Source organism: Meles meles, chromosome 7 (genome assembly GCF_922984935.1).
Source record: "Meles meles chromosome 7, mMelMel3.1 paternal haplotype, whole genome shotgun sequence".
Lineage (NCBI taxonomy): Eukaryota > Metazoa > Chordata > Mammalia > Carnivora > Mustelidae > Meles > Meles meles.
In genome coordinates this window covers 47,750,746-47,822,834 of record NC_060072.1, presented here as the reverse complement: position 1 = coordinate 47,822,834, position 72,089 = coordinate 47,750,746, and the positions used below count along the sequence as shown (strand labels likewise).

Here is a 72,089-nt window from a genome sequence, read left to right as displayed (position 1 = left end):
GATAAAGAAATGATGGATTTTCTGTTATACATTCAAATCTTAACATCAATTAAGACTAAGTCTAAGCACTGTACTAGGAATTGCTAGGTTTCTACCTTTCAATTTAAAGTGCTGGTGTTCAAAAACAGTTTTCAAGGGATGAAACCCTCTGTACTTTGCTTATTTGAAGAATCAGTGTAGGAGCAGTGAAGAAAATTCCATGGAATACTTTCTGAAATAGCACATTTCTGAAGTCATAAGTAAGTTTATTCAAGTTCTAACCCTTTGTTGTAAACAAGCAAATAGAAATGCATCTGTTATATAAATGAGAAAAGGCTGTATGCTAACTGAGCATGCTTTTTAAATCCTTTAAAAATACTCAGCATATAAACTTGCATTTGAGCTTGCCAGTGGTTTTTTTGTTGGTAATGTGTGTTCTCTCTCGAATTTTCTAATGTGTGCTGTGAATAACACAAGAAGACCAGTTCCTTTGGGTTCCTTATTTGATTTACTTTTTACTTAATTATATATTACTTACGTACATTCTAACATTGCAGATATTACCATAAGTGGGTAAAAGTAAAATTGGTCTTGTGAAAAAAAAAAAAAGTATTTGGCTTGTAGTGTTGAATGAACTAAAGAGTGCTTGAACAATCTTAAAAAAAAAACAAAAAACAAACCTGACCCCTGAATTTAGAACCCAAACTGTATGTTTTTATTTTATATGGTACCATTAAATATTTTAACACACACATCTTACACCACTATATTGATTATTTATCATATTAAGCCTGGAGAGTTTGTTGATAATTTCAGGTGAACAAATTACAACAACCATTTTTAGTTATGATAGTTAGGATATAACTATCCTAAGGATATAGATAGGAATAAATCTAACCAGAGGCAAAGAATCTGTACTCAGAAAGCTATAGAATACTCATGAAAGAAATTGAAGAAGACACAAAGAAATGAGAAATGTTCCATGCTCATGGACTGGAAGAACAAATATTGTGAAACTGTCTATGCTACTTAGAGTAATCTACACATTTAATGCAATCCCTATCAAAACCATCAACTTTTTTCAAAAAAATGAAACAAAAAATCCTAAAATTTGTATGGAACCAGAAAAGACCCTGAATAGCCAGAGGAATGTTGAAAAAGGAAACCAAAGCTAGTGGCATCACAATTCTGGACTTCAAGCTCTATTACAAAACTGTCATCTTCAAGACAGCATGGTACTGGCACGAAAACCGACACATAGATCAATGGAACAGAGTAGAGAGTCCAGAAATGAACCCTCAATTCCATGGTCAACTCATCTTTGACAAAGCAGGGAAGAATGTCCAGTGGAGAAAAGACAATCTCTTCAACAAATGGTGTTGGGAAGATTGAATAGCCACATGCAGAAGAATGAAACTGGATAATTTCCTTACACCACACACAAAAACAGACTCAAAATGGATGAAAGAACTAAATGTGAGACAGGAATCCATCAAAATCCTTGGGGAGAACATAGGCAGCAACCTCTTTGACCTCAGCCGCATCAACTTCTTCCTAGAACCATGGCCAAAGGCAAGAGAAGCAAGGGCAAAAATGAACTATTAGGACTTCATCAAGATCAAAAGCTTTCATACAACAAAGGAAACAATCAACAGAACCAAAAGACAACTGACAGAATAGGAGAAGATATTCGCAAATGACATATCAGATAAAGGACTAGAATTCAAAATCTATAAAGAACTTACCAAACTCAACACCCAAAGAACAAATAATCCAATCTAGAAAGGGCAGAAGCCATGAAAAGACATTTCTGCAAAGAAGACATCCAAATGGCCAACAGACACATGAAAAAGTGTTCAATATCACTCGGCATCGGGGAAATATAAATCAAAACGACAATGAGATACCACTTCACACCAGTCAGAAAGGCTAAAATTAACAAGTCAGGAAATGACAGATGTTGGTGAGGATGCAGAGAAAGGGGAACCCTCTTACACTGTTGGTGGGAACGCAAGCTGTTGTAGCCATTCTGGAAAATAGTATGGAGTTTCCTCAAAAAGTTGAAAATAGAGCTACCCAATGACCCAGCAATTGCACTACTGGGTATTTACCCCAAATTTACAAATGTAGTGATCCAAAGGGGACACATGCACCCCAATGTTTATAGCAGCAATGTTCACAATAGCCAAACGATGGAAAGAGCCTAGATGTCCATCAACAGATGAATGGATAAAGAAGATGTGGTATATATATAAATATATACAATGAAATATTATGCAGCCATAAAAAGCCCTGAAATCTTGCCATTTGCAACTATGTGGATGGAACTAGAGGGTATTATGCTAAGTGAAATAAGTCAGAAAATGATCTCACTGATCTCACAGATCTCACTGATATGAGGAATTTGAGAAACAAGACAGAGGATCATAGGGGGAGGAAGGGGAAAAGTGAAACAAGACGAAACCCAAGAGGGAGACAAACCATAAGAGACTCCTAATCTCAGAAAACAAACTGATGGTTGCTGGAGTGGAGTGGGCTGGGAGGGACGGAGTGGCCAGGTGATGGACATTGGAGATGGTAGGTGCCATTATGAGCACTGTGAAATTTGTAAGACTGATGAATCACAGACCTGTACCCCTGAAACAAATAATACATTATATGTTAATAAAAAATCAGAAAAAAGAAGAATGCTGCAGTGAATAACTTCGTATATGTCATTTTTCCTTGGTTAGGGATCAAAGGATTATTGGGATTTGGGGCACGAAAGGGAGTGTGTTGGAAAGATGGGAAGTGAGATGTCAGAAAATAGAGTGATAGAATTAAGATCATAAAGTTATTGATAATGACAAGGTCTGGACCATGACTATGAGTGACTGAGGTATGGTAAGAACAATGTTATTTGGATGCAGGAGTTAAAAAAAACTGAGAGACTATGGTGTTGGAAGGATCTCCTACAATATTTATCAAAATCACCAAGAATTAAGACTAAAGAGAGAGATTACCACATTGTAGTTAATATCACTGAGGAACAAGAGCAAATGACCTAAGTATCAATGAATGACAGCAAAAATGAACATTATTAGGTGAACTAATCTGCTAACAAGGGCTTTAAAGCTGGGGAATTTTAGTGAGTGGAGTGAGAAAAGTCTGAAAGTGACAATGAGAACAAAGAGGTAGCCTGCCCCACCTGAGGCCCAGGTGTATGACCTTGGGAGAGAAACAGTCACTACCCATGATGGTTGCAGGGGAAGCAGAATCCTCAGAGAAGAGCCAGGTTTCTAGAGCAACGAGGTGAGTGAGGTTAAGGATACAAGGAGTTTGGCTGGTGATAGCCGAATTCCAGAGGGCACAGTGAAAGGTTTCCATTTAACTACACAGTGTTCACAAGCAGAACCTCTGCTGTAGTTTGGCCAGTAATCTCTTTTTTGCCTGAAGTTCATCTTCTAGTAGTTTTCTTAAGAAAGGCTAGTAGGAACAAGTTTATTTGGCTTTTGCATATTGAAAACTCTTTGTCTTTAGTCTTTATACTTGAAAGACAGTTTGGCTAGACTTCAAGTCTCTGTGTCCACCTTCTGTATTTGAGTATCTCATCTATGTTGTTCCACTGTCTTCTAATAAGACAAAGAAATATAAGACCAGCCTGATAGTTTCCCTTTATAAGCGACTTGATTATTTGCAACTTTCCTCAAAGGATTTTTTTTTCTATTTTTTTCTCTTTGTAGTCAACAAGCTATTCAAGGTAAGATGTCCTTGGATTATAACACAGTTTTTCAGTAGAAGAGTTGTCTTTTAATTGAGCAACGTTTTCTTCAATTGTATCTTTAAATATTTATTTTCTTCCATTATGTTGAGTCTTTTTCTTGAGGGGGGCACAAATCCCATTTGTGTGTTTTCTCTATTATTTTATTTCTATTCTTTTTGACTGTTATTTTATTTTGCTTGTTGTTCTCATTTCTTTTTCTATATTGTTATCTTAAGTATCTTTTCTTTTTTACATTCCTTCTAATTTTGTCTTTATTTCTTTGAAGGTTTGTTTTTTTCTACTGCCTTTCTTCTGAATTTTTCTCTCTTTCAGTATAATCTTCCTTGAAGTCCTGCATTTCTGCTTTGTGATTTTGTTTGTTTTCTTTTCATAGAGGTGATTGATTCATTTATTTGTCTTTTAGTTAATAGATTTATTTATTTATTTACGAGAACAAGAGAGAGTGCATGAGTGGGGGGAGAAGCAGAGAGGGAGAGAATCTCAAATAGACTTCCTGGTGAGTGAGAACCCAACACAGGGCTTGAACTGAGCCACACAGGTACCCCAGGGGAAGACGGTTTTCAAAAAAATTTATGTCGTAGTGACATTTTACTGGTAAAGTGTGATTCCCATGTTAAGAGTTTTGATCCTTTTCCCCAGATTTTTGTGTATAATTTCTTTATGTTGGTGCTCTGCTACTTCTTTCTTATTTCACATCAGTGAATAAAATGTGTTTTCCTGGACTAGCAATCTGTAAGAGTTTCCAGTATAGGTGGGAATAATGTGGGAAGGAGCCCATTTTCACTAAGTATGGGTTCTCTTTTCTGCTGCATGAACAGATTGCTTCCTGCAAATATGGCTTATCTGTGTGATTTTTTTTTCCATTTTATTTATCTGTGTGATTTTTTAAAAATTTATTTTAGGGGAGAGGGGCTGAGGGAGAAAGGGGATCCTCAAGCAGACTCCTCACCAAGTGTAGAAGCTGATACAGGGCTGCATCCCAGCATGGCTTGCCCCAGGTTCCATACCCCCCTTCTGCAAAACAAAGGATAATTTTTCTTCAACTCAGGGTATGTTCCCTATCCTTACGTGTTAATGCTTTTGTTAGCAGTGTCTAGCTGGGTCTTCTTGCTGTTAAGATGCATCCTTATGTTTTTTTCTGTCTACTTTCTCCCACCTAATTTCTACTCAACTTCAGCTGTTTTTGGCAACTCCTATACATGTTTTAGAATCTGGACAGAATACTAGTGTCCTAGTTTGCAAAAGAAAAAAAAATGGTTGGGGGCTTGGGGGAAGGGATATGTAGGTTGTGTTTATAATCTTTGTGGCTCTTAAATGATTTCCGAAGATAGAAAGAGAAAATACTAATATGGTTAGTCCTGCTCATACCAGAAGTTCTAATTCCTTAGAACCATGTTGTCCACATTGTATGGATAATCAGAAGCTCATGTGTGTGTCCTGAACTCTCTCCTAATGATATTCAAAATTAGGGAGTTTTAGGATAGCATTAAGAGTCCTTCAAAATTACTTAGTCAACTGTTAATAAAATGTGCAATAGCATACCAAAACTAGGAATGACTCATGTCTCTTGGCCAGGCCTTGCTAAAGCCTCAGAATTATGATATGCTGGAAATTTCAAGACCCCAAGAGACAGACTAATTAAGGGTTTATATTATTATTATTCATTTACCCTGTCTAAAATACCATGCTAAGCAGTATTCAGATATTTCCCATTCTACCTCCAGTTTGCCTCAAGGTCAGATTCTACAATTATTTGAATTGTTTGGGTACTGAGTTGGCATTGCTGGCACTGAATTGGGGACAGAAGTCCATTCCTTGCCGCCAAAAGTGTCTGCTTGTCTGGCAAGATTTATTTCACATGGGGATGATGTCAGAGTGTTTCTGGTCCTGAAAAATATTTACCTAAAACAGAAACTCACCGATTAACTTTTATTATGACAAGGACAATCCAGATAGGTATGAGACTGAACAATTCTTGAGATGTCTGGACTGTATTCAAGCAATGTACAGTTATTTCTATTCCAAATTTTTTGTTACTGAGAGTGACATCCGCCTGGATTGCAGTAGTTTCAGGAAAGAGAGCCATGTAGACAGAAATTCAGGACAATTTTGTGATTCATAGGCCACTTTTCAAATTCTAGTTGAATTTTTCCTTTTTTGATAGTATAGCTTCTTTTCAGGTCTCTGAAATTAAATTCTTCTCTTCACCAAACCGCACAGGTAGAAGAGTTACTTGGTAATTCAAACGCATCTTGAGGTTTGCATGCCAAAAGCAGCTGAAGAAATGTAAAATAGGGTTCAGATTCATCAGAACATGTGTCTCTGGAAATCTAGACTTTATGCTGACCAAAATAGTACACCACCACCTCAAAATCTGTAATGCCCAGTGGCCACGAGCTCAATACAGACGCCTGGTTTGAGCCCGAGCTCTTCACTTTCTGACATAAAAGCCCTTCCTTTCCCCTCTGGTTTTAAGCTCAGTGTCCTCAGGTGTTTCATCAGATCAGAGAGAAAGCACAATCTCTTGAGGCTGGTATGTTGAGTGAGTTGGGCCTCTGAGAGTTCTTTCAATTCCCCAAAGTCCTTGGCCTCAAAACATCTCTAACTAGTTCCCATAATGTAGCCTGACTGCATTAAAACAAACCCAGCTGTACACACTGCTTTGTCTTTGTCCAGCCTGTGGATGGTTAAGGGCACAGGCATAAGATACGCTGACAACCAGGACGACCTCCATTCTTACACCGGGAAAAGAATCTTCAGCAGCTCAGGTCACAAACTTGCCCGATGAAGGATGGAAGGAGCATCAGACTTCTCCTTTGTCTTGAGTGAGTACTGAAGCATTCCCTCCCACCCCACTTCATGGCAGAGGCCCCACCTGGACTAAACACCCATCCTTATGCCAAACTCCCCAAATTCCTTGCTGGTAGAGAGAACCCTTGAAAGCTTTCTGTGTTCTAGCTAACCCGGGTCAATTAGGTCACCTCCTGAATGTTGCTTTGTAACATTCCATTCCATGTATTTGTCAGGTGGGCTGTGCATCTTAAATTTAAAATAAAATAAATATGTTTACGTTGTTAAGTGTGTGTGTGTCACAGAAGGTTTCAAACTTTTTTTTTTTTTTGACATCTGGAAATTCGATATGTAAAGGAAATAAAGAACATCTAACTGTATAAAAGTGGGGCAGAGAATAAACATGCATTCCCCGTCTTAAGGTCTGTATGAAGCCCCTTTCGATGCATAGTCAATTTTTGTGAATAGTGAATAAGTATATAAAAAGGAGATATGTTCTTATTCTCTCTCACCTATTTACACAAATTTATAAACATATAAAATCTACCTTGTTAATTATGTTACTTAGAGCTTTTCTATCCTTACTTATTTTTTTACCACTTGATCTGTTCTGCATGAGAGGTAAATTTGCGATGTTTCCTGTTGATTCCTCCTTGAAACTGCTGTAGTTTTTCTTTATAAATTTAATGCTATGTAATTTGGTATATAGATATTTATGAGTGTGAGATCTTAATTTTGTATCTCATGCTTTATTGTTATATAGTGCCTGTCTTTGTCTCATTTAATACTTTTTCCCTAATTAAGCTTTGTTTGAGATAAAATTTTGATATTGGCTTCAGTTGCTTAGTATACTTTCATCTCTCCTTTTATTTTCATTCTAAAGCACTTTGCTTTTATTATCTTACATGTATAGCATATAGTTGGGATTTGATTTGGTATTCCATCTGAGAAAAATTTTCAACTAATTGGTAAATTTAATATTTTTATATTAATTGAAATGAAAGTTCATTTTAGTCCACATATAATTTTTTGTTATACTTTTAGTTTATATTACTTGTTTAAATTTTTGCCACTATATGGTCTGTATACTCTTTAGTATGCATGTTTTTGAATTTGGAAGGCATGTATTTCTGGTCCAGTGCGTATCTTAATAACCTTATAACTATATTTTTAGATATTATTCAAAGCAATAAGCAGTATATTTCCCCTTCTTCCTCTCCCATTCTCTAATTATATATATTTTTTGTAGTGTTCACCTTATTTCTTTTCTCTCTCAACTTCTATTGGTTGTTTCATTGCTACATTGTCAGGATTTATAATTTACTCTCTGTTCTATGACCATAATTGTCACATTTATTTATTTTTTTAAAGCGTGCAATTTAATCTTTATTTATAGGACACTGCAAGAGAGGAGATTCCACATAGAAATAAGAAACCCACTGAGAGGAGGAGCTTCATACAGTTTGTACAGTTTGGAACTGGTCAAGTAGAGTTTTGTTGTAAAAAGTGCTACGATAACAAAACACATTTAAAACGAGTTCTTAGTAGAGAAACAGTAAGACAAACTTCTACCAAACAGAGCACACCACAAACAACTTTCTGCCTCAGCTCTACAATCTAAAAGTTAAAGGTCCCAGCAGCGCCATCCTGAACCTGGAACGTATGTCATACTTATTTTAGATTTAATTCTACAGTTAAATGGATTTAATGATCATGGTCAGTTGTTTTTGTTTTGTTTTGTTTTTGGTTCTAAATTCATCTCTTGTTTGGCTGAAGCTCTTTTTCTACTCTTGTCCTACAAAAGGGCTCATGATAGCCATATCGTTTGCATGTTCAAAAATGTTGTACATTACATTTGTATTCAAATAAGCTTCTCTGGGGTGCCCAGGTTGCTCAGTCGGTTAAGTGTCTAACTCTTGATTTTGACTATATGTTTGGTTAAAATTTTCTTTTGCTTAATGGCAAGGTTTTTAAAAAAATTTTTTTAATTTTTTAAAAAAATATTTATTTGAGAGAAAGAGTAAGAGAGAGCATGAAAGGGTGGAGGGTCAGAGAGGAAAGCAGACTCAGACTCCCCACTAAGCGGGAAGTCTGATGTAAGACTCAGTCCTGTGACTCTGGGATCTTGACCTGAGCCAAACGAAGTTGCTTAATCAACTGAGCCACTCTGGAGCCCAACGGCATGTTTTTTTAAATGAAAATTTTAATTTGGCATTTTTTCCCCTGTTCCCTACTTTTTTTCTTATGATATCTTTGCGTCCCTGTTCCTTTTTGATTGATTACTCTTTTTCGAAGAAGAGGATTTCCAAGTTTTCTAAGAGATGCTATGTGCAGAACGCTTGTGCTGAGGAGTGGCCTGGACCATGTTCCAGCCTAACAGAAAACCTTATGATAAAAGGATATGACTATCCTTTAACTTCTCTTTCTAAGAGACTGGCAGTTGCAGGACTGCTCAACTGCACCTTTTCCATCTTGCCTCACCAATATATGCTTCCCGCATATACGATATGTTTGAACATTCGTCTTTCAACTGTGCCTTACCTCCTTCTCTTTTATAATAAATCAGGTTGACTGGAGGCACTGCTGCCAACCCATATACTTGATCCCCTTGTTTCAAATGCAGGGTTGTTGGTTTTGACCCTAAGGTAAGTCACTTACTTGTGTGAAAGTGTGCTTTGTTGATGTTTTCTGACAACTTGTAGCCATGGACATTTTACCTGATTGGTTAAGCCTTGGTCATATGCTCACCCTTAAAGAGGCAGAATTCAGTTCTACTGAATCATATGGACTAAAATGGTGAAAGGGTACTTTTCGAAATAAAATGACTATGCTGATTTTGAAAAGGTATAATGGATGCTGAACATGAAAAAGAGAGAGAGAGGGAGGGAGAAAGAGGATATTTAATCACTTGTTGCATTAAACAGATTCATCCTTTGAAATGTTTCCCCTTTTCTGTATTTATTACAGTGTAGGCACTCATTATCTCATAGTAGCTTCCTATCTGATCTTGCCTCCCATTCCCCCTTGAGTACATTCTAGGCATTGCCACCAAATTACTCTTCTTAAACAACTGTTTTCTTTTCTTTTCTTTTTTTTTTTTTTAATTTTATTTATTTATTTGACAGAGAGAGAGCGATCACAAGAAGGCAGGCAGAGAGGGGAAGCAGGCTCACTGCTGAGCAGAGAGCCCAATGTGGGGCTCAATCCCAGGACCCTGAGATCATGACCTGAGCTGAAGGCAGAGGCTCAACCCTCAGCCACCCAGGCACCCCTAAACCACTGTTTTCATTTCACCCCTCAACCCAAAATCTTTTAGGAACTCTCTTCTGACTCCCAGATGCCACATTCCTCAGTTTGGTGTTTATAATCTCCCAGGGTCTGGCTGCCGCATATCTTTGCGTATCTTTCCAGGCACTATCTACCTGTTCTTTTCCCCTCTGCCACTAATCTGCAGGGCTCCCCATCACTGAACCCACTGTGTATTTTCGTTATAATGCCTTTGTTCTATTTGTACATTCTATCCCATCACTACTTCTCCCCTCCTATGTCTGATCTCAGATGGTGAGCCAGAGACTGCTAGTTATCTCTAGCATCTGTTCTATTGTTCTTCAGTATTAGAACTACTGATTTGTTGCTGAGTACATGGCTACTGAATAGAAACGACATGTTTCAACACTACTTATAGTTAAGTTCTGACCAATAAAGGGTAAGTGTAGTGATGTATACAAGTTCTGCCGATTTTTTAAAAATATTTATTCATTTATTTTAGAGAGTCAGAGAGAGTGAGTGAGTGGGGGGGCGAAGGGCAGTGGGGAGAGAATTTCAAGCAGACTCCTTGTTGAGTGTGGAGTCTGATTCAGGGCTTAATCACAAGACTGATGTGATCATGACCTAAGCTGAAACCAAGAGTCAGACGCTTAACCAACTGAGCTACCCAGGTGCCCCTGCAAGTTTTCTTAAATAAGAGGAGTGTGTCCTTTTCTGCCCCTATCTCTTTTCTGCTGGCTGGAAATAAGGATGTGAGGGCTGAGCTTCAGCAGCCATTACGGATCATAAGGTAGAAACTGCATGTTCAGGATAATAAAGCCACACAATAAAGAGAGCTTATGTGTTTATCAGAGAGCCACCGAAACAACCCTGAACTGTCTATATTTACATAAGAGAAATCATTTTATTTTATGTAAGCTACTGCTATTTTGAGTTTTTAACTGGTACAGAAACCAACCCCTCCATTAAAATAATTGTTCAGGATAATTTTCTGGTGGCCAATGATAGCAATCCATTAAAAACCTAAGCAAAACGGGAGGATTCTTTTAAGAATACAAGGATTTGTCACAGAACCTACAGGTAGGAATGAAGCTTCAGGAATATATTGGAACCTGGGACTGTGGGAAAGCCTTGAAGTCCTCTCATGGTGTCTCTCACCTCTCCTTCTCTTCTCTCTTACTGTAGATTATTTATGTACCTGGCAGAGAGAAGCAATAAATAAAAATGTGTTTAACAGATGACAATTTAGGTGTCTGTGAGATAATATGGATCTGAAGCCAATTACCAAACTTTTCCTTTATGTAAGTAGTTTTTTAAAGTGACTCTTTGAAGGGGAACATATTCTTTAGCGTCTAAGCTCTTGCGTTAACCTTTTTCTCTCAGCCTTCGAATTTTTTGTGGTTTCCAACATCGGAAAAAGGGCCTGAGATGCAGAGTTGTCCATAACTGATCTAATAAAAGACACTTCAGAGCAGTTCTGTTTTTGTACAGGAGTTGCAAAAGGAAAGTTTTATGAGAATACAAACACTGGCTCAGAAATAATTATTTTGCTACACAAGGAAATGATAGATATTTTTTGGCTTATTTTTTCCCTGTAACCAGCTTTTTTCCCCCGTTTTTTTTTTTTTTTTTTTTTTTTTTTTGCATTGGTATTATTTACTGTCTGGGTTCCTGCTTTTACCAAGTTTTTTGCCCTTGAGGGGCATTCATGTCAGCTTATCAAAATGTTTTATAAGATATTTTATATATTTTACCTAGCATTTTGAGTTGCTTTTGGTGGGACAATCAGCCACTCTTTAGTCTGTCATATTACTGGACATGAAGTCTAGTATGCTTTTTAGAGTTTTAAATTCATTTGTTTGCAAGATATTACCCTGTATTCTGAAGACCTAGACCCTGATTTTGGTAGCCCAATTTCCCTATCTGTAAAGAGGAAGACTAACTTCCCTTCTACGTATGTCCAATTGTTCTCTGTAAAAGACTCATGAGATAATTAGTGTGAAGTCAGTTTGAAACTGGAAAGTACCCTGTAAATTTTCTGGACTTTATAAACAAAAGAGGCAAACAAACAATAAAAAATCATAACTAAGGATAAAAACCATAGAATGACTTGTTCAATTTAAAATTTCTAGGTATTTGCAATCATCTTATTCATTTTCTGGCACCAGGTATGGATGGGAAAGTCTTAAGATTTCTTTAAAAAATACAATATTATTTACATGTTGTATTTGATACAATTGTAGAAGTTATTTTTTAATAAAAGAGAAAGAAGGCACATTTAAGCATACCACAAAATCTGTCATCACGTTTTTAAAGTTTGTGAAGGGGCTGTCCCTTTCAAATATGGGTGATCAATCTAACCTAAGATGCTTACAACACTTCATATACCTTGCAGGCTGAGATTCTGAGTGTCTCACACTTTGTAATATATTTTGGTCTCTGTGCTGCAAAGACAATGAAATGTTATTACAGGTAACTACTCATATCACTCTTCTCATTCTCAAACTGTGCTCACAGGTTAAGACTGTGAGAGGAAACACTTTTAAGTACACCTTTAAGAGCCTCTTGGATGCTAGGTGATTTGCAAATGGACCAGCCTGGGACTCAGGCATAAGGTTACTGTTAACTATTTCCTGTAGACGTTCCATGTCTTAACTCCTACATTGAACATATCATAGGTCCTGTCCTCTAAACATTTATTTTTTTTAAAGATTTTATTTATTTATTTGACAGAGAGAGAGCACAAGCAGGGGAAGTGGCAGGCAGAGGGAGAGGGAGAAGCAGGCTCCTTGCTGAGCAGAGAGCCAAATGTGGGGCTTGATCCCAGGACCCCAGGATCACGACCTGAGCCAAAGGTGGACGCTTAACCGACTGAGCCACCCAGGTGCCCATCTTCTAGACATTTATACCAAGACAGTACATTTGCATGTATGTCATTTACTTATCTGCATATATTGAGCCAGTCCTACTACATGTGAGATCTTATGCTTCTTCTCCTGAAGCTCATAGTTCTTAGGAAAAGAGACAAAACTACAATTATCATTCTATGTGATAAGTGCTAGAAAGAGACAAGGTCCTATGGGAGCAGTCAAGAGCAACTAACCCGTATTGCGGTGGGACCGGGTTGGGTGGCAAGCAACAGTGAAGGGTTCACAACAGAACTGATGCTTAGTCTGAATAATGAAGGATAAGCAGGAGTTAGGTAAAGGAAAAGGAGGAGGGTCAGGACTTAAGAAAAAGGAGTAGCATATGTGACCATGACATGTATGAGAGAATATGACAAGACTGGAGAACCCAAGTAGTTTGCTGTATGCTGAATGTATTTATTCCACCTAGTTACTGTTATGCCTGTCTCCCTTGCTATGTTCCAGTTCTTGGGGTGGGATCGTGTGTAATGGTTTCTTTGTTCCAATGTAGGCACAGAGATGGAGCACAGTGAATGAGGACTAATGGTATTCATTCAGGACATAACACGAATGACAGGAGGTAAGGGAGAATAGTTAGGAGTCCATTAATGGAGGAAGGTTATTATCTAGTGACAGTGAATAGGAAATGGGATAGATTGAAGAATTACTTGGAATGAGAATGGATAAGGCTTGGTTTATTGGCAATGGGGTATGAAAGTAAATAATGACTTTCCAGGTTTCTGTTTGGATTATGGGTGGACAGTAACAGTAATGTTATTAATAATAACAGCTGATATTCATTAGGCAGTCTGCATCAGGTAGTACACTGTTTTACATGTATTAGACCATTTAATCTCTCAATGACTCAGTGAGGTAGATATGCTTATTATCCCTACTTACCTTTGAGAAAATTGGGAAAATTAGAGGTCTACTTGCCCAAAATCACCCAGCTAGGGATAGTGATGTCAATCCCAGGAATTCTGATTCCTGTAGTCATACACATAATGTACTCTTCTTCACTGCCTCTAACAAATGTGATCAATATTTAGAATGATGGTCCTATTCAATGTTTGTCACATAAATTGCATGTCTTTTACTAAACACAGAGACACATACGGTGATCGTCTCTTTTTGATCCGATTTTGGGACCTCGGTTCTGTATTTTTCACTTTTCCTACCTGGAGAGCCTAAAGTGGGGTGGATGTCTGATAAAAAAAAAGTTAAATTAACACAAAAGATGAGAGAAGGCGGGTACAGAAAGGACATTCTCGAATGCTCAAGCCGCTGCTGAAATGATGGAATCTGGTTCTATCAGGCTTCTTCTATCCCTATTCCCAGGCGCGCGCACGCGCGCGCATACCCCCCCCCCCCCCCCCCCCCCGCCACGTCGTAAGCTATATATGGACGCCAAGTTTCAGGTTGGTTCTAGCAGTCCTCAACTCACATCGAAGGTTCATTTTCCGACTCCTGGACAGTCCAACACGAAGTTAACTCGAGGCCGCCTGTAGAGCTCAGGGAAACACCATCCCGGAGGCGAGCGCTCGTTTCCAGGGAAACCGCCCGCGGAGGCACCTGGGCCACGCGCCCCGGCACCTGCGAAGAGTCCAGCCTGACGCCAGGGGGCGCGGGAGCGCATCGGCTCCTCCCACCCCACGCTGGCCCCACGCCAGCCCCACGCCGGCCCCACCCCCGCCCCGCCCCCGGCCCCGCCTTCTCTCTATCTGGCCGGGCCGCTCCAGGCTCCCGGCCGCGCTCCCAGCGCAGGCGCAGTCCCGCGCTCCCTCGGCGGCTCCCAGCGCAGTGCGCCCACCGCAACTGAGTGTAGCGGCGTCGGCTGGCAGTCCTCTTCCTCTTCTTCTTGCTTTAGGGCGCGCTCCGTATAACGCTGAGAGCGCCCCTGAGCGCGGACAGTGACCGCGGTGATTTCGTCAGGTGAGTGCAGCCGCGGGAGGGAGAGGCCCCGGGCGCGGAGCACCGCCCCCCTCGGCGCCCGCGCGCCAGCCTCCCTCCCGCGAGCGGGCCTGGAGGGGCAGCCGTGGCAGGTGCAGGTGCCGGCGCAGCGCGCGGGGACCCGGCCCAGCAGCCCCCAGCCCGGCAAGCGCGCTCCCCCGGCTCGGCACGCGGGCTTTAGGACCCCCGGCGGGAGGGCTCCGCGCCTCGGGGTGTCTGGGGCCGCTGGGGCGTCGGGCTGCGGCGGCTCCTCCCCCGCCCCCCGGACGCGGGCGCGTTACTCATTAACTGCGCGGTCCCGAGCGCCCGCGGCTGTGAACCCGAATCCCGGTTACCTGTCGGCGGGGCGCGCGCGGCTGGCTGCTGGGGGCCCGCAGCCGCGGGGTGGGGGGGTGGTTGTAAGAGAGTTCCCGAACAAGTGTGGAGCCCGGCGCTGCGCGGGACCTGGAGTGGAGTGAAGCGGTAGACTTGGACCTGGAGTCTTAGTAAAGGACAGGCGAGGCTCCCGGTCAAGACGTAGAGGTCACCCTCGGCAGGTTTCGGCGAAACTTGGGGGGCTAGAGCAAGCGCCGGGAGTCGCGCCTTAGGCGGCAGCGCATTTCGGCCTGACTTTTGTTTCGGGGAATTGAGACGAGCTGCACCGACGTAATTGTAATTACACTGCGCTTCCAGCGTTGACAACTCTCTGCGACTGCCCGGGGACCAGCCAGCTCTAATGGACCCTAGAAGTGATGATGTTAGGTGGAATCTGCAGCACGTGAAGAGTTGCCAGTTGTTATGGGATTAAGAAAACAAATCTTTAATGGCTCAAGGGTAAGGTCTGGAAAATTAAGAATGCTGAGATAATACTGATCCCTGAGAAGCAATTTAGTTTCGTCGAAATATAGCATATTCCGAGGCTACCTGTTCCACACTCCTCTGTTTCCCCCTCCAACTCCTTTCAGTGTGGGGAAAAAAGCCGTGTAATCTTTTGCCGTGGAATGATTACATAATTGGAGAAGACCGATGAGAGGATTAAAACAAAACTGTTCTATTGTAAATCGATTGAAAGACCCAGTTCTATTCATTATCCTCATTATTTTGTTCCTTATTATTTTCACGGTTTCTTTAAAACGGTGAATGACAAATCAAGGAAAAAAGAGGCAGAATAGATTTGTAGACTGATCACAGTAAATATTTGATACTGTTAAATATTCCACCAGTTTTATGGGGCCTTGTTATGTTAATATTTGTTATTTATTTACTAGTCCTGTGCATTTTGTTGGAACTTTTCATGTTTGGACAGACACTGAATCCCAACTGTGGTTTATGTGATCTAATCCTAAAACCCTTGTGGAATTTAAAGAAGTTAAACAGTTCTACAATTTTATTACAGTAGTGTATTTCTTACACTATATATAAAAATGTGTATATAATATATATTTATTCACACACACATATATGTAATATATTAATCTGTACATGTATTAACCAAAGTGGATACTTTAATATAACTCCTCCTTATGTGTTCAGCAAACAGTTCAGCTGTGGTATTGAATACCTCACACCTTTTCCTAGGATGGATAGTTGCTGTTTGGCCAATTGTGGGTTTTCTAATTAGATAGACTTTTACTTTTTGAATTAGTATAGTTATGCATATGCTTCCTTTAATATTTTTTCCTTGAATTTTCTCTAAACCCTCAGTTCCCCACAACACATACACAGACATTCCACAAATAATTTTTACAATGGAAGCTTTCTTAGAAATCTAGGTCTGTCCCCATCAATTCTTTATATGGTGGAGCAAAAACTTGTAGGTGACAGTTTGCACGTATTATTGTAATTAGTGCACCTTTTATTTTCTTTCCTGAGCAGGACTGACTGAACCAATTAGTTACCTAGCAATATGAAAAATTATTAATTGGTTTTAAAGTTTTAGCTCTGTTACTTGCTGTGCATGTGACCTTGAGTAAATTGTTGAACCTCTCAGCTTGTTTTCTCCATTTGTAAGTGGATGGAGTATTAGGTCAAACCACGTGACTGCCAGTTTTCGACTGTTTTTAACATGGTTCAAACTAATATGAAAATCATAATGGTGGGATGAGAATTAAATGAGATACTCCGTTCGGGGAAAGGAACAAATACTAGCTTGGTAACTGGTCTATACTTTGTTGCTCTAGGTACTTTGACTCTTTTGGTCCTCAGGACTTGCTGGGATATAAGCGGTATTACCACATCTACAGATCAGAAAATTGAGATTCAGAGAGGTAAAATACCTTGCCTCTGGTTACTTAGTTGTCAGTGGTCATATAGATGATTAATGGCAGAGCCAAGCCAGGATTGCAAACTGAGTTGGCTGCCCAAAATGGACTCCTCACATGCTTGCTCCCTCCATTCCTTTCTACATCTTCTGTAGAAGAACATTGTAATTAAAAGGTGACTGCAGAAGAAAGGTGTTATTGTCATTTATATTTCTCGGTAAAAAGTATCCAGGTTTTCTGGTGATGGTGATACTACTACTGCTACTCCTACTTTTGAGCTTATAGCTTACCACGTGGCAGGTTCTGCTCTAAGCACTATCCCAAGTCGTTTACTCTGACAGTGATTTAGGAGTTAGCTAATGCTTTATCCCATTTTAGAGTTGAGAAGATTAAGACACTGAAAGATTATGTAGCTTGCTTTAAGATCGCACAGCAAATAAAGCAACATGACTAGATTAGAAAAGTCAGGCGGTTTGTTTTTAATGTCTGTGCTCTTCGCCACTACACTCTTCTGCTTCATGTGTAGGTTGTAATGCCAAATTGTTTTTAATTAAGCTTTTATGAGATACTTAATATAATAAGTAATTCTTTATGTGTCACCAGAGATTTTCAAATCAAATATTCATTGAGCATCTACTCTGCAAGTCACAGTGGGGGGTGGTTGAAGGAAGGTATTCATGGAGTCTGGAAGGCAGGCCTTATAATCATTCCCGTATCTTTTATAAGGTTCTCAAAATTTATTTATTTTTTATTTTTATTTTTATTTATTTATTTATTTTTAAATATTTTATTTATTTATTTGACAGACAGAGATCACAAGTATGCAGAGAGGCAGGCAGAGAGAGAGAGGAGGAAGCAGACTCCCCGCCGAGCAGAGAGCCCGATGTGAGACTCCATCCAAGGACCCTGGGATCATGACCTGAGCTGAAGGCAGAGGCTTTAACCCACTGAGCCAGCCAGGCGCCCCATGGATTTTATTTATTTATTTGACAGAGAGAGAGAGATCACAAGTAGGCAGAGAGGCAGGAAGAGACAGGGGGTAAGCAGGCTCCTTGCTGAGCAGAGAGCTGGATGCGGGGCTTGATCCCAGGACCCTGAGATCATGACCTGAGCCGAAGGCAGAGGTTTAACCCACTGAGCCACCTAGGCGCCCCAAGTTTCTCAAAATTTAGAACGTATATGTCACATATGTGTTGTAGTTTTAATGTATGCCAGATAAGACAAGGCGTTAGAATAGTTGGAGAGTGGGGAGGAAGGATGAGTCGTAGGTAGAGATACTGCGTGTTGAGGAAATGAGGGAAACTTCCAGGATATTCTGAGGGAGTACACTTTTCAAGTGTAAAGCTTTGTCTTAAGAGTTTTGGTTAAGGTGTAGTTTATTAAAGGACAGTAAGTTGTTACTAAATTACTTAAACACACTTGGGTATTTTAAAAATAAAATATCTGAGCTTTTGAAAACTCCTTGCTAGCTAATTCCTCCCTTTCTCTACTGTTCTCCCTAGCTTTGCCAGCTAGTAGTTGTGTGTATGTGCGCGTGCGCACATGTGTGGGTGCACACGCGTTTGTTTTTTATGCTTCCAGAGTACTGAGTACATGCCTCTCTTTTGGTATTCATTAGTTTTGGTATTCATATTGCCTTGTAAATCTTCACAGGTGTTCTCTTCCTCTAGTGTACACGTGCTTTGAAGGCAGGGCATAAGTCATCCTACCCCCCATTTTATAGGTCTGGAACCCATAGGTACTAGGCTGTGTAGTGATGGGTGTCAGTGGAAGAATATTACGATATATTGAAATTGATCTAGCAGCAGTAATGGAAATGTGTTCTGAGTAAGAGCTGTGGGGACTAATGGAAGAAAGGGAAGGATATACTTCTAGCAGCTAGCATTAACTTGCTATCTTTGTTTTTCCCTTCTGCTTTCCCTTTCAACTTACAACTAAATGAGGTAGTTTCATAAGCTTAAATTCTACCTAGTCATGGTTAGAAAAAAGTGAAAAAGTAATCTTGATTCATCTTAGAATATTGGCAGCAGAAAATGAGATAGCTGTAGCCATTAGCTGAGATTACCTAGAGGAAGAGAATGGAAAATTTTGAAGTCGTTCAAGTTTGTGGGGATTTGTTTCTTGTTGTTAAGAACAGGGTTGTAAACATAATTATAACGGAAGTTGATAGAATTCTACGTATATGGATTGACAATCTGGCATAAAGAAACTATGCAAGAATGAGATTACCTTAGAAGCTTAAAAGAACATATAGATGATAGCTTAGAATTAATTAAATAAGTGAATTGTAATATGATGGGTTTGGATAATATTATTAAGTATTTGTTGGGAGCACCTAGGTTGACAGAGCAGGATCAGATATAAAAAAATCATCCAAAATAAATTAAAAAAAAAACAATAAGTCAAAGTGTATTAATTTCCTTTTAGGAAGAGAAATGTATTTGAACTCTTTACCTCAGGGGGGAAAAAAAAACCTGTTTTCCCTTTTATGTCAGATAAATAAGGATCCCTTCTGGTTTAAGACCCCTTGATTTTCACTATTGTGTATTCCTTAGATTTTTACAGATAGCACACGTTTGTATTGTGCTTTGCAATCCATGCAACATTTTTACATTGACTGGTAAGCCATTTGATTTTGTTAGATACAGGCATGGGGGGGTAATACCACCCATTATAGACACTGAAACTGAGGTTCAGAGAAATTAAGTGACTTGTACAAGTTTACACAGCTAGTTAATGATGAAATCTGAGCTAGAAGGAAGGTTTTCTAAAACTACTTTGATAAAATGCTCGGGATCCCCAAATGTTTTAAAAGCTCAGTTTCTTGGGGCACCTGGGTGGCACAGTGGGTTAAAGCCTCTGCCTTTGGCTCAGGTCAAGCCCCGCATTGGGCTCTCTGCTCCGCAGGGAGCCTGCTTCCTCCTCTCTCTGCCTGCCTCTCTGCCTAGTTGTGATTTCTCTCTGTCAAATAAATAAAATATTAAAAAAAAAAAAAACAACTCAGTTTCTTTAGTCTTGATATTCTCTCAAGGTGCTTACTGTTATATCTATATTTTTAAAACAAAGGTAGCCTGGAATCACTCTCTGTACTCTTTCTGCTTTGCTATTCTCTCTCTAAAGACTCTTACTGTTTAATTAGCCAAAGAATATACACCTCAGTGCCTGTTGAGTGTTGACATATATTCTTGCATATGCAAAATAAGGAGTCTTCCGCTATTAAGAAAACTATTGGAAAACTTTATATTTCTGTTCTAAAGATTTGTAGTTAAATACAGTATTAGTAAGCCAGTTGTTAAGTTTTGAGTATTTTCTGAAAATCCTTAAAGAATCCACAATAACTAGCATCTCTAAAATCCATTTGCATCCTGTGGAATTGGTAAATGCAACTTAATTTGTGCTCTGTTTTAATAAGAGTGGAAAGATTGTGTAGCTTGATTGACCATCTGACTAATTTTTTCCTTCAGTTATTAATTAAATTTACACTTACCAACATAGGACGCTTCTTAAAATATAAATGTGATCTTTTTTATTAATATCAAAATGTTTAGTGAATGTTAATGAGAAAATGATTAATATTTTCCCCCTTATTTATGTAGTATTTGAATAAATTTGAAAGCTGTCTAATTGTGGAGAATTTCAAGTAAAATCAGTAGATGCTAAAACATAGTGAACTTCAGAGTTCCTATCATTTAGCCCAGGAATCAGCAAGAAGGATCATCCTGCTACATCTACTTCTCCCCTTCTTGTATTATTTTGATCGAATTCAGGCATTGTATACTTTCATCTGTGAATATCTCAGTATGTTTTTTTAAACAATGAAGGGCAGTTAGCTACAATATGGTTACACACTTTAAAAAATTAACAGTAATTCCTTGATATGAAATAGCCATACTTTTCCCATAACAGGAAGACCACAATAATAAAATCAAGCTTCTGTTTATTTCTACTTACATGCCCATCCCCAAATTCTGTAAGAGGCTGAATAAGTATTTTAAATTCCACCTAGCAGCTAAATGGAGGAAGAAATGATGATAGCAAGGAAAATAGAATAGAACTCAAGGCAATAGTGAATGCTCATTTCAGTAGCTGTATATTAGAGAAACGTTAGTTTTGCCTTCCTGGAAGTAAGACGGGTTCAGAGAGTAAACAGTATTCTGTTCAGAATGGTCGCTCACTCGTGGTTCGTTGAGTGAGACTGTCTTAGAGAGCCTCTGTCTTGACCTACCCTTTCTCTGAATCCTGCCTCTTCCCCCCCAGTCAGTTTTCCTTTTGAAGTGATTCTTGGATGTAGTGGAATCAGGTGGCAGAATCACACCAGGGTCTGAATCCCAGCTCTTATTTATTGACCATTTGACTTTGACAAAATTATTCTCTGAGCCTGTTTATTTTTCTGTTAAAAAAAAATCCCAGTTCAAAGGGATACTGTGAGGAATAACTAGAATAATGTATACTATGTATATGTGTGTATGTCATATGTACAGAATATATGTGTATGTATAAATATAGGTGACACTATCCAAATGTTTTCCATGTATGTATGTATATGTGCATCTCCATCCCTTCCAGTCTCAGAGGTATGGCCTTGACAGCCCTGGGTGTTACACGCAAATAATGAATCATGGAACAATACATCAGAAACTAATGAAGGACGGTATGGTGACCAATGTAACGTAGTATGCAAACAAACAAACCTTAGACCCTTGTAACCTCTTGGCTAGCCTGTTACAATAACCTCTTAACCAATTGCCTCTAGTCTCTTTTCTCTAAAGTCCTTATTGCCTTAGGAGTCATTTTTTTCTAATGACTGCAGTACAGTGTATCTGTACTTGCTAAAGTGTAGATCTGACCATCTCCTCAGGATAAACTACAAGCAGCATTTTCCATGTTAAATGAAGCTTTTAATCTGTCACATATTTGCTTCTCCAGCCTGATTTTCTGTCACTCTCTCTTATGTTGTTTCATTAGTGCCATTTTTCCCTGACTGTCCTGTTTTATTGCCCTGCCTTGTCCACCTGTTGGATTCCTACTCAGCATTTAAAATAACTTATATTTTCCTTCTCCTTGAAACATTTCCTTCCTCCCACCCTTCTCCCCACAGCCCCCACAGTAACCATTTAGTGGCTCACAACAGGCCGTGCGCTGTCTCTTCAGTCCATTTTCATAGTGCCATTCTTAGAACTTGGTGCCAGGATTTGCCCTGAGGAGATGTAAGCTGGCAATTATTCTTCCTTTCTAAATAGAATAAACACAATTGATAAAAAATTTTATTAAATGCACTAATATTGTATATGGGTAAAATGTATTTAATAAATGTGTTTTAAATGTTAGTGGTTTTTAAGAAAGTGAATTGTTGGGATTTGTAACATTTTAATTTGTTATACACTATTGAAATAGCAACCTAATTTTTAATGACAGAAGCTGTTTCTTCCAAAATTCATGCTAAATTAAGAAGTCATTTGGGAATTAATAAAAGCATCTGGACCTTCCTCCCTGCTTTCCATCCTCCAGCAGTCTGTCAGTAAATTGAAAGAGGAAAATAATACATATGTAAACATCTATGTCTGTTAAATACAGGATGTGGGTGCACTGTATAAGTGTTTGCTTTGTTGAGGAACATTTACAACAATACACTTGTAATTTTAACAATATTTTTAAACCAAGCCAAACAACCATTGTTTTTTTTTTCTCTTTGATGAAGATGATGTTTGTGCTGAGATAGTGTGACAGAGTATTTGGCAAGTATTAGTCAGAGGATACCTGTGTAATAATGAATTTTAATTGGTCAGTGGCAGCCTTGGTACTCAGCCCTTGATGAGTATTGTCTGAGTTAATGCTCAGACAACCTTATGAGATCAGTGCAGTTATTAACATCAACCCCCCCGCCCCATTTTTTCAGGTGAGAAATTTAGATTTAGAGCTCTGAGGTCAAGTTGTTAGTAACTGATTGAGCTAGGACTTCAGTCCAGTTTCAGAGGACAAGGGTTTTGGTGAGGTAGCAAATACTGGTTGTCAGACCCTGGTCTTCCTTCTCACATACAGATACAATCCTAAAATCAGGATCTTTGGGTCCAATTTCATCACTAAACAGATGAAGATGTTTGGGCTCAGAGAAGTTTAATGTCCTGCCCAAGTTTGCGTGTTAGAGGCTTGTCAAAACTAAAACCTTACCTTTTTTCTTCAGGTACTTCTGTTTCTGTTCTGCTGTGATGCATATAACCTCCTGCGTTGGAAATTATTTACTTTCTGAAGCGTGTGCTTGGAGGAATTGTAGTAAATACTGAATTAAAATTATTTAATTTTCAGATATTAAATTGATATGGGAAAAGATTAAGATGATGGCCTTAAAGTGTCCCCCCCCCCCAGAAGTAAATCCTTTGTTTCTCATTTGTTAAGTAAATCAAATAAGGGGAATGTGCTTTTTGTGGGAAAATGGATTTTATTTGTTCTTTTGGACTACTAATTTTGGACTAATACAAATTGAGTTTCTTGATTTCATTTACATTATATATGTATATCAATTTTATCCAAGTGCTTCAGTTTTTATTTGAAAATATTGTACCAGCAATTCATCTTAATTTCTCGAGTTATCCTAAAGATGCCTTGTATTTTCAGTTAGAAAATTCATTTTAATTAGAAAGAATTTTATGACGTGTTATTAGGATTTCTCTAGGCATTCATTAAATGAGTTAATACATGTGAAATTCTTAGCAACAGTATCTGACACATAGTTAATTTTCAGTAAACATTGACTGTTGCTTTTGCTATGATAATACTGACTTCTAGAAAGAAAAAATAACATGAAATACATACAGGTGATCAGAAGTAAATTGTTTTGGTCAACTTTTCCTTAAAATTCAATGTTAGCTTTATTGCTTAGAATTCAGTAATAATAAAATCAAATAGGCTGTAGTTCATCCATAAGAATTTAATGTGGTCAACCTTTTCACACATTGGTAGTGCTCCTTAACAGGTTTAGTTTATGAATTGGGATAATCTCCGAAAGAAATTAGTAGGTTTTTTTGAATTACTCATTACTTGATGCAAAAAATAACACTGCTTAAAAATAGCAGCTTATTTTACTCATATAAAAACTTTGAATATGAAGTAATTCTTAAAGCTTCCATATATTTTAAAGAGCAAAAGATTTTCAGATGAGTGTGATTGGTGGCTCATTACCAGCTAAGTTACATTTTATGGAAATTGCATATGCTTGAAAAAGGGACTGAATTTAACCTTAAAATAATCTTTTCAGAAGCGACTTGAATTTAAACAAAGTTTAAATGTATCCTACAGAATGAAAACCTTGTAGGGAGAGGCACTGACCAGAGGTCCTGTCCTAAGTGTTACATGCGTTTCTTTTCATTCTCATCATGAAAGGTAGGAAACCCAAGCGTAAGTGGCACCTGGGTGGCTCAGTTGGTTAAGCACCTGATTCTTGATTTCAGCTCAAATCATGATCTCAGGATTGTGAGATTGAGCCTTGTAGCAGGGTACACGCTGGTTGTGGAGCCTGCTTGGAATTCTCCCACTCGCTCTCCCCCAGTGACCCCTGCTTGAACATATTCTTTCTTGCTAAACAAAGCAAAACAGCGCAGGCACAGATTTCCAGATGAGGGCATCTAGGCACATATTGGCCCAATAATTTGACAGAAGAGGATTCAAACCCACCTCTCTTTGAGACTGGCATTTTACGTTCATTACTTTTACTTCAATTTATAGCATATTTGTATTCTCCATAAAGGCTTGGCTTTCATACCTCAGACATGCCCAAAAAGCCCTTCCAAGGGCTTTGTCTTTCTCCTTAGTTCCTACTTGTACCTGATTCTTTAGTTATACCAATTTTCAAAATAATGAATTGACTCCGTAGCACCCATCAAAGGGGACCAGTGAGATTTTGTTTTTATTTTTAATAACATGAATTTAGCGATTTAAAAATATTTTTGTTTTGGTTCCTTACAGATACTATCTTTTTGATGTTCAGATTGTCCTATCTTTAGTTAGTGAGAATCCTTTTGATACCACTCCAGTAGTCTTTGATAGTTTCTTGCTTCCTGGTATAACAGGATGTTCCAGGGTCTTTTTGTACATTACTGCGCTTGGCCTGGAAATCAGCCATTTCTCTAAGGAGCCCTTGTTCTTTTTTAGGTACGAAATGGTATTACACTGGGCACACGGGGTACTTACTCATTGCCCCTGAGTTGGTTACTGTTGTTACTACCACCTCAGTGGATAAATTTAGGAATTTTTTTTTTCTAATAGAATTTTTTTTCTGATGAATTCATATTTAGAACTTCAGAATTTTTACTTCTTTGATTTTATATTTGTATCTCTTCTCATATGCTGAAAATCTTAATTTGGAATGACATTAACATAACTTATTTCCTTAATATTATAAATAATGATTTTATGACAGCAACATTAATAATGCGATCACTGAAAATAGTTAACAGCTTTTCTCACATTCTTTGGTCTTTGGAATATATTTATTAAGTGTGTACAATTTTGTGTTTTAAAACCACTTGCAGGGGTACCTGGGTGGCTCAGTGGGTTAAAGCCTCTGCCTTCAGCTCAGGTCATGATCTTAGGGTCCTGGGATCAAGCCCCGCATCGGGCTCTCTGCTCAGCAAGGAGCCTGCTTCCCTCCCTCTCTCTCTGCCTGCCTCTCTGCCTACTTGTGATCTCTCTCTCTCTGTCAAAAAATAAGTAAAACCTTAAAAAAAGAAATAAAATAAAACCACTTGCAGTAGCTCTTCTATGTTGTTAAGCTACTATCTCAGTACACAGCTAAGTTTATTTGTTTTATTTTTAGAGATTCCTTTTTAAAATTTAGTATTGTTTTATCACTTTACATGGTTCCAAGCTCAAATTCAAATCTACAAGGCAAGGTCCAAAGTCTAGCTTTCATACCTGTCTCCTCCTCCTGTTCTCTCCCTCTTTCCATAGATTACCTGTTTCTATTAGTTTTTATTAGTTTTTGGTTTATCCTTCCACTTCTAAAATGTAAGTCTGTATCCATAGTAAAACATCTATATGTCATGTATACATATACAATTACAATTATATATATACATAAAAATAAATTTGTATTTTCTCCTTAGGTAAAAGGTAGCTTCCTGTGCATAGTTATTTATCTTGGTTTTTGAAGAAGGCAGAGGCTTTAACCCACTGAGCCACCCAGGCGCCCCTTTATCTTGTTTTTTAGTTTGTCAGTATATCCTCAAGATCCCTTCATAGCAGTATGTAGATAGTATTTATTTCTTTTTACAGTTGTCTCATGCTTCATTAAGAGGAGGTACATTAGCTCATTCAGCTTTTGCTATAACAAGATTATAGTCGGTCTTTTGCTAATGTTGCTAGCATTATGCATGTATCTGTTCTTCTTTATTTTAGTTTATTTTTGGGATAAAGGCCTGAAAATGAGCATGTTGGTTTAATGAATATGTCATTTTGCCAGATATTGTCAAATTTTCCTCTATAGGATTTTTACCACTTTGCATTTCTAGAAATGCAAATGCTTTCACATTCTATGATTCGGTGAACTTGTAAGGGTAATGATGTGAATGAAAAGTATGTGGGATAGATGAAAGGAAGTATCAGATAGTTACTGATAAAATGTCAAAGTTTAATGAAAACCTATTTTCTGGCTGCTGCTGCCGCTGCCGCTGCCGCTGCTGCTGCTGCTGCACTGCTGGCGCTTGCCTGCGCCTCAGAGTTATTGATTTATTCTTGAGAATCCTCTGCTCTCATCTGTCCTCATGGATGAACTTCAGGATGTTCAACTCACAGAGATCAAACCACTTCTAAATGATAAGACTGGTACACGAAACTTCCAGGACTTTGACTGTCAGGAACATGACATAGAAACAACTCACGGTGTGGTCCATGTCACCATCAGAGGCCTACCAAAGGGAAACAGACCAGTTATTCTGACATACCATGACATTGGCCTCAATCATAAATCCTGTTTCAATGCATTCTTTAACTTTGAAGATATGCAAGAGATCACCCAGCACTTTGCTGTCTGTCACGTGGATGCCCCAGGCCAGCAGGAAGGTGCACCCTCTTTCCCAACAGGGTACCAGTACCCCACAATGGATGAGTTGGCTGAGATGCTGCCTCCTGTTCTTACCCACTTAAGTCTGAAAAGCATCATTGGGATTGGAGTCGGAGCTGGAGCTTACATCCTCAGCAGATTTGCACTCAATCATCCAGAGCTCGTGGAAGGCCTTGTGCTCATTAACGTTGACCCTTGTGCTAAAGGCTGGATTGACTGGGCAGCTTCCAAACTCTCAGGCTTGACAACCAATGTTGTGGACATTATTTTGGCTCATCACTTTGGTCAGGAAGAGTTGCAGGCCAACTTGGACCTGATTCAGACCTACAGGCTGCATATTGCCCAAGATATCAATCAAGAAAACCTACAGCTCTTCCTGGGTTCTTATAACGGGTGTTCTACTCTGTTGGTGGTAGGGGACAGTTCACCTGCAGTTGAGGCTGTGGTTGAATGCAACTCTCGCCTGAACCCTATAAACACAACTTTGCTAAAGATGGCAGACTGTGGTGGACTGCCCCAAGTAGTACAGCCTGGAAAGCTCACCGAGGCCTTCAAGTACTTTTTGCAAGGAATGGGCTACATACCATCTGCCAGCATGACCCGGCTCGCCCGATCACGAACCCACTCAACCTCGAGTAGCATCGGCTCTGGAGAAAGTGCCTTCAGCCGATCTGTCACCAGCAATCAGTCAGATGGAACTCAAGAATCCTCTGAATCCCCTGATGTTGTGGACAGACACCAGACCATGGAGGTGTCCTGCTAAGCAGATACTCCTCCCCCGGACCATGCAAGTCCACCCTCCTTCAGACAACCACTCCATAATATAACATTTCATCCAGCAAACTGGCATCTATCTTTAACTCCTGCATGGCCAACTGACAGTCTCTGGTATCCTGGATTTATCATTCTCTCTGCCTGCCCGCCCTCCTTTTTGTATGTACCAAGAACCTCTTCCTTGCCATCACTGTAACATTCCAGCATCTTTAGCTGATCGAATTTCCATATTTTCTCTTGCCAGCCTTTCCTTGTGCTTTCCCAACTACATATCTGACAAGATTCTTTGATTCTGATGTACGTGTGAGCACGCGTGTCTGTGTTTGTGTGTGCATAGTTCTGTGATTTTAGATATGCTTTCTTGTAGAGCTTCTGCAAAAAAAGGGGACCTTTTTTTCTTTTTCATTTTCAGTGGTGTTTTTAAGGGAAATATACAGAACAAGTTTCTAGGTTGGGCAGGCCACTGCATTCTCTTTTGGTTCCAAATTGGTCAACACGATTTGCAGTGACTTCAGGAGCTCTGAGAAATGTGGAAGATTGTGTTTACATTGACGGTGACCAATAGAAGGGAGACTATTAACATAGAGAGGCAGGCAGGGTGGCCAGCCACCTCCTGTCCAAATGCATTCATATATGTTATTCTGTAAATAAAAGGGAGGGACATATTCTTTAAAAAGCCCATGAATGATGAAGTTCTGATGCAACATGGAGTTTTTCCTAAGAAGTGAGTGTGGCATCATTACTGCACTCTCTTAGCACAGGAAGATGGAAAACAAAATACCAGGCCTCTGCTGTGCCAGAGCAGAACTGCTGTCGCCACAGTGTCTGATACCACTTACGAGATACTTTTCCTTATGGAAAAACTGAAGTGCCTCCTGGGTCTGTGATGAAGAGTGTTTCTCCACCCTTCAGTCCTCTGAGAAAGGAGAGGTATGGCCTGAAAATTACGCAGATGGTGAGAACCAGCTGGGCGAAGAGGCACAGACCTCAGCGGAATATTATGTGTCTCAGGCACACCCTTGACTTCAGCTGACGTAGTGGAAGCGAAATGAAATTGGTACAGAACCCATTTCTTGACAATTCTTAAAGAAGAGAGGAAAGGGGCCGGGGTGTAAGGGCAGCCTGTGCAGCTGCAGTTGTGCTTAGTGGACTGCTGGGCGAGGGACTGCAGCCAAGCCAGAGTATTGCTGGGAGGAGGATGAAACCAGCTGCCACACAGCAAGGGCCCAGCTCTTGAGGGCATCAGATGTAAGCTCAGGGTTACGCAGTTCCGAATCTTAGGAAGGGGCTTTTCAGATATAATGTTCGCTTTCAGCCGAGATAGGGAATGCATCACTCTGCCGGAGTACAACTTTTTACAGATTATTAAATAAAGCTGTATATGTCTCATTGTTAACCCGAGAAAAAAAAAAAAAAAAAAAAGAAAACCTATTTTCTCCTCGAAAGTGAATGGATTAGTAACTATATTCAAGTGAAAATGAAATTTTCAGGGTTAGATGTTTGGTGTATGTTTGTCTGTATTATAAATAAGGAATGAATAATATTCTTTTGGATGAAAATAATAAATTGAGTATTAAATACCTTACGTTACTTGTTAATATGATCTTTCATTTAATAAGTGACTATTTTGGGTGAAAAAACAAGAATTAGTTTTAACTGTTTGCTACAACAAAACATTGATTGGATTTGAAAATTGGCAGTTGCAGATTTAATAGATACAGTTTACATTGTCCATATATATATATAACCTTGACGGTTTGTGACATGTTGTAATTGTACTTTTGAAAGAGTATATATATTGGGTCACTTCTCCATTCCCAGCTTTACTGCAGCCTTTTTGGTTAATGCTTGTCTTATTTTATTATTTTTTTTTAAAGATTTATTTATTTGTCAGGGTTGGGGGAGAGCACACATGTGCACAAGCAGGTAGAGGGAGAAACAGGCTCCCCGCTGAGCAAGGAGCCCAATGTTTGACTCCATCCCAGACCCTGGGATCATGACCTGAACCAAAGACTGATGCTTAACTAACTGAGCCACCCAGGTGTCCCTCTACTTGTCTTATTTTAAACACTTTTTATTAAGGATATGAAAGAGTAGAATTTTGCAGCTTTTTAAATATTATTTTTTAATTTATTAAATTTAAATGTAATTAAATTAAAATTTAATTTAAATTATCTATTATTTTAAATTATTAAATTTAAATTTAATTTAAATAAAATTTAAAATTTTTAATTTATTAAATTAAATTAATAAAATTTTTTTAAAAAGATTTTATTTATTTACTAGACACAGAGAGAGAGAGATCACAAGTAGACAGGGGGAAGCAGGCTCCCCGCTGAGCAGAGAGCCCGACGTGGGACTCGATCCCAGGACCCCGAGACCATGACCTGAGCCGAAGGCAAAGACCCAACCCACTGAGCCACCCAGGCATCCCTAAATTAATAAATTTTTTATATTATAAAGAAATTAGGAGTTACATAGAGGCCTGTGTTTGGGAATTTGGGAAGTTCTGGGAGGGTATCACTAGTGATTAGCACATTTTTATTCTGGGAAGGAAAAAATTGGGAAAAGAGTTTGGATTCAGATCATAGAAGACTTGATTTTCAGACTGTTAAATTTGGACTTTATTCTGTAGACACTGGAAAATCAATAAAGGATTTATAAGATTTACATTCTTCAAGTGAAAAATGTGAGGGGTATACTTTTTAGTTTTAATGTAACCTTGGTGATATAATTGAGTAGTTTTGAAATACTTTTTCCTTATGGAAAAACTGAAGTGTACATGTTATTATTAATGGCTGACTATAGTAACAAATGTTTATTGAGGCCATACTGGGTACCAAGTACACAGCACACTACTAAGTACTTTATTTGATTGGTCTCTTTTAGTCCTTACAGCAACCTGGAGAATGGAGAGAATGTTGTCATACCCATTCTTACCCCATCAGAGGAGAAATTTAAGGCTTAGGGAAAGATAGCGCATTATCCCAGATTGGATCCTAGACTTATAAATAAGATCATTATTGAGACAGTCTGAAATTTGACTGGGGCCTGTTGATTAGATGGTCATATCGGTCAGTGTTAACTTCCTGACTTTGATGGTTTTGTGGTCAGACAGGAAAATGTCCTTGTACTGAAAATATATATATTGAGATACTAAGCAGTAATGGCCATCATGTTGCAAAACTCATTCGCAAATGGTCCAAAATGTTAACAGTTTCATAATCTGGGTGAAAGGTACATAAATAATAGCTCTGCAACTCTTACCTAAATTTGAAATTGTCATTTGATCCTTGATCAACATGAGTTTGAATTATCAGGGCCACTTACATGTTGATTTTTTTGGATAAATACAATACAGTACTGTAAATGTATTTTCCTTATGATTTTCTTAGTATTTTCTCTAGCTTTATTTTAAGAATACTGTATATAATACATATAAGTGTCAAATCCGTGTTAGTTGACTGTGTATTGCTAAGGTTTCTGGTTAACAGGAGGCTAACAATAGTTAAGATTTTGGGGAGTCAAAATTTATAAGTGGATTTTCAACTGGGTGGGGATTTGGTGCTCCAGCCCTGTGTTCCGAGTATCAACTGTATGGTGTAATGTATGTATCTCATTCCAAGCATGTGTACATATCTTTTCTGCCTCTCTTACTTACTCTGACTAATGTCATATGATAGACATTGATTAAAAATATCAAGCAAATTTTTTATTTCTTCTTCATTGTACTTAGTAATTTACTCAGTTTAACAGCATTAGCTATAACTTGCAAGTTCATTTTAAGTCACATTGTTTGCCTTTTGTAATATTTATACTCTGAGGTCACTTAATAAATGTTAAATGATTATGGTATTTTTTCTTCTTTTAAGTTTATACTTTATATGGATTATTAGACATATTTTAAAAGTTATATGTCTTATTTAATTTTAAATGTCACTATCAAAATAATTGCCTGCCTTTTGTTTTAACATAGGTTATCTTATGATGAGGCTTTTGCTATGGCTAATGACCCCTTGGAAGGCTTCCATGAAGTAAACCTTGCTTCACCTACTTCTCCAGACCTTCTTGGTGTGTATGAATCAGGAACTCAGGAGCAGACTACCTCACCAAGTGTCATCTATCGGCCACATCCTTCAGCTCTGTGCTCTGCCCCAATTCAGGCTAATGCCTTAGATGTTTCTGACCTTCCCACGCAACCTGTGTATTCATCCCCCAGACGTTTAAACTGTGCAGAAATATCTAGTATCAGGTAGGAAATCTCAAGATCCGTATTTTGGAGTATTATGTTAAACAAATGGACAGTTGGTTTGGTTGCCTTAAGTTTTACTATTTTAGAAAATTTGAATAAGCTTGTCCATGAAGAGGAGCAATACATATTAATGTTCAAGAGCAAGGGTCAGGAAACTTCTTATGTGAAGGGCCAGGTGGTAAATATTTTAGGCTTTGCTGGCCATACAGACTCTGTTGCAACTATTCAGCTTTGCTGTTAAAGTATGAGAGCAGCCACAGACAGTACGTAAATGAATAAACTCCAGTCAGACTTCATGTATGGACATTGACTTTTGAATTTCATGTAATTTTCTTATGCCACAAAATATTACTATTTTTATTTATTTATTTATTTTTTAACCATTTGAGAGTGTAAAAATAAATCTTGGTTTGTGAGCCTTGCAAAACAGGTAACAGGCTGGATTTAGCCTGCATTTAGTTTGCTGACCCTGTTCTAGAGTAGGACTATTAAATAGAACTTTCTGTGATGATAAAAATGTGATAGCCAGTGGCTGCATGTGGCTGCTAGACTTGAAATGTGTTAGCTTTAGCTTTGACTGATTTTAATTTTTAATTAATAATTTATAAGTTAATTTTCAAATTAATGCTATTATTAAAATAGTGGCTATTACATTGGATAGTGCAGTTCTACACCTTTGTGTTTATGCCAGTTCTGTGCGAGCATATACTGATGTTTTCTGAACTTTCCTTTATAGCATCCATGTTACAGATCCAGCGCCTTGTTCTACCTCTGGAGTCACAGCTGGGTTAACTAAATTAACTACGAGAAAGGACAACTGTAATGCAGAGAGGGAGTTTTTACAGGGTGCTACTATAACAGAGGCTTGTGATGGCAGCGATGATATTTTTGGGTTGAGTACTGATAGTCTGTCCCGTTTACGAAGCCCATCTGTTTTGGAAGTCAGAGAAAAGGGCTATGAAAGATTAAAAGAAGAACTTGCAAAAGCTCAGAGGGTAAGCAAAAAAGATGCTTTATTCTTCCGTGTTTTGTATTTGAAAGTAAGATGTATTCATGACATGGGGCAACCCCAATGAAGTCTTTGCAGTTCTACATTTACCTTCCCATATATACAGCCTTAGCTCCTGTTGGGCAGCATCTAGGCAACTGTGAAAATAATGGAATAGTAAAGAAGCTCATCTGAGAGTACGCACTGCCTACATTGCCTGCTCCCTGTCTTATTACATTATCATTCATAGCAAATTGGTGGGTTATGTTTCATGTGTGGGTTTTCCCTTTCTTGTGTGTGGTTGACTTTATGGTCCTTCACTTGAAGTCATTTAGTCCAGGTCATTTTATTTTGAGGAATTGTTTGGTAGTAATTATCTTTGGCATTCAGCTGGGCTTGAATATTTTCTGTATCTTACCTTGGAGAATTTTCTTTTCTTGGTAATTTGTTGTATTTCCCATTTGGTCATCTTTAAAGTTTCTGCTATCTATTCCCAAATTTGTGGCTATTCTTATTCTTTTTCTGTGACTGTAATTAAATTTCAGATGGAAATTTATAGCACCAAATATTTATAATTAGAGAAAGGGAAAAGTCTTAAATCAGCAGTCTAAAAATAGCAAAATCAGAGCAAGCAGAAGGAAGGAAGTAATAAAGAGCAATGTCAATGTCAATAAAGAGCAATTTCAATTGTCAATGAAATTGACAATTGAAAAACTAGAGAAAATGAATGAAACAAAGTGCTGATTCTCTAAAAATATCAACAAAACTGACAAACATCTAACAAGACTGACAAAAAAAGGACAAATTATCAATAAGGAATGAAGCTGGATATCACTGCAGATGCTGCAGATGTCAAAAATACAGTAAAGGAATAATGTGAACAACTCTATATAAATTTGACAACTTGGGTCAAATGAACTAATTCACATTTAGAAACTTGAGAGGATAAGACATTCTATATGTGTAATTTTTAGCATGTTAGGACATTTCACAAACATATATTCCCACCTTCTTTGCTACCATGCTTGTCTCTTAAGAGTGTAACACTGATTTTTGTATCCCTGGTCTCAGCATAATACAATATGATGCCTGGCATATATGTCTTCTTATTAATGCTTCAGTGAGTGGCTGATAACTAAATAGCTATGCAGATATGTTAAAATATTTTTGATTAAATATTTTATCAAAAAGAAAAATCAGTATTTTATGTTTTTCAAGGAAAGGAGTGTGGTGAGATGTGATTGTAATCAGCTTCTGTCATCTGGATCTGACTCTGTTGTTTTAATATACAGTATTAAGTGAAATCATCGTTTATATAGAGGTAAACTATCGAGCATATATACCCATCATTGAGAATAAATCAGTGGTTCCTTATTTATCAGAACAAATTACTAATTTCTTAGGTCAAGTTGGGAATTTCTTTTGAAATCTTTAAGGTGCTGTATTTAGAGGTCCTGTTGAGGTAATTGAAATAATAATGATATGTGAACACATATATATGGTGAATTATGAAGGGTATAGTATAGTATTAATACTTAGAGTTCAAGGCTTGAAAATACCTCTTGAATATGAAAATATTTCTTGAATTTAGCAACTTAATGAATCAAAATTGTATCTATAGCCATTCTCTCTATTCTGATTATTCTTTTAAGAGAGACCAGATAGTTACCATCTTTCTATTCTTGTTCCTTTAACCTATTTTTGTCTTCGTATATAAAGTGAGTTTCTTGCAGGTGATATATGATTAGGTTTTGCTTTTTTAAATCCTTTCCAGTAATCTCTGCCTTTTAATTGCTATATTTAAAACATTTACATTTAATGTGATATTGATATGGTTTGGTTTAAATCTGCCATTGTACTGTTTTGTTTCCTGTGTGTTCCATCTATTCCTTTTTCTTCTTTTTCCTTCTTTTATGCCTTCTTTTGGATTAATTCCACACTTTTTTTTGTGATCTCGTCTTGTCTCCTTTGGCTTGTTAGCTATGTATCTTTTTGCTGTGTTTAATAGTATGCATATTTAACTTACTCGTGTCTACCTTCTGATGATGTTATACTACCTCACATATAATGTAAGAACCTTACAAAAGTGTACTGTCTGTAGCCTCTGTGCTGTAGGCATAGTCTGTTTCACTTGTTCATATGCTTAAACTCCGCAGTGCAGTTACTATTTTTTTGCATTGAATGGTTGTTTCTTAAAGAGATTTAGATGATATGGAAAAGAATCTTTATATTTACCAGTGTAGCTGCCATTTCCATTGCTCTTCATTTCTTCATGTAAATCCTGATTTCCATCTGATAATCATTTTTCTTCTACTGGGAAGACATCTTTTAGCATTTTTGTTGTATGTGTTTGCTGGTGATAAATTATTTTTAGTTGTTATGTATCTGAAAAGGCATCTTTCCCCCATCTTTGTTTTTGAAAGATATTTTCACTTGGTAAAGAATTTTAAGTTGATAATTTTTCCTTGTAGTACTTTAAAGATGTTGCTCCAGTGTCTTCTAGCTTGCACTGTTTCTCACAAGTAGTGAGGCATTGTCCTTTGTTCCTCTGCATGTGATGTAAGATTCTTCCTCAGCACTGGCTGTAAGCACTTTGATTATGATGTACCTTGGTGTAGTTTTCTTCATGTTTCTTGTGGTTGAGGTTTGTTGAGCTTCTTGAATCTGTAGTTTGTTCATTTTCATCAAATTTGGGAAGTTTGGGCTATTATTTCATAAAAAAACTTTTACATATCTCCCCTATCTCTACTCACCTGCCAGGTTCCATTAGACGGCTTCAACTTGTCTCACACCTCACTATGCTCTATTCATTTATGTTGCAATCTTTTTTTTTCCTGTTTGTGTTTCATTGTGCATAGTCTCTGTTGCTGTCTCTTTCTTCAGTGTCACTTCTCCTTTCTTCAGCAGATTTAATCTGTAAATCTTATAAAGTGTATTTTTTTATCTCAGACATTGTGGTTTTCATCTCTGAAAGTTTGAGTTGGGTCTTCTTAATATTTTTTGCTCTGCTTAATAAGTTCAGTCTTTCCTCCAGCTTCTTAAACATATGAAATACAGTTTAATAACTGTTTTAATCCTTGTCTGATAAAGCTTTCTTCTTTTCGTGTGATAAGCTTGGCCAAATCGTAGGACTCACCTAATTTGTTTCCCATATTTGGAGGATCACTGTCTGCTGCCGGGTGCCTAGTGTCTTAAAAATTGTTTTATGTATTTTTTCCAGCTTTTTTGTTATGTCAGGTAGGGTTGTGAATGTGATCCTTGTTATTCTTTTTTTTTTTTTTTTAAGATTTTTAAAATTTATTTGTCACAGAGAGAGCACACAAGTGGGCAGAGTGGCAGGCAGAGGTGGAGAGAGAAGTAGGCTCCCTGCTGAGCAAGGAGCCAATGCAGGACTTGATCCCAGGACTCTGGGATCATGGTCAGAGCTGAAGGCAGTGGCTTAACCAACTGAGCCACTCAGGCATCCCCTTGTTACTCTATCTTGATTGGGAGTCAAAGTTCTATTTCTGTTTGTATTGTTTATTCTGCGCCATCCTACTAACCCTAACCCAAAATTATACACTTAACACACATGATCCAATAATTTTGAACTTCATGAGGATAAAGATTGTACATATTTTTTGCTCATGATTATATTTTGAACTCATAATGGGTTCTCAGTATATTTTGTTGATTAAATGAATCTATACATATGTATACAGTTATATTATTATAGAATAGACACACATACTAGTTAGACAAGCTAGCTGCTGGTAAGCAACCCCTAAATTTTGGTGACTTTACCTAAAAGAAGTTAATTTTTATTTCTTGAGCATTCTGCAGCAGAGGCACATAGTTGATATGCAGTTTTTTATGAAATAATTTAGGGATCTGTGTTTCTTCTGTCTTGGATCTTTGTAGTCTTTTCGAATTTTTTTTTTAACCTTACAGGGATTTTTTTTTTTAATGAATTTCTTTTCTTTTTTTTTAAATTTTATTTATTTATTTGACAGAGAGAGAGATCACAAGTAGGCAGAGAGGCAGGCAGAGAGAGAGGAGGAAGCAGGCTCTCTGCGGAGCAGAGAGCCCGATGCGGGGCTCGATCCCAGGACCCTGAGATCATGACCTGAGCCGAAGGCAGCGGCTTAATCCACTGAGCCACCCAGGTGCCAGACATGCATACTAAAATTACATGTTTTCACCACTTTGATGTAGAAAATGCACTAGAAAAATAAACTTTAGTCAAACACTGAAGTAGATGAATCCACCACCACGTGTCCGTATACTTAGAGCTAAACTGAGTTTCAGTCTGAAGTGAAGAATGTGACCAGTGGCTGAAATGGTGTCCCAGTCTGGTGAGAAAGTGAACCCGACTCCCCCCCCCCACCTCCAGCAGAGTGGGATCAGAGGCTCCTGGCCCCTGAGCGGCTTCAGGCATTTCCCCCGTACCAGGTTACCATGTGATGTGCTAAGAGGTGCTAAGAGGTGGAGGCACAGCGACAATTCCCAACAGCAGCTGATCTGCCCAACTAAGTGTGCCGCCCAGTGAGGCCTAAGGAAAAAGTTGCGTTTTCTGTATCTAACCAATGAAATGAAGGGAAAAGAAAGTTTGGAGAAAGGCACACCATTCTAAAAAGTCTTGTCTTCGAAGTGACACATAACTTCTGCTCATATTCCACTGGTGCAAACCAGTTTTCTGCTGATGCTTAGGTGTATGGTGGGCTGGGAAGTGTAGTCCCTGGCTGGACAGTGACTCCCAGCAACAAGTCCATACTGTGGATAGGGGGAATACCCATGTGATCACTGATTTTGAGGTGCAGGGATGCCAGAGATGATGTATTCTTCACTTATTTGCTCTTCCACAGGACATTACTGAAGACCAGTTTTGATGGACTTCTTAGGCAGAAGTTGGACTTCAGTTTACCTTTATTTAAATGTTGCTTCCTGGACTCTACCCCAGCTTCTGCTGAAATAAAAATTATTGTATTGAGGCTTACGGATATGCATTTTTAATAAACTCCTTTGTTGATTCTTTTATTTGCTACTTGTGATACCTACTGGTATAATGTGTTACTTCCAATTTTTTTTTTTTAAGATTTTATTTATTTATTTGACAGAGAGACAGAGATCGCAAGTAGGCAGAGAGGCAGGCAGAGAGAGAGGAGGAAGCAGGCTCCCCGCTGAGCAGAGAGCCCGATGCGGGGCTTGATCCCAGGACCCTGGGATCATGACCTGAGCCGAAGGCAGAGGCTTAAACCACTGAGCCACCCAGGTGCCCCTTACTTCCAATTTTTAATTATTTTTCCTTAAAACGGAATGAAATAACTTGGAAAATAACAATCAGTGGAATAGCTTGCAGCCAAATAAAGTCACCCAGAAACGCATACCTGTGTCAAATTCATATTCAGCATGGTCCTACTAACTGTGGCCATGGTTCTCTGTCATAGTACTGACAGCATAGTACAAGACCCTGTAGGGGACAAAAATAAATCAGATTTGACCCTGTCTTTAGATGTTTACTAGTTGGGAAGAAAAGACATGTATTACATGGTCATGTTTCACTGAATCTGAATTGTACATTTTTTCCCCATATTAACCATCGTGACACTCATCATTACCTACTTGTGTATGAACTTGGTCATAGTTGTTTATATTGTAATTAATTCAGTTGAATTGTGTGATTTGGGTTCTGTATTTGTTGGTCTTAATTACTGGCTTAAATATCTTGAAAATGACCTCATTATGATAGGACATTGAAACAGACAGGTATATTTAAAAAATCAGCTTTAAAGAGTTCTTATTATAAGTATAAAATGAACATTTTAAGTTAAAAAAATCATATCGTTTCATTGACAGCATTTTTTTTTCTTTTGATATAAAAATGTGTATCTTAAGAACCATAGTCTTAAGTTTGATGGAATATACTTGAACAGAGTCCTGATGTTCTGTGTTTTGAATATCTCTCAAAATTTCTTTTCTCCAGTACAACCACTCTAAATTTGTATCTTGCCTAAAATACAGCAGTAATCAGTGAACTGTTTTTCTTGTCGCTCGTCTTTTTTTTTTTAAACCTCAGCAACCTCACCATACTTCCAAATGGCAATTTTGAATTGCAGATCTGATTACTATCCTGTTTAAAATCCTTCAGTGACTTCTCATGGCCTTTGAGATAATCTCCCCTTGTCTTTAAAGGACGTCCTGATTTCTAAGCCAGTGCTTTTTAGGATGGGCCATAAACCTACTTTTCTGGTATTATTTTTTTGTGGTGTTCATCCCTTCTTGTCTTTAAACTACAAAATATACTAGCTTTAGCATATGGATCAAGGGAGAAAACTCTGAAAAGGGAAATTGTGCTCATGTTGTAGAGGGCTTTCAGTATTTGAGGTGAGGTTTATACCACTTTGGTAGAGGAGCTATTCAAGAATTTTGCCTTCCTGAATGACATATGTATTGCTCTGATTGCAAATTTCTCAAGGAGCAGTATCTTACTTGGTTTTGTATCTTGAGAATTACCATAGTGACCATGGAGTAGGAAATATTGAATGAATTGACTTATTTTTCATATGTAATTATAAAAGTGAAATTTTAGTGTTTGAAAGAACCTGGCATTAAAGTTATGCAGTTATAGATTTATAAATTAACTCAGGGAGAACTGGCATCTTTATGATCTCTTTCTACTCAAGAACATGGTATGTCCTTCTGCTTCTTTGTTTAGGACTACCTGTGTTTTTGCATTTGCCAGTATTTTAAAGTTTTCATTTTGCCTTGTAGTCTTCAGCATTATGAAGTTTTTTTGTTTTCAGTGATTTTTGCCCTGTATTCTGTCTAGTCTGATATGATTCAGATTCTTATTTGTATTACATTTTTTAGTATACTTCTGCCCATTCTTTTATTTTTAATCTATCTGAATTACTTCGTTTTGGGTATGTCTCTAATCTAAAGCTTAGAGATGGATTTTGCTTTTTTAAGCCAATCTGAAAATCATTTTCTTTTTAATTAGGTGAGTTGCATCTGTGCACATTTACTGATAAACAGGCTACGTTTGGGCTTGTTTCTGTCACATAACTTTCAAATGTCTGCTGTGTGTGTATACAACCTTTTCCTGTGTTGCTCTGTTTTCTTTGTGTCCTCCTCCTTTTTGGTATTATGGAAGGTTTGATTTCCATTCTAGTTATTATCTTTCTATAATCAAAGATATATATACTATATTGTAATTATATATATCTTAGCCTTTCTTTAGATACTGCTGTTGTCTCCTGCCATAAGCAATACTAAACTTACCTGGTTACTGTTTTTCTCATATCATTTGATTTTAGTCAGACTGTTATTTCAGTGTTAATCTCTATGCTTTTAGATATATTTAGGTTTATACCAGTTGAGTTGTGTGCCTCAAGTTATAGTCCTTTACTTCCCATTAGTATTTAAGAAATTTGTGAATTTAATTTCATCTTTCTCTTATATTTTGTATTATTTTTATATTCCTAAAGCTTATAACATTTGAATAATTGTTTTATCAGCTTTATCCCTATTAAGAAAATAGACTTTATTTTTTAGAGCAGTTTTAAGTTCGTAGCTAAATTGAGAGGGTGGTACAGAGTTCTCATTCACTCTGTGCCTGCACTAACATAACATAGCCTCTCAACACTATGAATGGTACATTTGTTATTATTCATGACCCCTAGATTGGCGTATCATTATCCCAGAGTCCAGAGTTTATATTAAGGTTGCCTTTGTTGTATGTTCTACTGATTCTGACAAGTCTGTAATGACATGTATCAACCATTGTAGTTTTATCCAGAATAGTTTCACTGCCCTAAAAATCCTCTTTTCTCTATTTATTCCACCCCACTCACTAAATGCTAACAACCACTGATCTCTTTTTATGGTCTCCATTCTTTTACCTTCTCTAGAATGTCATATAGTTGGAATCCTACAGGATGTAACCTTTTCAGATTGGATTCTTTTATTTAATAATATGCATTTATTTTCCCCCATGTCTTTTCATGACTTGTTAGCTTATTTCCTTTTAATGCAGAGTAATATTCCATCGTCTGGATGTACCAGAGTTTATTCGTTCACCTGCTAAAGGACATTTTGGTTATTTCCAAGTTTTGGCAATTATGAATGTATAAATATCTGTGTTCAGGTTTTTGTGTAAGCATAAGTTTTGAGCACCTTTGGGTAAATAGTAAGGAGTGTGATTGTTGAATCATATGGTAAGAGTATGTTTAGTTTGATTAAAAAGCGGCCAGACTGACTTTTAAAATAGCTATGCCACTTGGCATTCCCAGTAGCAATTATGAGAGTTCCTATTGCTTTCCATTCTTGTCAGCATTTGGTGTTGTCAGTGTTCTGGATTTTGGTCATTCTAATCAGTGTATATCATTGTTTTAATTTGCATTTCCCTGATAACATAGAATATGAAGTATTTTTTCACTGCGTATTTCTTCTCTGTATCTTCTTTGTTGAAATGTCTGTTCAGATCTTTTGTGCATCTTTCAATTAGGTTGTTTTCTTACTGTTGAGTTTTAAGAATCTGTATATTTCTTATAATAGTCCTTTATCAGATACTCTCTTGCAAATATTTTCTCCATTCTGTGCCTTGTCTTTTCATTCCCTTGATGTGCACATCTTTTAGTTGTAGTTCTACAGTGAAATATATTTGCTTCTCACCCCCAGTCCTTAGTGTTAAAGCTTCTCTAGCTTCTTCTGGATTATGTAAATCTCTGTTCTTTATTTGATCCTGAATCATGCTTATATGAGAGATATTCTCTAAAGTTTTTTAAGTTTATAATTCTTTGTCTCTGGTCTTATACTTGAAGGACACTTTGGCTAGATATCAAATCCTTATTTCACATTTTTTCCTTGAGTATCTTCAAAATGTTATTCTGTTGTTTTCTAACATAAAATGCTATTGACATTTAATGCCAATCTGATTGTCTTTACCTAATAAAGGTGACCTGGCTTTACCTCTAACTTTTTTATTATGGTAGCTTCACATATTTGTGTTTGTTTTCCATATTTTAAATGAGTTGGATTTCCTTGGACTATTAGGGGAAGGCTCCTGTGAAGGAGTAGGATAGACAAGAAGCTTTCTCAGTTTTATGTTTAAGAGCTTTCCCTTCCATTGTTACTGTCGTATCTTTGTAGCCTCTTCTGTCTCTCTGAGGTAGGCCTCATTCAAGAAGGGTTTCTCCTCTAGCCCTGTGTCTCTACAAACTTTACAGATATAACATTATGTCTAGAGATGATATTTCTAGAAACAGAAGAAAAATACTTTTATACTACCTTCTGTGATCTGTTTGCTTTGGAACCTTGCCACTCTCTTTCTCCTTTTTTTGGTCTGAGCCTTTTCTCTGTCAGTCTCCATTATTCCTGTCTTGCAATTTGGTTTCAGATTCCATGAGTTTTTCTTTTTGGGTGGGCCATGTCCTGGAAGGTTCTCTTTGCTGGATGCTTTGCAGTTCCCTTAGAGTTGAAGGCTTTACAGTACTGTTCGCTGCTTCAGGACTGCAAATAGGGTTTTGTACTCCACCTTTAGCTTGGAACTTGTGGTAAACTTTTCCTTTTTCTCCATTTGTTCTCATATTTGTTCTCCCAGTTTCCATTAGGGTCAAGTCCTCTCTTTTGGGGTATGTGTAATAATTTTTGGATCCTGAGGCTTCACAGGATACCTCTATAATCCCTTCTGCATCCTGCTGTCCCTTCCACATGGTTGTTGACTCTGCCCTGTTTGCAGTGTAGCCACGTTCTCTCATAGTCTAAGATTTGTGGGGACTTCCTTACCTAGTGTTGTTGAAGATGTGGTTGGTCATTGGGTTCTTCTGATATTTCGGTTGGTATATTTGGTTTTCAGGAGTTGTCTGAATTCAAAAACTATGCTGCTACCACAATTGCAATATAACTAACCCATTATTTTATTAATGCAATTGTGATCAATATATAGGAAGTTTGGATTTTTTAATCCCTAAATTTGGAAGATTAATTTAGGGCAACATATAAAATTGCATGTTATTTACATCTTAAAATATTTTTTAAAAGCATCTACTTGATACCTTTTGAGAAGTCATAGAAATGAGGGTGTGATCTTGTCATTTACATTCTTCTTAGTTTTAAGTGCAAATATGTATCATTTGCCTCTGGTTGCAGTACTAAATGGGTATAGTTTCCTAATGGAAATTTTGGACTAATTGCCATATGGTACTTAAAGTTACCTGTAAGTGAACAAATTTTAAGGTAAATATGAAAAAAACCCACTGAATTTTTATTGAAATGGATAAATGGAATTAAATTCCTTTCTTGATGGAAATAAATATGTTCAGAGAAAAGGGAAAAAAGAATGAAGTCATTTAATTGTTTATTTTCACATGTAATATGTAATCATAATCTTTGGATGTCTCATGAAAGAAACATGAAAATTTAATATGCGGTTAGAATTATTTATAATTTTAGATTTGCCTGATTGTCTTCCACATAGCAAGTGCTAAATAAACATTTTCAGTGTGAACATTGTAGGAGGGGACTATTAATATATTGTAATTTTATTAGTGAAGATTATATAGTCTGCTGAATCTAACTTCAAACTATGAAAATTCAAAATCAAATGATCGATTTCTCATAGGAACTGAAGTTAAAAGATGAAGAGTGTGAGAGGCTTTCTAAAGTACGAGATCAACTTGGACAGGAATTGGAGGAACTCACAGCTAGTCTGTTTGAGGTTGGTCTATTTACGTCTTGGCCAAGAGCAACATCTTGATTTTTATATATTGATAGAATTGTTTTTTGAGGGCGTCTTGGAAAAGATATGCTTCACACATAATTTATAAGTTATCTAAGAAAAATTTAATCTTCAAGAAATGTAGAGTCTACAACTTAAAATGATGGGAAAATGAAAAGATTCTGTGGGCTTCCAGTATCAGTTTGTTTAAAAAATGTCTATGTAGAAAGAAAGGTAAATTTTAATTTCGTTTTTATCAAGTATTTAGGGGCTGCTTTAGGGCAATCTTATAATATGACTCTACAACCAAGATGGCAAGCCCTGAGGTAGCTCTCCGACAGATGATGGTTTGAGGATTGTTAGAAGGCCCACCTGTTTATCTCTAGGCTGCCAACAGGACCACAATTTCTGCTCAACTCAAGCAGTGTTTCTCAAGAGGGGTGTCATTGACATTGTCATTTTGCATTTTTAATGTATTAATCAAGGTTCTCCAGAGAAATAAAGCCAGTAAGATGTGTATATATACATATACCGTATATAAAAAGATTGATAATAAGGAATGAGCATAGGTGATTATGGAGGCTGGCTATTCCCAAGATCTGCGGGGTGAGTTAGCAGGCTGGAGACCCAGGAGAGCTGATGGTGTAGTTGTGGTCCAAGTCCATAGGCCCGAGAACCGGAGAACCGATGATGCAGTTCTAGTCCCAGGGCTTACAGGCTTAGGACCCAGCAAGAGCTGATGTTTCACTTGGAGTTTAAAGGCAGAAAAATTCGCTAGTACTCCGGGGGCTCAGCCTTTTTGTTCTATTTAAGTTGTTAGCTGATTGCCTGAGGCCCAGCCACATTATGGAGAGAGAACAATCTGCCTTAGTTAGCCTACCAGTTCAAATGTTAATCTCATCCAGAAACACCTTCATAAAAAACCCAGGAAGATGTTTGACCAAATACCTGGGCATCCAGTGGCCTTGTCAGGTTGACACATAATATTAACCATCATACTTGGCTTTGGCCCCAAAATGCTAGTCATACTGCTTGATCATTTTGGCAGCTTTTGCAAGTTGTAAACTTGGATGGGGAGAGGACAGTACTTAATTTGATTAAGAACCACTGTTACAGAATGCCCCTTTTGGGTTAAGACCTTGAGCGTTTGAAAGTGCCTTATTCAGGGGTGCCTGGCTGGCTTAGTTGGTAGAGCATGCAACTCTTGATCTTGGGTTCATGAACTTGAACCCCATGCTGGGTAAAGAGCTTACTTGAAAAAAAAACCAAAACCAAAAATGGTTCCTTATTTAAAAAGGTTGGAGTGTTACTGGAATGACTAATTCCATTATCATTGTTAATAATTTCTTTTTCGGGTGCCTGCTGGCTCATTCAATAAAGCATGTTACTCTTGTTCTGAGGGTTGTATAAGTTGAGCCCCAGGTTGGGTGTAGAGATTACGTAAATAAAATCTTAAAAAGGTAATAGTACTGATTTATTTTTTTCCTCTATAAATTTGTTTTTTAAAAGTTCGAATGTAGTAACAAATTTTAGAAAAATTTAAAAATTTTTCCACTTTTATTTTTATTTATACAACATCTATTTCAGTTTTAGAAGTATGTATCATGTCTTACATAGTTTTAATCCTAATATATTTTGTATTTTTTTCTTCAAATAACATGTTTTCATATTAACTTAAATGGTCATTTTCATGAGAGTCATAACCCACCAATTGCATATTCCACCATTTCTATCATTACAAGTAACATTGTAAACAGGTTACATGTGGGTTTCTTCAGATGTGGGTTTTCCATGCTCCCTCTGCTCCATGCCCCTTTGCCCTGTGTTCTGTCTGTTTTGGGGGTCATTTTTTTTTCATGAACTGATTTATTATTATTTTTTTGTTAACTAGTCATCAAAGACTAGAGGACAAGAGCTGTATGACTTACTAATTTTTGTTTGTAGAAGTAGTAGAAACCTTAGACTTTTTCTTCCAGTGTTCTCTGGCCAGAAGAGAATTTTGTAATGATATATGGGTACTAGAAGAAAGCAAATACACTAAACTTCTCACCTGCCCACCCATAATTTTAGCCCTGCTTAGTGCCTCTTGTCTGCACTTGCACGTATATTCTGTTAGATGAAGTAGGAAGAAAAGAAAGGAGAGGAAACTTCTCCCTCTCCATAGCAGAATGTGAAGGACCTGAAATGCAGTTTTTGCAATAAGTTAAAATGTATATCTTAAAAAAAAAGTTTTGGAACTCCTGGTCTGTCTCTGACCTGACAATGGCTAATAGCCTTGACACCATATATACTTTCTGAGAAAGAAGTTATACTGACAAAAGATGATTTCAATAATGAAGAAAATTGTATTCGGACCAGTTATTTATGAATTTTGTAAAAAGATGCTAGAAGTTTTTCTGTGGTCTATTGTGTATTCATGATCTCAGTTTACCATTGTCTTATGAAAAGACTTTTTGCTTGTACTTTAGGTAATATGTATATATAGTTTTTTAAGAATAAAAGATTATTTTGAATAAACATAATATGCACAGCTTTGATAAACTTTACATGTAAATTCAAATTAGGAGTTTGTTGTGTATGAATAATCTTGAATATAATTAACTTTGTAGCAAAGTTGGGTCTTAAAATATCAAATTCAAGAACTATAAAATTTTATGTATGTTTGTATGTATATGTATTCCCACCTAGTGTCTCAGATTTTCAGATAATATAAAAATGAAGTAGGAAAAATGCTTTACGAAGTGGTTGTGAAAGAATGCTCTACAAAGTAGTTTCACTTGACGTGGAAAAAAGACAGGTAGCCTTAAGATTTTTTTTCTTTTACATTTTGTTAGTCAGTTTTAGTAAATGTCTATGATATGCCGAGTTTTCTCTTCTTAATGCTATGAGACATATAGAGCAAATTACTCATTTTATCTGTGAAGACAGTGAGGCATAAAAGGTTAGGGAACAATTTTGGGATTCAAATTTATAACCCTGACTCTTGCTTTAAGTACTGTGAAATCATAAGTGGTACTTTGTCTCGGGCCACAGAAAAGGAGTCCTCATTGAGGCCTTTCCTTTATCCCACATTCACAAGGAAAATCTTATGACACTATCTCTGGAATGTAAGGCAAATCCATCTGCCTTTTTACTATGAAACTGCTAATATCACTTTACAAGCCATCATTATTTCTTACTTAGACCAAGAGATGCCAAACTTTTGTTGAGATCATGTACCTCCATCTGTAAAAGCAAAATTTAAGCATGTACCTTTATTATGATGAAAATAAGTAATATTTATTGAGGGTTACCTTTGTGGTAGGCACTGTTCTAAGAGCATATATACTTACAAATTACATATATACATTAATATAATAATGTGTTATATAATTATAAAATAACAGTTTTAAAAAGCAAGTCAATAATAAATACTAAGTTTTTTATTATAGTACAAATTTACCCTCACTAAAATATATTGTGTGTATGTGTATATTCAGTGAGAGGAGTATGATTGAATATGTTACCACCTTGTTTTTGAAACTCTTGTTTTAACAATTTATGATTCAGATGAAGCTCTGGTCTAAATTCCTTTTTTGAAATTAGATGTAATGCGGCTGGTAACTCACAAACATATGGATCCAAATGGAAGAAGTACATCTTTCCCTGTATGAAACCATTATACTGAATTTTCATTTCCATTGCTGGTTATGTGAAGGTTTCTCCAGAATATTCTCTAGTGAACTTGTCTTCTCTCATACCAACAAATTGTCTTTGCAAATTAATCAGAAGATTTTGTGTTTAAACATTATTTTAAAGAAAGAAAGAAAAACACCTTCTTCGTTTGAATCCCTGCTAACCAGATAGGAAGAAAATTCCATTTTCAAAGTCTGTAAGTCATATAGATGTGAATGTTTGTATCAGAGGTCTGCAGACTACAGCCTAAAGGGCAGAACTAGCCTGTGCCTATGTTTGTGCAGCCTTCTGATCTAATTGGTTTTTACATTAAGTAAGTGGTTAGGGCTAAAAAAACCCAAGAGGACTTTGTGAGGTGAAAACTGGGATTCAGATTTCAGTGCTGATGAATGTTTATGGAAATGACTGCCTTCCCTGTTTGTTGTCTGTGGCTGCTTTCACCCTGCAGCAGATAAGGCCTGGCTCCTCCAGTCCGAGCTGCTTACTGTCTGACCCTTCCTAGAATAAGTTTACGGACTCTGGGTATAGAGGATACTTGGATCATTTTCACCTTTAGAATTAGAGAGTGGTAGACAATTTTCACTTTTTTGGAATCTACTGTTTGATGTCTTTTGTCAGTTTGCCAAGTCCTGTGCGTTATCTTTTCAGCTGCTGCTTCTGCCTCCCTTCTAGTGCTCTCTTCTCTCCTCTTGCGACTTAGTTACATGTAGTTTACACCTCTTCACTGTGTTCCTCGTACCTCTAGGGGAAAAGTCGCCCCAAATTCCAACTCTCTTCTCTGGGTTTACATCTTCTCCTGAGTTCTTCACCATTTTGTTAGCTATCTAATACCGTCAGACACATTTTTAAAAAAAATGTCCAACTTCTGTAATCATTGTCCATGGGAGGTTTGGTCCAAGTTGCACAGTCCTCTATTAAGGAAAGCAGAGTCCATTTCCAAACATTTAAACAGATAATCTCTCCTTAGTATGAGTTGCTTTTGCATTTATAGTTAAAATGTCACTTATCCTGAAGGGGTCAGATTAGATATGTTTATTATTTTGAAAATATCTGCCAAATAGTGATCTGTTGACAGCCACTTTTCATCACAGAAAAATTCAGCAAATCTGAAACATTTGTTATTTTAAGAATAAAACCACTTTTACTTCATTAAATTGGCAGCTCTTAAGGACTTTGATACAAGATAACCAGCGTAATTGTGCATGGAAGATTTTCACAGTTAATCTCATTATAAAACATTGATAGTAAAACATCTCTTATTTAAACTAATGTGATCTGTAAAGTCATGTTCATGGGCATATAAAGAAGCCTCAGTTCATTACTACTGTAAAAGCAAATGGGAGTGCTGCTGTCAGACTCTGATGTGGAGAATGTTCACTCTTGCACTGAATAGTTGACAAACATTACTATGTGCCATTGTCAAACATACATGAAATGTCTTTGAAGCTGATTTCCTTCCTTCCTTCCAACCAACTAACTTCCTTCTTCTCTCCCTCCTTCCTTCTCTTCCCTCTCATAAACTGTCAGTTGAAGTTCTACATTACATGTTCTTAAATCCCAGGGGATTATCTTAAGTACCCTGTATATGGTTCTAGTCCATCCTTAATCTTTAATGGGACTATTCCATATAGCAGAGTAATTTTTTTTTTTTTACATATAGGTAAGATCAGTGATTTTCTTCCTTAAAAGATTGTAAGGTTTCATTCTGCCCTTACAGAAAAACCCAGAATTCTTACTTGGATATTTTATTCGATTATTAGAATGTAAACTGAATGTAAGCTCCTTAAGAGACAGGGACCTTGTTTTTTCCCCCCAATATACTATCAACAACTGGAATAGTACCTCACAAAGAGATGTCGTGAGTAAATTTTGATGAATAAATATAAGAAAAAAAAGGAATTAAATACCTAGAGTTTCATATTTATGGTACTGAAAAAAAAAGACCTTATTAATATTTAATCTCCGATTTGCCTTTTTAGATTGCTCTGCATAGAATTGTCAATATCATTTTGTGACTGTTTTTATTGGAAGCTCTAAGGGTTCTCAGCTGTCATTCCTATAAACTGCAACATTAGTGATGTGTTAATATTTTTACTCGTCTCTTCTGTATGTCTTTGCTATGACTAATAATATGTATCTCTATATATATATTGTGGCCAAATTACAGAAACCTAACTACGGAGAACTTGGGTTTGACATGTAGGATGTTTATTTTCCTTCATCACATTCGCAGTCTTTACACAAACATTAATCAGGGTGATTGAACTCAACTTGGCTACGTCAGTGTTATTAGTACTACTAAAAGAAAGTACGTATTCCTAATTCCTACCAGTTTACCTACCAGATGACATTTGCTATTTCAGGAGTTGATATTGAATATTTATTATCAGGTTAAAGTTTGGTAGTATATCTTTGCTACAGTCATAGACATTTGCTGAAAGATTTTTGAAAACAAAGGCTAGATATTTTGTTTCCAAAATTTGAGATTTTAACTTTTTCAGGAAGCTCATAAGATGGTGAGAGAAGCAAATGTCAAGCAGGCAACAGCAGAAAAACAGCTAAAGGAAGCACAAGGAAAAGTAAGTCTTTGCTACTTTAATAGTAAAAAAAATATAAAATCAGTGATTACTGTTTTAAAGATGCTTAAACATTTATTAGATTTTGTTCCTATTGTAAATTAGGGCCTTATTTTAGTGGAAACTATAAGTAGAAAACAGCCACCACACAGATGCAATTAATAGTGAACAGTTAGTGCTCATTTATATTAGAACCAAAGGATTTTAAATCTTGTGAATCACATGTATTATCAAAAGGATCATGATCACATTTTTAAAATTAATTAATTAATTTATTAAAAATATTTTATTTATTTGCCAGAGAGAGAGAGTACGTACAAGCAGGCAGAGAGGTAGGCAGAGGCAGTGAGAGAAGCAGGCTCCCCGCCGAGCAAGGAGCCTGATGCGGGACTTGATCCCAGGACCCCGGGATCATGACCTGAGTCGACAGCAGCAGCCTAACCAACTGAACCACCCAGGCGTCCCTTTAAATCACATTTTAAAGTCACTATTTTTCTTCATTAGCTGGAAAAAAAGCCACCAAACTATTAATAGATTTTATTATTTTAGGGATGAACCACAACTATTCATAAACTATTTATATTTTGAACATTTTGAAAATTCACATGAATTAAATATTAGACGTTTTGATAATTTTAAAAATTTCATTTCATGTTGTAAAATGCAAGCATGGCCAAATGCAAACCATATAGAAACATTAAACAACCTGGTTTCACTTTCTATTACTCCACCACAAATACAAATTAAATTTACATGTCCTCTTTGAAAGGAAAGTGTTTTGAGCAGATAGCTAGCATTTAGCTGCATCTGTCATAAGACATAGTTAGTGTATGGAACTATGTTGATTTCTTTTCAAGATCGATGTCCTTCAAGCTGAAGTAGCCGCATTGAAGACACTTGTCTTGTCCAGTTCTCCAACATCACCTACGCAAGAGCCTCTGCCAGGTGGAAAGACACCTTTTAAAAGGGGGCATACAAGAAATAAAAGTACAAGCAGTGCTATGAGTGGCAGTCATCAGGACCTCAGTGTGATACAGCCAATTGTAAAAGACTGCAAAGAGGTAACTCGTCAAGGACTGTCCCCTCTGACTCTCTTGATACTTATTAATTCTCACCACTGAGCTGTCAGTTATGATTTTTGCCAGCAAAATTTTTAGTACAAAATATGCAGTATTAAGATGGGGGAGGCTTTGTCTAGAGCTGGCTGCTTTCAGGGAATCTTCAGTTCCATTCTCTACTTGGCTGACCTTGGAGTTACCTGCTAGAAACTTGGTAAGTTTCTTAATCTTGATATTTAATTTAGGGAGCAAACTGTCATGTGTTGTATAAAGGAGAGTGGGTGGCTTTAATGATCTGGCTAGTCAAAATTTGTTGGTAAGATGCTTTAGCAGAATATGAATATAAGAAATGTGTGAAAATAAGGTGATTTTCTTGAACAGCACATTACTTTTACTTAAATTCTGGGAGAGGTAGAGTTTTATATCAATGAGAGAGTCTTAGAGTTAATTCAGATAATTAAGCAACAAAAAACAGAACTAATGGTAGCCTTATCATTTTAAAAGATATGTTGTGAAGGTAACTGAGATACTGTGGAAATATTTTGAGCTGTTTTGAGTAAAAATTGTATAATTAAAAAATTTTTTTAAAATTTTATCATTGCATACAATGAGAAAGCATTTCCAATGGGATTGATCATGGAGCAGACCCTCCCTCTTTTTTCCCTGAAAAGCTATGTTTTACGTTGTTTTATTCACACTCATCATTAATCTTTAAGCAGCTGTATCTGCTCATTTGATTAAGTTTTTGCATGGAAACCAGGATTTTATTAAATTGAATAACCAAGGTTATTACATACTTTAATTGAATTGCATTTTGGTTGCTTATTAATAAAAAAGATGCTAGTGAGAGAGACGTTGAATACGTGACCAAATCTGAATGTGACAGAATCTAAAATCCATGTTAAATATTTCAGAAACTTTTTTTAATCATAACTTTAATTTCTTTGAATTTAATTAGCATTTTTAATTGTTTGATACAACTCGTATTTTGCTGTGGTTTCTCAGTGTAATTATAAACCTTGTTTTCTGTTACATATACTAACAAAATTTAAATATTTTCTCATGGGACATTTTAAAATTCTGTTTTTAATTTATGAGGTCTCATGAAATGTGAAGAAGCAGCAAACAATTTCAGAATGATAACTTTCTGTTTTCCAGATATATCTTGTATTCTAATGTTTTGTGAAAATTTGTCAAAAAGTTATATTAGACAAAGGAAACACATAAAGTTGACTTGTATAAGCTTTAGAGAAAGGTAAAACAGTTGGAAAGAAAATGAACCATGTCCATGTTCCTGCAGAAAATGTGACAGGCCGTCAGAAACAGTATTTGCTGTGTAGTTTCTGAAAGCACTTAAAACATGTCTGTGCAAGTACACACACATGCATGCATTATGCAGGGCTTTGCGATTGAGTCACTTAGACACAAGTTTGAACTTTTACGGGTTCCTTGATCTGTAACCTTGGGCAAGTTATTTACCTCTCTAAGCCCTAGTTTTCTTATCTAAAAAAAATGAAGATCATAATGTCTATCTTGCCCAGTTGTGAGGATTGAGTATCTGTGAGGTGCTTGCCATAGTTCCTGGCGCAGGACCAGATCTTAATAGTTTAAGTGACTGCCTTTGAACTAGAATCTTTCCTTGGAGTACCACTTACCTGCTTGGGGGCTTTTGTCCATAAAGGGTAAACTTTACAAAGAAAATGAATTTGGAAATGTATTACTTATATGCTGAGGTTTTTAAAAATCTTCTTGACTTAGTTTTGATTCAAAGAATTTGTGGATTGGAATGAAAAAAATTCACACTGAAGGTGCTATTATATGCTCTAAAAGAAAGTGTGTAGGAAAGCTTGGATATACTCAGCCTTTTATTACAGTCATAGAAATCATCTTCATGTGCCATTAAGCTGTCCTGAAGGCCATAGTGGCCAACAGTGTCGTTTATGGTGTGCCCAGCTTTTCTGGATGAGAGTGGCTTAGGGCTGCAGGAGGATGAGGGGCAATGCCGTGTTGGGCAGCCAAGGGCAGGTGTGTCTTGTGTGTGACAGGTAGGATTGAGCTGAGTAGAAGACATATGGAGGGAAGAATACTTGGGGAAGATTTATTAAAGGGAGGAGGAAAGAGGGACAACTGGAAAAGTGAATAGGAAGATGGGTGCCAACCTGGGTTAGTGCTGATAATTCAGACAGTTGCAATGCCAAAATATATCTTATTAAGTGCTGAGTTTTATAGATAGTCCATTTAGGAGATTACAGATGTGCTGCTTTTAGTCTTGCTGTTTATGGAGTAAACATTTTCAAATTCTTTTGAAAATGCCCTCAGGTAATAGCAGAACAATTAGTGTCATTTTTGACCCAAACTAGGTTTCACAATTTAGTCTCCGTTTATTCATACACTGTTTAATTAACTTGGCTCCAGGTGACTTTTTCATTATTTTCAGAAAAGACTTATCACTTGTTTTATATTCAGAGCAGTGTGCACATGTGTCTTAAGAGGAGCTCCAACATTTCTGGGGGTGAGGCGGGGATCAAAGTAGCATCACTGGACACTGTAGTAGATCCATTGAAAAGAGCCAGTCAGTCGTTTGGGGTTTGGATTTTTTTTAAAAGAAAGTTGGTACCATGTATTGTAACGCATCAAGAATGGTTCAGTTCATTATTTTAAATGAAGAAGATTTCTTCCTTGGTAATGTTTATATTAGGTTTGGGTTTTATAAAGTGATTTTATGTTTGTACCTTTAAAAAGATTATTTTGTGTTTTCTTCTGGTTTGTTTGTCAGGCTGACTTATCTCTGTATAATGAATTCAGATCTTGGAAGGATGATCCCACAATGGATAGATCGTGTCCTTTCTTAGACAAAATTTATCAGGAAGATATCTTTCCATGTTTAACATTCTCAAAAAGTGAGGTAATTTTTTTTTATTTTAATAGGAATGCATTAGAGTAGTTCCTGTACCTTTTGTTAAATCATCTTAAAAATTTTCTCTTATGTGACTAAGTTATAATAACATGTCATGTTTTATCCTTTTCTGCATTCCAAAGATCATGATCATTTCTTGGCATTCAGTTACGGAGCATCTTCGCTTACATGAGCGGAGGCTCATTCCCAGTGAAGTATGTGTTGTACCAGAGTAAAGCAGTAAATGTGCGCAGGGGTCGGACTTAGTTCTTGATTCTCAGTCCGAGGTTCAGTGGAAAGGAAGTTCTGTACACTCTGAGGTGTTTATGTGATTTATCTGTACGTGACAAAAAATCACATTTAGTTTCTTCATCTTTAAAACGGAAAAAAAATGCCTTTCTTGCCTGTGTGTCAGGGTTGTTAAGAGGTTGAAATGAAGTGAAAAAGTACACACAAAAACTTTGAAAAAAATACGAGGTACTATACAAATATAGGGTCATAATTTTAGTTCGTTCTTACATGTGGAAGGATTGTCTATAAATATCCTGTCAGTCACTGTTTAAGAAATGTAGTCCTAAGAGTCTTAAGTCTTTAGAGGATTTAATTTTAATATTACTTGTAAGGAGAAGTGGATAGTAAAACACTTTTGATATGTACATGTTATTCGTTGTGACTCTGTGTTTTTGGGTAGTCCATTCCGGATTACTAGTCTTGCCAGACTGAAGAAATTTGCCGGTTTTATCTACTGTTGATCAGTTGCTACCATCTCCATCCGAGCATTCAATATTTGATAATCCTGCTAGTTCTTTTGTAGGTCACTCTAGTGCACATAAATACAAATTCAGCAAATATATAGCCCTAATTGTATGTATTGCTATGTTATGAAAGACTGGTAGTTACAAAATATGTATAAATTTAACAAAATAAAGCATTAGGGTATTCATTTTGAAGTGGCATTATTAGTGGATGTTAATTGTGGTTAAGAGATGGATAGATTGCAATTAATGCTCTCAATTCTCTTCTAGATAACAGGAAAAGTTAGCTATAACTGCATTGCCTTTCATAACAATATTTGAGTTATAAAAGAATTCAAACCAAGACTATGTCGTTTCATTCTTTTCTTTTGGCCTAAGACCAAACCAGTGGAGCTTGGGGAAAAAATAATTTTTAAAAATCCAGTTTACTGTAGAATACAATTTTAACATTTTTATGCTGACATAGCATCTGATACTTTTTGTTTTTTTGAAGTTGGCTTCAGCTGTTTTGGAGGCTGTGGAAAACAATACTCTAAGCATTGAACCGGTGGGATTGCAACCTGTTCGATTTGTGAAAGCTTCTGCAGTCGAATGTGGAGGACCAAAGTACGTTTTCAGAACCATGTCTTGTGGAAGACACTGAGTTTTTAAATTTTTATATGTTGTAATAAATTTAGTTTTTCTGGTTTTAAATGTGATTAAATTTCTTGTTAGTTTTCTATTTAGTTTGTGCAGCCTAAAGACAAATCCTCAGACAATGTGAGATACGGCATTTCAGATTTAGCATCAAAGGAGAGCCCTTTTAATTACAAAAATATGTATTTTAGACCGGGTTTTAGAAACATTTTTTAGACCATATGTTGTGACTAACTAGTTGATCATAAAATCAGCTTAGTGGGTCGTAAGCAGAGTTTTTGTTTGTTATACCTATACATACAGGTTTTGGTGTAAATGTATTTCTTCCTGAGGTTGCCATTAAGAATAGTTTGGGAAGATAGTGAATTAGACCAGGTCTTATCAAGCATGCCAAAAAGATGCCAAAAAGACTTCTGTAATCCTCCCCTTTCATAGTATCATATAAAGGATTCCCACTTTGGTAAATAACCAGTTCTTTCATACATGACAGATACTTGGCAATTACCAGCCTTCAGAGGTAAGACTCCCACATTTCATAGCAGGGCAGGTTTTCACTCTCCAGTCCCAGGACGAGGAAAGACTGAAACCAGTGGTTCCTAGGACCTCTGGCAAAGCTGTTTGCGAAGTGACTTGGAGAGATTTGGAGGAAGCTACTTAATTGGTGGTTAAGAACTAGATCTGTATAGGGGACCGGAAATCTGACAAAGCTGCTGGAAAGCAGTAACTGACTCCTGTCTGGGTCACTGAGAAGGTAGAAGAGAAAAGGGCTGCTTGAAATGAGCTAATAGGTCTGTGTGAAAGCCTGTGGGAGAAGTCACATGGTTCTTCCTGATTGCACAGTGTTCGTGTTCAGGTAGCTATCTGTGGGGAGTACCTGGTCATGTGTTTGCTCTGTGAGCCAGACCTCCACCACACTCCTTGCATGCTGTGACTATAGCAGAACGGCCTCTGAATCATGGGGAAGGGATTTATATTCCTAAACTTTCCTCTTTCCCAAGCACCTGAGTATTTTTATCCTGATCATCAGTGATAACAGTTTCTTTGCTTTTAAGGTCTATGTATATACCTTATTTTAAGTATAGTAGATACCAGTTTTATTATAAAATTTTAAATTTCTACTTACATTATACATAACACATACTGTACTTGTGCAAATAACAAATGATGACAAATGAAGATACTATACTAGTTAAGGTTGATTCATGTAGTAGCTTAGTAAAATAACATAGATTGGGCTTAGGGAACAGATTACATAGTTTAGGGATATTGTACTTGTAGGAATGGGGTTAGATGCCACAGTGTTTGGAGTGCATGTTGTGTTGAGAAGTTTCTGGAAGATACTCTTCCCTGAAATGTGAAGTTCGGCCTTGGCCAAGGCTCTCATGGCCTAGGTGGTGAAGAAAATCATGACATAAATGGCTCACGCTATAGGAACTTTGAGGAAGCCAAGACGTGTCTCATGGGTGGAGATCAGGGGTATACTCAGGGAGGGAGATTTGATCTAGGTTTTTGAAGCAGGAGTGGAATTTGGATAAAGAAGAGTACATATGACTGAAGGCCTGGAAACAAGAAACTGTGTGTTCAGAAGATGGTGAATGTTTGGGGGAAAGGATGTGACAAATCTGAAGAGAACTTTGGAGAGGAAAAGATTCAGGTGGGGATAGTAAAAGGAAAGGAGTTAAAGATGGTCGACTAGAAGAATGGTGTGATACTTTGGAAGTTAGTGGGAGGGCTCTGGTTTGGGGAAGAAGACAGCAGGTCTAGGTTTAGACATACTGACATCCCCAACTAAAAATCAAGGTAAGGGTTTAAAATCTGGAGACTAGAGCTGCTAAGAGGTATTGAGGAAGTGTAGCCTGTTAACAGAATGCTGGCCTTGGATGTCAGAAGACTTGACTTGAACCTTAGCTCATATAAAAGTGTGTTGGGTGTCACAGTTCAGAGATGGCTTTAGAAATGAGGTAAGAAATACTTTCATTATTTCAGAAGTTGATGCTTAAAACCACTTTGGCAAAGCCCTTTTAAAATTAGACAAAATACTAGACTAATAGGTATATGTTTCCAGAAGAGTAGTGTATATGTTGACTTCTATGAGTTAAATGCTTACTTTTCTTCTTGTGTAAATTATACTCTTGGAAGTTCCAAAGTCTTCAACACTTGTGCAGTTTTTAAATTTCTTGATCTTCTCTCCTTCCTAAGCTAGTAGTTAGTGTTTTAAAAATATTGTTACAGCTCATTAAAGGAATTTTCTAAGAAAGGAACAATGAGGCAAACTTTCTTTGAAAATACGAGAATTCTTTTGGTCAGAATGGCCACCTCCAAAATTATCCTATTTATAAAGTTTCTTTTCTTAATATTTTATTTATTTTAAAGACAGAATGAGAGAGCATGTGAGCAGGGGGAGGGAGAAAGGAGGAGAGCATCTCAAGGAGACTGTATATTGAGCATGGAGCCCGACATGGGGCTCAGTCTCACAACCCTGGGATCATGACCTGAGCTGAAACCGAGTCAGACGATTAACCAAGACACCCAGGAGCCCCCAAAATGATCCATTTAAATACACATTCTCCATTTGTTTTCTTAATATGGAGGCACATTTGTATCATATATAAGTATAGCTGAAATTTAATGTCCATGTAACATTTTCTTTATTATATAATTTATAATGTTATTTATTTTTAAAAGATTTTATTTCTTTGACATAGAGCACAAGCAGGGGGAGCAGCAGGCAGAGGGAGAGGGAGAAGCAGATTCCACACTGAGCAAGGAGGCCGAGGTGGGGCTCGATCCCAGGACCCTGGGATCATGACTTGAGCAAAGGCAGACGCTTAACCGACTGAGGCACCCAGGTGCTCCTGTAATGTTATTTAAAATGCTGTTTGCCACTTTATTTTAGTTACAGCTGTACTTATTTTGCCTTGGTAGGGAGTGGTAGTTGTGATCAGCCATGGTCCTAGCTTAAGAGGATAACACCTGGGCTGCTTCAAAATCTGCCTTGAGGGGCGCCTGGGTGGCTCAGTCGGTTTAAGTCTCTGCTTTCGGCTCAGGTCATGATCCCGGAGTCCTGGGATCGAGCCCCGCATTGGGCTCTCTGCTCGGCAGGGAGCCTGCTTCCCCCTCTCTCTGTCTGCCTCTCTGCCTACTTGTGATCTCTGTCAAATAAATAAATAAAATCTTAAAAAAAAAAAATCTGCCTTGATAGACAAACCAGTATCACTGTATTGAGCAGTAGAGTGACAGGTGGCTATCATTTAACCAATAGTCATTGAATGTCTGGTGTGTACTAGGCATCTGCTTGGTGCCTGGCATTTAAAGTTGAATAGATAAAGTCTCTGCCCTCTAGAATCTTACAGCCTCATTCCAGCCAGAAAGCCATCGTACGAAATCGGAGAGTCTGTAGTGTGTGCGAATAGAAAGGATGGTATTTCTGAGGATGGTGCACCCTTAGGTAACTACTGAGAGTCAGTACTTTTGGGAGGCGGCTTACTCCTTTGTATTTCTCAGACCTGTGTGCATCCAGAATAGTGCTGGCTGCATACTAGGTCTCAGATATATGTTGTCTTAGTGAACATGAAACTTCTATGGAAGATAGGAGCAAAATGCTTTCAACTTTAAAAAACTAAAATTTTGTCATTGTTTTACAGAAAATGTGCTCTAACTGGCCAGAGTAAGTCCTGTAAACACAGAATTAAATTAGGGGACTCAAGCAACTATTATTATATTTCTCCTTTTTGCAGATACAGGGTAAGTAACTGAACCATGAATTTTAATTAAGCCCACTTTGATATGAGATGTTTCACTGTTGATGACTTTTATTTCCTTTTGAACTAGATCACCTCTGTATGTAACTTTTTTACATACATTCGATATATTCAGCAGGGGCTCGTGAAACAGCAGGATGGTGAGTGTTCTTAATTGGTTACAAAATGTTTACATAAACCTTCAGTAAAAAGTATAGGACATAATAGTAATGCTCAAATAAACTTTATTATTGGTACATTCATATTGAATCTCTCATAGTTCTAATAAAATGGGTGGAGAATTTGGGAACTAATGTCTTTTAAAACATATTTAATTCTTAGAACTGCCTAATTTTACTCTGATAGGAGTTTTAAGCAGAATCTGTTATAACTCTAAGAGGGTATATTGATAAACCAGATGGCAAATGTGAGGGGAGTAAAAAGCTTGTTGAAATTATGCCTTAGAAATAAAAGTAAGTAAGCTCTAAACATGGTCAGATTTATTTTAATTGGTGAAAACCATGGGAATCTAATGATAATTTTTTCTGTATTTTGTACTTTCACATGTGAATTAACAAAGCAGTCATGAAGATAGTTCTGAATGGACTAAAGGTTACTATATGCTGAATCAGCCGAAACATATAGATGATATATCCAAGAGAGCCAACCTCATGCAAGTGTTTTAATATTTTTAATATTCAGTCTTTCATGATTACTGATGATTCTGTAGCCACATGGCTTAAATGCCAGGCATGAAAATGCATAAGACCCAGCAACTCCAAAGCTGTGTTTCTTTTTTTTTTTTTTTTTTTTTTTTAAGATTTTATTTATTTATTTGATGGAGAGAGACAGCGAAAAGAGGGAATATGGGGCACCTGGGTGGCTCAGTGGGTTAAAGCCTCTGCCTTCAGCTCAGGTCATGATCCCAGGGTCCTGGGATCGAGCCCCGCATTGGGCTCTCTGTTTGGCTGGGAGCCTGCTTCCTCCTCTCTCTCTCTCTCTGCCTGCCTCTCTGCCTACTTGTGATCTCTATCTGTCAAATAAATAAATCTTTAAAAAAAAAAAGAAGGAATATAAGCAGGGGGAGTTGGAGAGGGAGAAGCAGGCCTCCTGCCTTCCCTGCGGAGCAGGGAGCCTAATGTGGGACTTGATCCCAGGACCCCAGGATTATGACCCAAGCCGAAGGCAGACACCTAATGACTGAGCCACCCAGGTGCCCCCAAAGCAGTGTTTCTTGAGTACATGTGATTGTTTTAAAGCAAATAGCAGATACTAAGCTAGGGATAAGTCCGTACCTATTTTGTGTTTGAATTCAAGTTGTAGAAAATTTCCTATTCATAATTTTTAAGGGACTGAATATATTTTTATATTTAAAAACTAGAAGAAGCCTGCTGTCTTTCAGTCATATAAACCAGTGAATCTTAATTCTGTGGAAAGGTTAGTCATGCTAATAAAAACTTAATTTAGCATTTCAAAGCTTTGGTATGAGAAGAATCATATTTATTTAGAATCCCATATAATCGATTTTAATGCCTAAAAGAATGAGGGTGAAACCTCTCATTAATGTTGAATTTCAAAAGGCTGAGTAGCATAAAGTAGTCTTTAAACTGTGCAATACTTTCTATGACTTTAATAAAATTGAAATATTTTTTAATACCTGTTGGTGGTTAATAGGATTTAAGCCACAGAACAGATGATTTATGTTAAGTTAAATTGTCAAGTGTGTTTTTTCTCCTTGTTAAAATAAGTTTTGTAGGGAAGATAAAAGGTAATTTCCTTTGTGAAAATAGGGAGAAATTGCCATGAGTCGTAGTGGGGGTATAATGGTGATAAAAGTGGCCTCTTCTCTGGTTTCTCTCACTCTTCCAGGTCACGGTACTTGGTACATATATAATGTGTAGATTTGCAGCAATTAAATTAAATATTACTAATTTTAAAATACGTGTGTTATCTGTGCCTTGTGTCAAACAGGATTTAGGGCAGCTAAATCTAATGCAGGTTTTCTCAAGCTTGATACTACTAACATTTGGAGCTGAATAAGTCTTTGTCGTGGAGGTGGGGGGCTATCTTGTACATTGTAGGATGTTTCCCATCATTGCTGAGCTTTATTCTGTAGATGCTAGTAATGAAAAGTGTATACAGACATTTTGTCAGAGGTACGCTTGAGGACAAAATCTCTGCTGCTTGAAAACCACTGATCTAAATCAGTCTCTAATCTGATGATATGTCAGAGGAAGACTTTTTGTCTGAAATATAAAGCCACCTTTTTTTCCCACTTACAGAGGGCGCTTGCCAAAGTAGGGAGAATTAAAATCTACAGTTAATCTCTACATTTATTTTTATTTCTAATTTGAGCCATATACAAAACCTTTCTCTGTTATTTCTCAAAGAGAATGTTACTGAGTTCTCTGGACTGCCTTTTGTTTTCCTCTTTTTCCTGTTTTCCTGTTTTGCTCTGTTGGTGTTAATAAACAGTGGAATGGCCAAGATGTTGCAGACTAAAGTAAAAAGATCCCTCAGTGAGAATAATTGAGGACTCAGTTAGAATAATTGAGGGTGTAATTCCTTATAGTGGCAACATGATTTCCATTTGCTCAGGGCACTGAAGCATCTACCTTCTGTCAGACTAAAGTGGTCATTGACGCATCTAACAAATAGGTGTAGCAAAACTGGTGAAAATTGCTCATTTATTGATAAAACTGGGATGCTCACAGATTTGTGCAAAAATTTGTGTGAATTAGCAGTAATATGGCAAGGCATTAGGTATGTCATTAGGAAATGCCCTGTTGGCATTTCAACTAATGTTAAATTTTCAGTGAAACAGCTAAAAGGTAATTAAGATGATATTTTATGATTTACGTGTCTCCTTTTCTATTTGTATAGTTGATCAGATGTTTTGGGAAGTTATGCAGTTGAGAAAAGAGATGTCATTGGCAAAGCTGGGATATTTCAAAGAGGAACTCTGATGCTCTGCCTGGGACCATGCATGAACCTCCCTGAACACCGGGAAAATGGCTGCATATTTTTATGGTTACTTGATATTTATTTCCAAGGAGTGGGCCCAAGACTTTCCCCCTCTTTTGCAGGTTACACTAAGAAGTACTGTGATTTCTTTTAAATTGACCTATGCTGTGTCTGCTTACTCTTTAGTTGAACAAGAATTACAGGTGTACTAGTGATTGTAATTTATAGTTGCAAAAAAAAAAAAAAAAGCTAAATAAATAAAGAAATACATCAACGTTAGATTGAATATGTTTTTGCTTTCTCTTCTAGCTCTGACGTGGCATGTAGGGTAAGCTGAATGCGTTGAACTGTAGCTTTCAAACTACATAGCAGCCTATGAATGGTGAGGAAAAAGGCTTAAGTGGACAGAATTAGCTCTGTCCCCACAGAAGAATGGGTTTATTTCTATCTGTTTTGTAGATTGGACTTCAAAGAAGGATTTTATTTAAAGAAGGCAAAAAGAAGAAATCAGCACCTACCCTCTCCATCCAGAGAATGCTACTGTTAGTATTTCTGAAGAGTCTTCCAGCTTTCAATATTTTCTACCTACATATGCATATTTCTGAAACAAAAAGTAGACTTTCTTCTTTAACTTAAATATTTTTTCTATATGTCTTTAATCACTACATGGTTTTGACTGTAGGATGTTAATATACTTTGTTTTGAAATGAGCTTAAAAATTTTTTTTCATATTATAATGCTGTGATGAATATCCTTATGCATACTTCTTTGCACATTGTTGGGTTGTTTCCTTCACATAGACTTGCCTAGAAGTAAAATTGTTAGGTCAAGCTATATGTGTATTGTAAAATATTTGATCTGCTTTGCCAAATTGCCCTCTACAGAAGTTGAACAAATTTATTTTTTATAGCAGCATTTTATGAGAGACCTAGTTTTCTGAAGATGGCATTGTTTTCAATCCTATCCTCAAAGATTTGGTCAACCTTACCTGTAGAAGATTCAATCACCAGGATGGGTAGGAGTCTACAGATAAAAGGATATTTGAGAATGGTATGGTGTGGTAGAAACCATCTCTATTCATCTCAGAGGATTCATCTGAGGAATCTGAAATTGAACATGAAAAAAACTTTGAAACTAGAATTTTATGTCCTGATAAATAGTTATTCAAGTGTGAGGGCATAATAAACATGTTCTCAGACCTTCAAAACTTCAGAAATTTTCCATACAAAGATGCAAATTAAAAACACTTTTGGAGAAAGTACCTAAGCGTGAATAGAAACAAATCCAAAAGGGGCTACAAGAGATTTGGGGAAAAAGCGATACTTAAGGAGTTTGTTGATGACTTTAAAAGAATAAAAGGTAAGGGTAAACAAAATAATAAAGTATATAACAATCTAGAATTAAAATTCTTTACAATGTCAACACATTGGCAATGGGAGGAGACCATAGATTGTGTGGGTAAAGTTCATCTTGTTAGATGAAAGAGAGAGATACCAATTAATTGTGAAGAACCAAAGGAGAAAAGACCAAGTAGAGAAATGAATAGTGTGATATGGAATAATATATTTATACCTAAAGCATAAGGACATGGAAAGGTTAAAATACAAGTATAACTACACTGTAACACATTTTCTGAAAAACAAATGGATAGAAACACTCAAATACAGAGAATAAACTGGTGGTTGCTAGAGGGGAGGGGGGGGTGGGCATCAGACAAAATAGATAAGGGGGATTAAGAGGTACCAACTTACAGTTGTGAAATAAATCACAGGGATGAAAAGTATAGCATAGAGAATATAGTCGATATTATAACTTTGGTGACAGTGACTATACTTAATGTGGGCATTGCATAATATATGGAATTGTTGATTTACTGTTTGTACATCTGAAACTAATATGTCACCTATACTTTGATTTAAAAAAAGAGAGAAAGTAGTGCTTCGAGGGAAATTTTGTAGCTTTAAATCTTTTTTTTTTTTTAACTTAAATTCAATTTGCCAACATAGAGTATACATCATTAGTTTCAGATCTAGTGTTCAGTAATTTATCAGGTACATAATTGGGTGATTGGCATTAAGGAGGGCATGTGATGTGAGCACTGGGTGTGATATGCAGCTTTAAATCATGTTTTTTTTTTAAGTGAACTGTGTTCAATTAAGTTACAGAAGGACAAGATTAAAGTAAAGGAAAGAGATAAGAACAGAAATAGAAAGCAAGGATGCAACAGAGGATCAGCAAAGCTGTGTGTTGACTGAAAAGATGAGCAAAATAGACAAAAATTTCTGTCAAGTTACCATGGAGAAAAAGAGAAGCTATACAAATAACCCATACAAGGAGTGAAAAGCGTATGTCACTATAGATACTGCAGATACTAAACCTGAGTATTATGAACATCCCAATATATTTGAAAATTTAAGCAAAAGGGTGAAATTCCTAGAAATGTTGTATTTTGATTAAAAAGAAATCAAAAGCCTAAGCAGTACTATTACTATTCAAGGAGAGGCATAGTTAAAAATCTCACAAATAAAACTCTAGGTGTAGACAACTTTAACAAACTTTAAAGAATGAGCTATTCTAATCTTACATGTATTCTGGAGAATAGAATTACTGTGTTTCATAACATCAAAAACCAGTATAACCGTGATAGCAAAACCAGATTGGGACAGTCCGTACAGGTAAAAGAAAGGAAGATTATAGGTTCATTTTGTCACGGGTAGAAATGCAAAAGCAAACAATAACACACTGACCAAGTGGCATTTATCCCAGGAATGCAAAATGGTATATTAGAGGGGCATCTGACTGGCCCAGTCAGTAGAACATGTGATTCTTAATCTCAGGGTCATGAGTTTGAGTCCCACAGTGGATGTAGAGATTACTTGAACTTTTTTTAATGGTATATTAGAAAAATGTATAAATCTAATTCACATTTACAGAATAAAAGTGAACACTGAAAAAATAAAAAGAATAAAAGTGAAAAACCATCCAATCAATAGATGCAGAAAAACATACATTCCGTAATTTTTTCAGCTTGATAAAGGATATTTTAAAAAATCTTTAAACACGATCCTAAGGTGGGAAATGTTAGAAGCATTTTCTTTAAAATCAACAATGGAACAAAGATGACTACTGTACTCACTCATATTCAAAATTGTACTGTAAGTGTTAGTTTAGCAAGATGAGGAAAATACACATTGGTTGGGAAGGAAAAAATAAAAATTATGCTACGATTATCTACATAGAAAAGTCTCCCATCAAATTATTAGACATAATTGGAGAGTTTAGTAAGGTGGGTAAATACAGGATCGATACATATTTGTGAATTGTACATATATGCAATGCAGCCACAGTTAGAAAATAAGATTTTTAAAAAGACACCAAACAACTGCAAAAAGAATTCTGAAGTACCTAGTAATAAATTTAACCAAAGATGTGCCAGGTCTGTGGAGAAAAAGTTACAAAACTTAATTTAAAAAAACATCGAAAAGGACTAGAGTAATCTATGTTCACGAGTAGAAGGACAATATTTTTTAAGAAAATGAATGTGTAGATTTAAGGAATCTCTAAATCCCAAAATTTCCACTAGAATTGACAAACTGATCAAAATTTGTGTGGCCAATTTCTGAAGTAAAAGAATTCATCCTACCAGGACATTTTGAGGCGGAAGTATTTAAGAAAGTGGGACACCGTGCAGAAATAGAGAAAATGGCCAATGGATAGAATAGAGAGCTCCAAAGTAGACCTACATGTATTTGTAAATTTCTTATTGACTAAGAAGACATGGTAGGTCAGTGATAGGACTTAAAATTAAATGGAGCTGGCAAAAAAAGGAATATATGAAATTGGATCTTTTCCTTACACCATACAAAAAAAACAACTGTTTAAATGTTCCGAAACTGTAGAATTACTATTTTTTTTAACATTTTATTTATTTGACAGAAATCACAACTAGGCAGAGAGGCAGGCAGAGAGGAGGAAGCAGGCTTCCTGCGGAGCAGAGAGCCCGATGGGCTCAATCCCAGGACCCTGGGATCATGACCCGAGCTGAAGGCAGAGGCTCTAACCCACTGAGCCACCCAGGTGCCCCTAGAACTTCTGATGTAGAAAATAGAGTTGAAATTATAGGTGAAATATATTTTGAAAATACAGGTGGATACCTTCCTGATTTTCTAAGAACTTTTTTTTTTTAAGATTTTATTTATTTGACAGAGAGATAGATCACAAGTAGGCAGAGAGGCAGGCAGAGAGAGGGGGAAGAAGGCTCCCCACTGAGCAGAGAGCCCGATGCAGGGTTCGATCCCAGAACTCTGAGGCTTAACCATTGAGCCACCCAGGTGCCCCTTCTAAGAACCTCTTAAACTGAAAGCAAAAGAAAACTATAAAAGATGACCATGAAAGAAAGTTGTGCTATGTTATAAATTGTTAATTTAGAACTTTTGTTCATCAAAAGGCATGTTAAATCCAAACTACAAGCTATGAGAAGATACTTGCAAAACTCATAATCAAGAATAGATTAGTATCAAGAATATATACAGAAATTCCACATATCAGAAAGAAAAAAATAAATAGAACAACAGGAGATGGCTGGAACAGGTCCTCCACAAAGTTGGAAATGCCTGTGGGCTAAAAAATATTAAATGATCTTCATTTACTAACAGGGAAAGCAAATCAAGACCACAGTGACAGGTTTAAATTCAAATTAAGCCCAATGAAGTCTAATGTTGGGGAGAATTTCAATAGGATTACCCATTAATTGCTGGTGGAAGTGCCAAATGGTATACCTACTGTGAAAAACAATTCATTTGAAAAGTTGAACATTCCCCATGGCCCACCAGCTCAGCTTGTTAGGCATATACTCAAGAGAAGTGTCCTGGAATGCATCTGTAAGAACGTTGGAAAAAGTCCAAATGTCCATCTAACAGGAGGGTAAAATGTTGTGCGCTTACATAAGGAACTATCATGTGGCAGGCAAAATGAATGAACATCGGCTACATGCAATGGAGCAACTTAGTATAGCACAGACTGGAAAAGCAAAATTGCTCAGAAGACTATGACAATAGTTTTCCCATAAAGTTCAAAAACCAAAACTGAACAATTGCTTAAGCATGTATATATATAGAACAAAACTATTTTTTAAAAACCCAAATAGTGATAAACCCAAAGTTTGGGATAGGGTTACCTCTGGTATGGAGGAGGAAAAGGGAAAGAAGTGGGAAGAACAAATGTGAGAGTAAGTCCTTGTTGCTGTTCTAGTCCCTGGGTTGGATGTTGGGTTCACTTATCATGAAGAGTACATATATGAATGAGGACAGTTGTGCACAGACCATTGGTGGTGTGTTATGAACCAGTGCTCCTGCATTCAAGAACAAAAAACATGGAGGAATGGAAAAAAGTAGGATCCAAATCCTAGGCTTTTGGCTTAAGCTATTGCATTTATTGAGATGGGGAAATCTGGGATAGGTTCAAATTATGTATACATGAAATGGAGACAAGAACTCAGTGTTTGATGCGTTAAGTTTCAGAGACCCATTAAGCATCAAGATGAGGATATTAAGTAGGTATTGATATACAAGTTCAAATTCAATGATTAGGTCAGGCTAGGTGATTAGTTTGGGAGTAGTTTAGCTGTGGGATCAGATAGGAGTTTAGGTATACTTTGGAGATGGAGAAGTATGGCACTGGGAAAGAAAAAGTCTGCAAAGAAGGCTGACTACAGAGGAGCTAGCAAAAATGGCGAGGCAAAGGAGATGGAATAATTAATTAGTGTGCTGATGAATCTTGGCTCAGGAGAGCATTTCTGGACAGAATTTAATTGCCTAGACTACCAATTCTAGAACAGAAGAACAGACTTTTTGATGAATTTCTATAAATAGTTTCAGAGCTGAAGGAGAGCCTGGCCTAATGGAGAGAAGTTGGATTAGGAGTTGCTCAGGAGAACTGCATTCTCCAGGGATGGTTCCCAAAACTGATCAGTTAGGCAGGGCACCACTCCTCTTTGGCCTCTTCAATAAAGGGTAAATCAAGTGTTCTCTGTCATCTCTCCCAGCTCTAGAACAATCCACAACCTTTAACTCAGCATTTATACTGGAAGAACAAAGGTTCGGTTCCTGAACATTGGGTTTCGGCCCTTGAGTGGCAAGCACCGACCTACACACTCAGCACCACGGCCATGTGAATTCTGTGTGTTTTCATTTTGTGCCTCTAGAGTCTTACATGAGTCTGCTTTTATTAGAAACTTTCTATTTAAAAATTTTCTTTGTTGTGTTTTTCCCTCAGTAATTTTGACTCAATGTTTAAGGCAGAGAGGTCAAAGCAGTATGAATTTATATTTGCATCTAACTTTTGTGCTAGAAAAATAGTTCATCCCCCCCCCATGGAATGTAGTACAATTACCATTCATCAGACAGCTAAGTTTCTTATCTTTGATAAAGACAAACAAGGACCCAGTAGTGTCTGTTAATTTTTGGCAGAACTTCTTGACAGAATTCCTCCTCATCGTTCACATGTATCTGGGTCTTGTGTGTGCCAGGTGCTGCTGTAGGTGCAGGAGATAGAGCAGTGAGCAAGACGGGAGGTCCGTTCTCGCGGAGCTCTCCGTTATGTGAGTAATGGGCAAGAAGACTAATATTAAAAGGTAAGTGCTCTAGAGATACTTAAAGTGGGGTAATGGGCTAGAAGGGGAATGGAGGAGTACTCCAGATCGGGGGGTCGGGGAAGGCCACCTCAGGAGGTCACATTTTCAAGCTGGGCTCTGACCAGACCCAGGCTTATGAAGGGAGGCAAGCAGTGAGAGAACCCAACTCTGGCGTACAGTCCCTAAGGAAGAAACGAACTTGACATATTTGAAAAACAGCAAAAAGCCCAAGTGTATGGTTGGTGTCAGGGAGGTAGATAAGAGAAAACTGGAGAGGGAGGCATAGGGTCAGACAACGTAGGTCTTAGTAAGCCACAGTGGGGAATTTGAGATTTTCTGTGACAGCTTTGGTCACAATTCTAGCTGGCTCTTTATTAGCTCAGCTTTTAAATACTGGAATCCCTAGAGTTTTGCCCTGGGCCCCCTTCTTGTTATCTAAATATTCTTTAGTTCATCTCATCTGGGCCCCTAGCTTTGAAAATCAAGTACAATTTGCATCTAACTCTCCCATCTCCAACCCCGACACCCCTTCCCTATCTTCAGGCTCTTGTATCCATTTGCCCATTGGCCCCTCCACTTAGACTTCTAATGGGCATCTCAAACCCACTGACACTTAGCCCAGTTACTTACACAACAGTCTAGGGCTTATTCTTGGTTCTGTCACCCCCACCTCCAATCCAGTCCATCAGCAAGTCACACCAACTCTGCAAAACATACCTTGAATCTGTCCACTTCTCTCCATGTCCACTACTCCAAGCCAGCATCTTTTAAAAACTAAAATTTAAAAAGTTACGATACCACAAATGACCAAAGCTGCTGAAATATAGAGGAGAATAAAACCCTAACAGCAGCTCAGCTTTTACCCATTTATTTTTGGAGTTCTCTAGGAAACGTCATTACCCAACATCTAAACCACACCTACATTAGATTACGGCTCAAGAGATGAATCTCTACCAAATCTGTGCAAAATGGGGATGCCCCATAGAATTAGGAGATCTTAGAGATGTAAAGACCATAATCAAGGACATATGGGTGGTATTTGTTATTCTCTGAGAGGGAGAAACCTCAAACCTCCATTGCCACCAGCTGGATTGTGCCTTCAGATGCGTGTTCTGGACTCATCAATTAATACAGATATATTTTCCAGCCCTTCCTTCCCAACAACTTTCTTCTACATTGTCTTTACCTTCCTCAAACCATGTTGGTTAGCTTCTCACTTGGAGGTTGCACATCGCCCTATCGCAGGCAGAATCGTTTCCACGTATGTGCTGTTTGTCCTTGATGTTTTGGTTTATTTTTACATTCGATTTGTTTCTGAACAAATTAGTTGCATCATTTAAAAATGAGATTGAAAATTAGTTGTAACATTTAAAAATGAGATTTAAAATTAAAATCTGCATTTCTAGCTTTGCTTTTAAAATTGGTCACTTTGACAACACTGAATCCACATTCTTGGAGGAAGCTGGGGGATTCTACCTGTTGGGGGGCTCCCCCCTTTAGCAGGGCTTGTAGCCTCTGTTGGCTCTATGCCCCACCACCCCTGTCTTCCTGACCCCAAGACTAAAAGGTCACTTATCAGTTATCAATATGCTTACGTGGTTGGTTTTTGCTTATGTGGACCCATTGTGCTCACTTACCTGCCTGACCCGGTAAGTATTTGAGCTTGGAGTCCTATTCTAACTTTGCTTCTCAGCCCATCACCTGGAATCTGATTTCTTTCCCTTTTTTGTTTCTGCTCCGTCACTACTCTGCTGCTGACACTGAGGTGTCTGGGTGAATCATGGGCTGGATCCTCTGTTGTCATTTGGCAGCGAATACAGCATGACGACTTACTTCCGATGGCCTCCAGAAAACGTGGCTGGGAACTTCTCTTGGGGGTCTAGATTTAGCCCTGGCTACACATCTTCGGTATCCTAATTCATATTGCACCTAAGGGCATCTACTTCAAAGTATCATTTGGCCTCTTCCTTGCTCTGCACGTCCCATCTGTAGCCAATTTTGGATTTGATACCATCTTCCGGCCTTAATATGGGTCCAACTTTGTTACTGCCCTAACCAACACTTTCGAACACAGCTATCTTTCAAATTAGATTTAATTACATCATGCATGACCACTGCCTAAATAGAAATCATGGACAGAGAGTATATATTTGTATGGAATCAGATGTCGCCCAGCGTTCAAAATCTACCCAAATCCGTCTTCAACTTATTTGCCACCTTTTCTCTCCGCATAGCACACACTGCCCCAGCTCTTCTGTAAACATGTGCCATTGTTTGAGTCTCCTCCAGTTTCAGCTGTTAGTGACACCCCCTAGATTAAATAAATCTCTACTTCCTCTGTTCTCATGAGATGTTTACCCCAGGCCTTATCAGTGTCTCCTTGAGTGAGAGTGACTTGCGTTTCTCGCATGCTCCACATTTAAACCTGCGGAGGGCTGGGACTATTATTTACTCATCTTTTTCCTTCCTGCACCCAGCAGAGAGTTTAACACAAGTTGAACTGAGAAAACAAAACAAAAAAACAACGTAGAAAATTCATTTCTTTAAGCAATTCGATGACTTGTCCTTGAAGCTCTGGGGCCCAATATAACCTTCAAAATAAGATTTTAAGCCTCTCTCTTTTTTTCCCCCCAATATAGAATTACCTTGCTTGTTTTTGAGGAACAGTTTATATGTGTGAAGTTTTAAAATACTTATTAGGAAGCATACCACATCATCTATACTAATTCTAACAATAATGAAGCAATCAGACAAACCTAGAATGTGGAACATTCCATAAGACAATGGGCCTGGATTGTTAAAAATGTGTCAATGTCATAAAAAGCCAAACAACTAGAAATGACAATATCTCTATATCTCTATCTCTAAAAGACATAACCAAAGGCAGTGCATGAACATTTATTAGGTCCTTGATCAGAAAACAAAAAGTCATAAAAGATATTTTGGGGACAGTGGGATTAATATGAGATATTAGTATTAAATTTATTATATTTCTTGGGTATAATGATACTGTGATTATGTGGGAAAATGTCCTTATTTGTTAATATACAGAATTATTTCTGGTGAAATGTCAAGATGTCAGCAACTTATTTTCAGATGGCCTAGCCAAAAATGTATATAGCAAGAGGGAAAAAGCAAAAGTGGAAAAATACTAGTAATTAGTAAATCTGGATGAAGAATGAGTGGGTATTTATTTCATGGTACTATCCTTGCAGATTTTCTATAGATTAAAAATGTTTTCAAGATAACAAGTTGGGGGAAAAGAGAAAAGGAAGGGACTAAAAGACAATTTAATTTCCTAATTGTATTCTTAGGCTACTGGTAAGTAAATGAATAGCTGGACAGGAAAGCAGAACTTTTATATTTAGGAGTGAAACCAGCTAATAATAGTGAACCGTATGTACTCCACTGTGAGAGTTACTGAATCAAATGCCGTTTTGTGGCCCATGAGAGGGGCTTCTCATACGTTATACTTTCAAAGAAAATAAAATCTGGAGGA

General features: G+C 37.4%; 3 protein-coding genes across 6 annotated transcripts in view; all 3 read left to right on the top strand.

Annotated features, from left to right (window-relative positions):
- The first annotated feature begins 14,439 nt into the window (after positions 1 to 14,439).
- On the top strand, positions 14,440 to 62,233 carry LOC123947374 (RAB3A interacting protein). Of its 4 annotated transcripts, XM_046013556.1 has the most exons (13): positions 14,440 to 14,637; positions 15,328 to 15,468; positions 16,815 to 16,901; positions 31,700 to 31,975; positions 32,712 to 32,970; positions 43,564 to 43,659; positions 49,836 to 49,913; positions 50,768 to 50,971; positions 53,745 to 53,873; positions 55,113 to 55,225; positions 58,900 to 58,999; positions 59,087 to 59,156; positions 61,879 to 62,233. In XM_046013556.1, the coding sequence occupies exons 4-13, from the start codon at positions 31,725 to 31,727 to the stop codon at positions 61,959 to 61,961; spliced, it is 1,383 nt and encodes a 460-aa protein (XP_045869512.1). In that variant the 5' UTR covers positions 14,440 to 14,637; positions 15,328 to 15,468; positions 16,815 to 16,901; positions 31,700 to 31,724; the 3' UTR covers positions 61,962 to 62,233. The 4 variants fall into 4 exon arrangements, with proteins under 4 accessions (XP_045869512.1, XP_045869510.1, XP_045869511.1 ...); XM_046013554.1 differs by lacking the exon at positions 16,815 to 16,901; XM_046013555.1 differs by lacking the exons at positions 15,328 to 15,468; positions 16,815 to 16,901.
- On the top strand, positions 26,545 to 28,023 carry LOC123947375 (protein NDRG3-like). The gene has a single exon (XM_046013558.1). It carries the CDS (start codon positions 26,651 to 26,653, stop codon positions 27,710 to 27,712), a length of 1,062 nt encoding a protein of 353 aa, XP_045869514.1. The 5' UTR covers positions 26,545 to 26,650; the 3' UTR covers positions 27,713 to 28,023.
- A 4,299-nt stretch (positions 62,234 to 66,532) lies between the features above and the next one.
- MYRFL (myelin regulatory factor like) overlaps positions 66,533 to 72,089 on the top strand; it is a 129,635-nt gene continuing 124,078 nt past the window's right edge. The window contains exon 1 of the mRNA XM_046013544.1: positions 66,533 to 68,590. The gene's annotated coding sequence lies outside the window, so the exon portion shown is untranslated. The remainder of the gene's footprint in view (positions 68,591 to 72,089) is intronic.

Excerpts from the sequence above, each read along its gene's own strand:
- LOC123947374 (XM_046013554.1), top strand. Across the intron at positions 31,976-32,711 it reads GCAGAAATATCTAGTATCAG|CATCCATGTTACAGATCCAG; the intron begins GTAGGAAATCTC and ends TTTCCTTTATAG. Across the intron at positions 59,157-61,878 it reads GCTCGTGAAACAGCAGGATG|TTGATCAGATGTTTTGGGAA; the intron begins GTGAGTGTTCTT and ends CTATTTGTATAG.
- LOC123947375 (XM_046013558.1), top strand. The coding sequence starts at position 26,651 with ATGGATGAACTTCAGGATGTTCAACTCACAGAGATCAAACCACTTCTA.